At 46.6% G+C, this 60,948-nt stretch overlaps 1 protein-coding gene, 1 long non-coding RNA gene and 2 pseudogenes across 6 annotated transcripts; all 4 read right to left on the bottom strand.

Annotated features, from left to right (window-relative positions):
- Positions 1-3,975: 3,975 nt before the first annotated feature.
- Positions 3,976-21,515, bottom strand: LOC138919386 (patr class I histocompatibility antigen, B-1 alpha chain-like; annotated as a pseudogene).
- Positions 21,516-24,645: 3,130 nt separating this feature from the next.
- LOC138919622 (MHC class I polypeptide-related sequence B-like) lies at positions 24,646-41,227 on the bottom strand. Of its 5 annotated transcripts, XM_070245220.1 has the most exons (7): positions 40,754-40,887; positions 40,049-40,174; positions 29,778-30,041; positions 29,221-29,508; positions 28,369-28,647; positions 28,105-28,248; positions 24,646-25,446 (listed from the first exon to the last, which is right to left on the bottom strand). In XM_070245220.1, the coding sequence occupies exons 3-7, from the start codon at positions 29,818-29,820 to the stop codon at positions 25,352-25,354; spliced, it is 849 nt and encodes a 282-aa protein (XP_070101321.1). In that variant the 5' UTR covers positions 29,821-30,041; positions 40,049-40,174; positions 40,754-40,887; the 3' UTR covers positions 24,646-25,351. The 5 variants fall into 5 exon arrangements, with proteins under 5 accessions (XP_070101321.1, XP_070101320.1, XP_070101319.1 ...); XM_070245219.1 differs by lacking the exon at positions 40,049-40,174 and having other exon boundaries at positions 40,754-41,227; XM_070245218.1 differs by lacking the exons at positions 40,049-40,174; positions 40,754-40,887 and adding an exon at positions 39,428-39,841.
- A 15,490-nt stretch (positions 41,228-56,717) lies between these two features.
- Positions 56,718-60,939, bottom strand: LOC100054303 (patr class I histocompatibility antigen, B-2 alpha chain-like; annotated as a pseudogene).
- On the bottom strand, positions 57,963-58,368 carry LOC138919623 (uncharacterized). The gene is made up of 2 exons (XR_011429956.1): positions 58,242-58,368; positions 57,963-58,155 (listed from the first exon to the last, which is right to left on the bottom strand). It is a non-coding gene; the product is annotated as an uncharacterized lncRNA (long non-coding RNA).
- Positions 60,940-60,948: the final 9 nt, after the last annotated feature.

Genomic DNA, 60,948 nt, shown 5'->3' with positions numbered 1-60,948 from the left:
AGTGTTTTTTTCCTTATTGTTCCCTAACTGGTTTTAGGATCAATGTTACTCATGTCTAATCAAATCAGGTGTTTGACTTTCCCATTATTTCTCCATTTCCTTGAATATTTGATATAAGATCAGGAAGCCGCCTTGAAGGTTTGGTAGAACTTACCTGCAAAACATTCTGGATATGTCTGAAGTGAAGCAGAACTTTTACAACTGCTTTAACTTCTCTACTTGCGGAAAGTCTTTTCCAGTGCCGTAAATTTCTTCACAGGTTTAAGACTGTTGAACTCTCCCCATATCTGCAATGACACATTTATCTCAGATAACTCTGTTTTCTTCTTAATTAATTTTGAATATTTTATTTCTCTTTTTCTTTTTTTAAAGATTGGCACCTTTTAAAGATTGGCAACATCTGTTGCTAATCTTTTTTTTTTTCCCTTCTTCTCCCCAAAGCCTCCCAGTACATAGTTGAGTATTATAGTTGTGAGTGCCTCTGGTTGACGCCACCTCAGCATGGCCTGATGAGCGGTGCTACGTCTGCGCCCAGGATCTGAACTGGCGAAACCTTGGCCGCCAAAGCAAAGCGGGCAAACTTAACCACTCGGCCATTGGGCCGGCCTCTTTATTTGTCTTTTGAAAGAAACATGTGGTCTCAGCAGGCTAGGCGATCAGCAGTGGCAGGTGCCTGATCAGCCTTGGTAAGTGGAGAGCCACAGTACTGTGCACCTGCAGTCTCCATCCCAGTCATCACGGCCACTTTGCACAGGACTCCCTGAGCAAGCCCTGTTGTCTTGGGGAGAGGCTGAGTGACACTCTCCATCAAGTCACCTCCCCCGCTCGATTACAAGCAGCCCCTACCACCTGGATACCCTCTGCTGTACCACATGCACATCAATAGCTTCACCCACCCAGCCCTAGGCAAAAGGTCTGTGAAAACATTTCTCCTCCATCTCTCAATTTTCCACCTTTATTTTTCTCAAGTTCCTAACCAGCCAACCAACACATTAGCCACTGTCCATGACTCCTTCATGCACTGCTTAGGGGAATCTTTCACACTCTCCACCTCCCAGGGGCCTGTTTGGGTTTTGATACCCAGTTCCTGACTTGATAACCATTCTCAAAGCTGTTCAGGTGTCAGCTCCTAGGCTTACTACTTTTGCTTTCGATTCTCCTGTTTATATCTGAATCAGAGGCACGTATTCCCTTGGACTTTTTAAAATTGCAGTGATTTTTCAGTTTAGCATTTCTAAGGGCTTTCAGCAAGAAGTCAATGTCAGCTTAGAAAAAATTGTTTCAAAAATCCAGAAAAGTCAGGAGCCGGCCCGGTGGCAGAGTGGTTAAGTTCGCACGCTCCACTGCGGCGGCCCAGGGTTTCGCCGGTTCAAATCTTGGATGTGGACATGGTACCACTCATCAAGCCATGCTGAGGGGCTTCCCACATGCCACAACTAGAAGGACCCATAACTAAAAACATACAACTATGTACCGGGAGGCTTTGGGGAGAAAAAGGAACAATAAAATCTTAAAGAAAAATCCAGAAAAGTATATTTTTATGAAGGGCCACACCCATAGAGACAGGTGGACAAATCATAAGTGTGCAGTGGATTTTCACAAAATAAACATTGGGATAAGCAACAACCACATCAAGAAACATTTCCAGCATCTCAGGAAACCCCCTTGAATCCTATTCAGTCATACACTAACCCTCTTCCCCAAAGGCATCATTCTCTTGATTTTTAATACCATAGATGAGTTGGGTCAGTTTTTGATAGAATGGAATTGTACAGTGGATGTCCCTCTGTTCTGGCTCTCTCACCCAACAATATGTCATGGGGCCTCATCCTCATTGCTGTGTGTGTTTAGTTTATTCACCGTCATGTTTATACGGTGTTCCATTGTATGACTAGACCATACTTCCCGTCCTCTACTTTTCATGGGCATTTGTGTTATATTCAGATTTTACAAATTGTGCTGCTATGGATAATTTTTTCATGTATTTGGCACACATACGTGTACAGGTCTCTTGGGTACATACCTAGGAGTGGGAATGCTGGGTCATAGGGTGAGCTAATGTTTGCCTTTAGTAGGTACCACTAAAGAAGTTTTTTAAGTATTTGAATCAATTTACTCTCCCACTAGCAATATCTAAGAGATCGAATTAGTCCAAATTCTTGCCAACAATTGACTTTGTCTGACTTTTTCATTTTAGCCATTCTGGGAGGTATACAGTGATACCACATCATGGTGTCGTTTGAATTTCCCCTCTGATTAAAAATGTTGAGCCATTTTTCATGAATTTATTTGCCGTGTAAATGTCCTCTTTTCTGAAACCCATGCACAAAAACATTGATCATATTTCTCTTAGATTATCTATTACATTGTCTCTTAACTGATTTGTTGAGTTCCTAAACCTGTGTGATATTTTTAATTAGAACGAAGCTAAATACTTTAGCAGGTTACACTTTCAGAAAAATGTCTTTTCATCCAAAAAGAAATAACTTTATGGAAATTTCTGATTGTAATGCATTCAGGATCATTATTTTTAATGGTGATGCACATATATCAGTTCGATTTTTCCCAATTTATACGGATAAAAATCTGGGGAATATGTGTGGGAATGGATATTAAGGGCGTAGGACAATGGTGGAAGAAGATAAAGTTGAATGAGGCTAAATTTTCTGTTATGAGCCCACTTAGCCCAGATCCTGCACTTAATGTTGCAGCTCCCCTCAGAAAGGGCTTGAGTAGTTTCTTTGGTTGGTTGGCTGAAACGTGGACCAAAACTTGGCTCACAGTGAGTGAGCTAGAAATGTTGGACCTGCCTTGGTTTACTGTAGAGGAAGGATTCAAAGACTTAGGGAGATTGGAATGTTAGAGTGGATTTGTCATTTAAGACCTACCCACTCACCCTGGGGGGGTCTGGATGACACAGCTTTCATAATAAACAGTGAGAAATAATTTTGCAAGGGGAGCCCTAGCATCCTTAAAGAGTCCTGGGATCTCTCTTCTCTTTAGGCCAGGCCTTACACTGATAACTGCAGCCACTGAAATGGGAAACCTAAATGCGATGCAAGTAATTGGATCCTAGTGTTGCAGGGGCCCGTTGGCACACTCAACTGCCAAACGTAAGGAGAGTGTAGTTATCAGAATGGACAGCAGAGTCAAAGCAGCAATCAGAACAGTCTGACCTAAGGAGACCTATGGTGTTGCCTAGTTGAGCATGGTGTTCCTAGAACTGAAATATAGGAAGCCAACTAAATCCTTCATTGATGTGTAGAAGCAGAAGATTTTAGGTCCAGTGAACAGAAGTCTAATTGAATCAAAAATAGAGTCATGGCCCCTCAGTCAATTCCCAGACTTGAACCAGTTTATAGGCTCAGCACCCAGTGAATGAAGGGGAGGCAGGATCAACAAGAACAGACATAATCCTCTATAGAAACAAAGAAATAACCAATAAACAACCAAAAGATGGAGGCTGAGCCCTCAATGCCCACGGTCCTGGAGACAAGCTAGGGGCGATGTCCCAGTCCCTGTGATCACCGGGCCTGGTGGCACAAGTTTCTACTGAATGGACAAGGACAAAGGAGCAGTGAAGATGACCCAGCTGAGGACTGACCACAGTAAAGTTCATGACACGCTGGGCACCAACTGGGCAAAGGTCCTATCTACACTCTGCTGCTCAGAGCTTTCTCCCGTCCCCACCTGCAACAGACTCAGCAAACATGCAGATTCTGGAAGGTTTCAGTGCTTCCATTTATTCCTTCTCTCAAATTTTAGAAATCTTTTCCTTTCACTGACCCATCAATTACTCACAGCAAGAATTTAAATACAAATATTGACATCCAGATTCTTATTTTCAGTAAGGAAGAAGTTGCAGCTCAGTGCATCAAGAAGTTAAGACAGGGATGGAGAAAACCCAGCTCCGCCTGCTGGAACAAGAAAGCTGATCAGGGAAAAAACAGGTCAGTGTGGGGAGGGGTCCTGGGGGAGACCAGTCACCCCACAGCCTCACATTTTACTAATAGAAATGCAGACACATTCAGATGCCCTTTGCAGAAAGAGAAGTCAGAGGTTCTTGAAGTCACAATGGGAGATGGGACATGAACAAATCTTGCATCACTCAGTTCCCCACAAGGCAGCTGTCTCACACTATGGAAGAAATAATTATGAACAAATTCACGTCAGTCGCTGTAAGCGGTGACATTCTGAACAGCCCACTGCATGCTCAAAATGTCTCAAAAACTCCCCATAACCCAGTTCTGCTCCTTCTGCCCCAACCTCTCTCCCTCTTCAGGCTTCTAGCATCTCACCTGCAGTGAGAGACACATCAGAGCCCTGGGCACTGTCGCCTGCAGTAGAACAAAACCAGACGTGGTCAGAGTCTACAGGACAGGAGACTAAAGAAGGAACTGTGGGGTGGGGGAGCTCCCGCCATGGGCTCCCATCTACACTATTCCAAGGGTCTCAGGGATCACATCCCGCCACTCCATACATACTTGCAGCCTGAGTGTGGTTCCCTCCATTTCTACCTGTGGGAAGAAAACATCCTGTGAGAAAACAGAGAAGAGTTTCTAAAGGAACCTCCTAGTCCTGGACTCTAGGGAAATTTCCAGAACTGTGACTACGGACTTAGGGCAGGATTAGGAAACATGAGGACAGTACATGTGTGGGGACTGGACCAACTGCCCGCCTGGAGGTCTGTCCTCAACAGTGACCCTCACCTCTGACCTGTACTCCTGGGAATCACGTCCCCTTGACCAGATGCATCAAAGTGATAAATTTGTGCTTCATTTTCACATGTGCTTTACTAAAGAGTAAGTGTTAGCACATAGGAGCCCAGACCAGGAAAGCACATGTGGCTGTGAATGGGATTTCCCATTAAGGAGGCAGGACAAACTGTTGCCTGGGCCTAAAACCCACCAGTGGGACAAAAATACTGACCCCACCCCTTCCATACCTGAACGCTTCTTTCTTCAGATCACAGTTCCAGTGACCACAAGGGGAATCAGGCCAGCAATGATGGCCACAATGGGGATGATAGACTGCGGAGGTGGTGCTGACAGAAGGGAAGGGAAGAGAAGGGAAAGTGAGGGCCCTGACCCTTGGGCCTCAGCCCTGACCCTGCTGATGGTCTCCAGAAGGGCTCCTGATTTCCCTGAGAAGAGGCTCTGAGCCCACATCCCCCTTCTTACCCCATCTCAGGGTGACTGACTAGGGCAGCCCCTCGTGCTGCACATGGCACGTGTATCTCTGCTCCTCTCCAGAAGGCACCACCACAGCTGCCCACTTCTGGAAGGTCCCGTCCCCTGCAGGCCCGGTCTCCACAAGCTCGGTGTCCTGGGTCAGGTCCTCCCCATCACGCTGCCAGGTCAGGGTGATCTCCCAAGGGTGGAAGTCCAGCACCCAGCACCTTAGAGTGACTTCATGGTCAGAGATGGGGTGGTGGGTCACATGTGTCTTTGAGGGGTCTGAGGAGAAGGATCAGAAAATTCAGGAACTTTACATCTGTCTTGGGCCACTGAAGCAGCGCTCATGTGAACATCCTGAGAATGGACAGGACAATCTGGGTGGGGAAGGGAGCACAAAATCCACACACCAACCTGAAAACAGGAAGCTGGGATAGTCTGTATTCTTTGGAAATTTCTAGAATCAAAGAGAGGCATCCTAGGGTAGGAGGCAGGTTTCTGAAAGGGACAAAAGTGATTAAGGTCATGACCTGGGTAGAGGACAAGCGACTACAAAAGCTAGAGTCAGACCCTAAACATATTGGGTGTGGGATAGAGGACAAGGCCTGAGAGATAAGGTCCCCCGTGCTTCCCAGAGCTGTTGCCAGAGTCAAAGGGAACCACTGATCAGTTGTTTCAGGGACGGCTTCCTCCTCCCTCCCCAGAGGCACTGCATCCTTTAATCCTCTACAGAGAAGGAGGCACTCTGGGCTAGTCGGGCTCTGGTAGCCAATCTGAACACCTGGGTGTATTCCTCACTCTCCCCACCCATGGCAGGGACAGTATTCCAGCTTAGATCCCATTTTCGTCCCCTACTAGGCAGACACTACCTTCAGCCCGAGCAGAGATCAGGAAGGCATCCTCGGCCTCTGGTACCCCCGCGCTGCAGCGTCTCCTTCCCGTTCTCCATGTATCTGAGGAGCCACTCCACGCACGTGCCCTCCAGGTAGTTCCTGAGGCCCTCTGCCTCACCGGCCGCCTCCCACTTGTGCCAGGAGATCTGAGCCGCCTTGTGGGCCGCGGTCCAGGAGGGCAGGTCCTCTTTCAGGGCGAGGTAGTCAGCGCCCTCACAGGCGAACTGACTGTACTGCGGGGGCGGCGCCTGTCCTGTCCCAGGGCGCATCCGCAAAGCCACCGGAGGGTGTGAGACTCTGGCCCCGCCCACACAGTTAGCTGGTCCACTTAGCCCCGCTCCCTCCAGAGACCTATGGGCTGTGACTGGTCAGTGCCTTTTCAGCAAAACTCGAAAACAATCCCAAAACCCAAGCGAATCTCCGCGGGCTCTTCCCGGATCGAGGGCCCTGATGGCGTACCTCCGGGTGACCCTGGGGGATGGAAGTCGCGCCCTGGACCCCGGGACCCTCGCTCACCAGCCTTGCTTTGGGTGTAGTAGCCGCGCAGGGTGTTCAGACTCCCACGGAAGCTCTGTGCGGTGTCCTTATAGATGCGCATTTTACGGTGCCAATACTCGGCTCCTCCTGCCCCACCCACGGCGCCCGCGGCTCCATCCTCGGACTCGCGGCGTCGCTGTCGAACCGCACGAACTGCGTGTCGTCCACGTAGCCGAAGGCGATGAAGCGGGGCTCCCCGCGGCCCGGCCGGGACAGGGCGGTGTAGAAATACCTCCTGGAGTGGTAGCCTGGGGGCGGGGAGGGGCTGAGACCTGGCTCAACTCCCGGGTCTCCATGTCCGGGGTTGATGGGGCCAGGAGTGGACTGGGGGCGAGAGGCTTGTGAGATGGAGAAGGGGCGGCGGGAGACTCAAGTGGGTGAGAGGAGTGGGCAGGAGGCTGAGAAAGGACGGGGAAGGGGTCAGCACGGGGCCGGGACAAGGTTGTGGGGAGGCTTGCTTTCGGAGGGTGGAGATGTGCCTTCAACAGGAAGGGTGGGGAGGGGAGCCTGCGGGCTGTCCCCTCACGCTTTCCCCTGTGAGGCCATTTGGCCATGTCTTCCCAACGCCGCACTCACGGCCCAGGTTTCCCTGAGGGCCAGGGTACGGGAGAACAGCTAGAGGAAGGTTTGGGGTCGCCTGACCCAGACCGTGAGGGTCTGGGGACAGAGTTGGGCTAGTGGGTGAGGACTTTATAACCAGGAACTGCAGTGAAGCTGAAGGACTTCCGTGGAAACCAGTGGGACTGAGACCCTGGGCAGCATCACGTGTGTCCAGGAAGAGGGACCAGACACAGTTGTGAGAGAGAAGTGAAACTCTGTGGAGAAGGGTAAAAAGTCATTAAATGATTTCAGTGCAGATGGGGTCTGGTTATTGTGCGGTCATATAACTTTAGACACGAATCTGGTCGTATAGATCGGCATGTAGGTGAGGATGCCCTGGGCTTCTCTCCCTGGGGCAGCCTTAATCCACATCAAGGGGACTCCCCAGTTCTTGGCTTCCCCAACCAACACACCATCCTTGGGGTCTGAGACCCTGAGAGCCATGCTCAGCAACCTCCTCCTGCATGAGGGCTCTTTGTCACACTGTTTCCCTGAGTCCTGGCCCAGGGGCTGTCTGAGGAAACCAGGGAGAGACCCCCAGGCTGGGCTCAACCCTTTTTCCTCCTCTCCTTTTCCTGGATTCCCCCTACCTGAGCTGGACTCCTACTCCTTAACCCTCCCCCTGGACTTTTCTAGAAGAAAACTCGCCCTCAGGGAATATGTTGCAGAGAGTGAGCTGGCCTTGGGAAAGTGGGTGAAGAAACAGTGGTTTCCTCTTTAAAGCTGGGGCAGTTGTGCCTGGGGCACCACATAGAGATTCCCATAGAGACCAGTTTCCTTTTTGTTTATAAACTACAGTGGGTAGCACAATCTTGATAACCCCTGAGTGATCAGGAGCTTATCTGTAAAAGTAGTGATTTTACCCTTCACATGTAAACGTGTCTAAACAGCCCTGCAATAACCAAACAAAGCTCATCATTTTCACTTTTCAAACCGTGACTCCAGGTTCTTGTATTTTCAAAGGATCTTCATTCCATAGCCCTGGGTTTGCCTGTGTGAGTCCCCACATATCCTCAGTACAGTGGAAGCACAGGGAGGCACTATTTGTTACTGTGTGTGAGCTGTACCTGGCCCTTAATTTATAAAGGTGACTGAGTCACGTTGGCAGAGGCTAATGCCATTGAAAGAAGGTTTTCTATTTCTTACATTTCCTGAGAGGAGGCGCAGGGTGCACCACATGGGGCCACATGGGGAAGCACCAAGGTGGGCAAGAGGCAGAAGGAGAAGAAGAAAGCATGGCTCCGAGCCCCTATCATGTCTTGCTTGAAAAGGGCAAGGTGGGGCTGGGGAAACGTCTTAGAATTGACTGGTTTGAATAATGTCTTTGGTGGGCTCTGGGTTGTAGGGGTGGTCTCTAGCTGACTGGTACCTGGCTCTAGGTAATCAGGGCAGAGGAATATTGACTCCTGGAGTGTAAGAATCTGATAGAAGAGGTGGTTCAGAATATGGGCTCTGGATTGCTTAGTGCAAAGGAAAGGCATGTTCCTGGGCACACCCTTTACTGTCTCTGAGAGTTGCCTAGCCCTGGGAGGGGCAGACTCTCCCCAGTTATCACATCCACAAATGCCACAACATCAAGAATACAGAAAATAAGAAAGTGTCATGAATACAGTACATTTCAGCCAGACTGTACAAACTCTAATCACTTCAAAGTTGCAGGTTTCAGTGCAGTCAGAATGCCCTTCACCAATGCTCGTGCATCGCCTGTGTTTGTGAATTAACACCTAAGGGATGTGCATGTTTTTTCTTTGGGCACTTGGCATTATTTGCTTTAACTGAATTAGCATAGGGAGGCAATTGACTTTTAGGGAGCTCCCCAGAATGTAGTCAATACTAGATGCAAAGAATATCCTGCTAAGCCCTGTAAAACTGTCTCTACCAGTGGATTTAAATCTGAGAATTCCACTGCTATAGAATTCTTTCCCTCTGCTTCTTCTCCTCACCCCTGCTCCTCCAGCCCTTCTCTCTGTCCCTCTCACCCCTCAGGCCCTCTTCTCCCCTTAGTCTCCACCACCCTCACACACCTGAGTTGTGGCACCAGCACCACTCCCTCACTCACCGGCCACCAATGGACTATTCTCCCCACAGGAGTCAATGATCTTGCTTGTGTGAGACAGGTGTTGTCATTTCTTCCCTCAGAATGCTCCAATGGCTCTATCTCACTCTTGGGAAGCCTCTAGAAAGTAAGGCACGTGAGCCCAGGGGCTTTGAGCTGTTTTGGTTAAAGCTGTGTTCCCAGCATGTAGAGCCATGCCTGGTACATAGTGTGAGCACTGAATTAATTGTTGAATGAATGAATAACAAATCTGATTGTATTAAAGGTTAATTGCATCACGTAAAATCTCAAAATGAAAAATACGAAAACAAAAATTAGAAAAGATTTTATTTCATGCAACTAGTGTGCATGACAATTCATAGATTCATTCTCGTGGAGTAATAGCTTTTGTGCTTATCCGTTGTTGCACAGGTGAGCCTGTGTATTAGTTTCCTACTGCTGCATAAAACCACAAATACTGTGGCTTAAAATGACACCCGTCTATATGCTCACAGTTTTGTAGTTCAGACGTGCACGCGTGGTGTGGAGGGCTTCTCCGCTCAGCATTTCAACAGGCTGTGTTTGCAATCGGAGCTCCATGTCCTCCTCCAAGCTCATACAGAGCTGTTGGCAGAATTCTGTTTCTTGTAGTTGTGCGACTGAGGTCCCCATTTCCTTGCTCGATGTCAATGGGATGCTGCTCCCAGCTCCTGTGGCTGCCAGCATTTCTTGCCATGTGGCCCCCTCCATTGTCAAGCCCCCCCCTCACAGTGAATCTCTCTCACTCTTCCGATCTGTTTTCTCAGGTAGAACATAGTCCTATTAAGGATTCACCTGATTAGGTCAGGATGACCCGGGATAATCCCCCTGTTTAAATTCACCTGAAACGTGCCTTAATTACATGTGTGAAACCCCTTCACAGTAGCACCGGATTAGTGTTTGATTAAATGACTGGGAGAAGGGGAATAACCAGCAGTTGGTTATTGCAGGCCATCGTAGAATCAGCCTAGCGTGGCCTGGTTCTTCCTTTTCTGTTTAATTCGATCACACTTGGAAACTGAACTTCAAATAAATAGATTTGTGAATGTTAATAACATTCATTCTGTCCACTTAGCCATGGACGTTCTTCTTATATCTTAAAGCCAAATGATATGTTTAATATCTCACAGTTAATTTAGAGCAAATCAAAATTAAAGTGCAAGAATTCATTCTCTTCTGCGGACTCTCTATTCGTCGTGTACGTGTATGGCTGTGTAAGAAATTACGTAAATCTTTACAGTTAAAAACAACAAATGTTTATTATCTCCCATGGTTTCCCAGAGTCAGAAATCCAGGAGAAGTTTCCCTGAATGCTTCTGACTCATGGTCTCTCTCAAGGTTGCAGTCAAGTTATCAGCCAGCGCTGCTGCATCTGATGGTTGACTGGTGCTGGGAGATTCACATAAAACATGGCTCTTTCATATGCCTGTTGGAAGGGGCCTTATTTCCTCCCTAGATGGTCCCAGGAGGCTCAGTTCCTAGCCATGTGGACTTTTCCATAAGGTGGCTAATGACTGGGCAGCAGGCTTCTCCCAAAGCAAGTGATCCAAGAGAGAGAGCAACCAAGATGGAAGCTGCAGTGTGTTTTATGTGCTAGACCCAGAGTCACACACCATTCCATCAGCCTTACTCTGTCAGTTAGGAGTGAGTCATGAAGTGCAGCCCACACCCAGGAGGAGAGAATTGAGCTCCACTTCTGGAAGGGAGGAGTATCAAAGAATTTGCACACACGTTAAAACCAAAATTAACTTAAATATTGTCTCAGGATTTTATAAATCAAATGCCTCTTTTATTTGATTATTTTTATTAAGCGCTTTAAATTTCTCTTTTGATAAGTAAATATTAAAAATTTGACCCCAGAGAAAGGAGATACAGAAATATTTGGAAGATATTTTGCAAGTTGAGAATACATAGTAGCTAGATCAAATAGTTCCATGACATAGGTGCCATAACAGTAATGCCTTTAAAATAATAACTGGTTTTTTTCCTTAAGAAGTTTCAAATTTAGTTTGTTAAGAATTTCCAAAGTGGGGCTGGCCCCGTGGCCGAGTGGTTAAGTTCGCGCGCTCCGCTGCAGGCGCAGTGGCCCAGTGTTTCGTCAGTTCGAATCCTGGGCGCGGACATGGCACTGCTCGTCAGACCACGCTGAGGCAGCGTCCCACATGCCACAACTAGAGGAACCCACAACGAAGAATACACAACTGTGTACCGGGGGGCTTTGGGGAGAAAAAGGAAAAAATAAAAATCTTAAAAAAAAAAAAAAAAAAAAGAATTTCCAAAGTATTGGCCAAATCCAATTTTCTTACTCAACATCATCTTCAAAAGTATTTATCTAATGAAATTGCTTTTCAGTTAGAAAAATGTGAATCTCGGGGGCGGCTCCAAGCTAGTCTTCCCCACCCTCCAAAAAAAAAAGCGTTACTAGCTAATGTGAGAGCCTCTGCAGTGGCTTACAGAGAGGCCTTTATCTCATGTACAGGAAGGGCAGATAGAGTTGAATGGCAGCTGAAGACAACATGGTGAGGGCTGTAGAACTCTAGCGATGTCTGGGCAGTGAGCAAAGCAGGCTTGTTGTGTGAAAGTCAGGGACCAGGTGGAGAAACCCTAAGATTCTGCAAACTGGAACAAATTTATCTTGATGGATGCCCTCTGGACCCTGGGTGCATGCAGAGGAGTCTCACCCTTCTCTAGTAATGGTTAGCAATTCCACTATGCTAGAAGATGCTGCAGAAGTCCAACTCCTACGAGACAATGGATATCTTTGCAACAAGTAGCCAGCATGTACTTCTAGGAGCCCAAGGAGCACTTTGCAGATGGGATTTTTTTTTTTTCTTTTTTTGAGGAAGAATAGCCTTGTGCTAACATCTGCTGCACTTAACCACTGTGCCACCAGGCCGGCCCCTAGCCAGTAATGATTTTGTAACAATCCTTGGATTCTTATTATCCTTCTATAGGCCATCAATACAGTTTAGCAGTATCCAGCCAACTCCACTGTCTTTGTAGGCAATCCTCCCTCTCTTTATTTTTCAAAGGCTTTTATCTTCACATTGCCCTAGCAGTCCCTCAAACCAGGGCATTCTCTGCGCTCACCACCAGCAAACTCTACAGCAGTTCAGCTGCCACCATGAGCCCCACCTACCAACCTGGATGGCATCCTCTTGGCCATTGGGTGAGCTAATCCCCAATGCTTATCTTTTTGCCTGTATTCTTGGACTGTTCCTGATACCACTTGTGTTAGTGTCCTGTGAGGAGCAGACACTAATACAATGTTAAACAAGGGAGGATATTATTAGGGGAAAGACCTGTGGAAGACAATGGAGAGGGAGGAAGAAAACGTTGGGAGAGCCATCAAATCTTGATATAAGTCTGAACCCAAAAGAAGGAGAGAGAGAAGGAAGGTGGGTGGAAGTGTCCTTGACCCAGTGCAGTTTAAGGAAAGTTCAGTAAAGGTGTCAGGGAGCCCTGGAGCCTAAGTCAGCCTTCAGAGGAGGAATGACACTGAGTAGTTTTCTTGCTCTTCTCAATCACTGACTGGGAGGAGCCCATGGGAAGTGTGGTCCCGGCATAATATGGCAATAGATTTCAGGCTGCCACAACTGGGCCATCAATCAATTGTGCTTCTTCCAGCTAAGAGTCTGGGATGTGCATTTTCATGGTGTCCACTGTGATGTAGTTGGGAACAAATAATTAATGATAATGGAGAGAAAAGGCGAAGAATTGTGGGACCAACCGCTTTAAATAGATGGGAGAGGATGAGGTCTGGGGGATAGCAGAGAGACTAGCTCTGGCTGGAACGTGGATGGTTCAGCTATGAGCAAGGACTAGAAAGCCCACCATGAGCGTGCAGATGCCAGTATGTGAGTAGATGGTGGTCAGAATCGATAAAAGTTGTCTTCCAATGTTTTCAGTTTTCTCAGTGAAGCAGGAAGCAATGTGATTGGCCTAATAAGAATGGGGAAGGAGCTGGAGCCAGCCCAGTGGCATAGCGGTCGAGTGGGCACTCTACATCACCAAGGTGAATTTTGTGGGTTCGGATCCTGGGTGCGGACCTACACCATTCATCAAGCCGTGCTGTGGCGGGGTCTCACATTCAACATAGAGGAAAATTGGCACAGATGTTAGGTCAGGGCCAATCTTCTTCACCGCCCCCCCACCCCCCCACAAAAAAGAAGGGGGAAAGGCTGTTGGATTTTTGAGCAGAGAGAGAAGGTGAGTAATCATCATCCAGGATACCAGGAGACTGAGTGGACCATGCAAAGATGGGATGATTGCTGGGAAATGGCAGGGGTTCCCCTTGTGGGTTGGGTCAAAACATTAAAGTGAGAGCAGTCAGTGTGGCTGTGTTGTCCTCCAGCCTCCCGTAGCTGCGTGGGGGCAGGTGCAGGGTAGGCAGAGGTAGAATCACCAGCTGTGTGGTTTGGTCAATCAAGTGTGACAAAGCAAGTGAGAAGCAAGGGAGGGATTCAAATGATCTTCTACAGACTTTACAATGAGTAAGGAGGGAGGACAGGACGTCATGGATGAGGGAAACTGAAAGATGGTAGGATCAACGGTCTGCAAACGCAAGTGTAGTCGAAGGATTGTCAGAATTGAAATACAACAGGGTGGACTCCAGTCCCGGAAAACAGGCACATTTGCAATCAAAGTTTTACTGATCTTACAATATATAGCAAAATAATAGTATCAGTGTCTCCTAAGATTTGGCCACCCTGCAAGGAGACGAGTAGGAGAGGTGGAGGTCAGAGAGTGGGAAGCTGAAGCGGAGACCATGGAAGGGCTGGGTTATTGGCAATGACAAGGTCTAGGGGTACAAGGGAGTGGGGGCCCAGGGAGAGCAAAGTAGAAGGTCCTGGAGGAGAGGAATTCAGGGAACTGAGGGGCCAGGGAGTGAGAGCATCCTCTCTGCTGTGTGGGTTTCTATGGGGGCCATAAAGATTCCCACAGACCTAGTGGCTTTAAACAATGCCTGATGCGGGGTCGGTGAGCCGAGGAGTCGAAAGAAAGATTTCTTAGACTCTCAAGATCTGGCAGTAGTGCTCTTTTATTTAGAGAATAGTATAGAATAGCATGGGGACAGGACCCATGGGCAGTCAGAGCTTCTGCTGCCGCCGCTTCTGCTGCCCCCGCTGGCATGGGGACAGGACCCATGGGCAGGCAGAGCTGGTGCGTGGGGACAGGACCCACGGGCAGTCAGAGCTCCTGCTGCTGCCCCGAGTTGAGGGTTAGGGCTAATTTTATAAGGCATAGGTATATGATTCATCTCTTTACAAGACAAAGGAAAGAACATGAAAAAAAGTTAAAATGGTATCAGTGCGGGTGGGGTCTGGTCATTGGGTGATCCCATGACTTTTAGACAAGAATCAAATCGGATTAAGTAAAGGTTAGAAAGGTTAGACGCCACCATCCTAAACCAGTTACATGAGATTGCCAGACAGCAACCAACTTAAGTTCTTGCCTTCCCCATTAAGAGCTTCTAGAGATAAGACCATTCCCCCTTCTTCCTGGCACAGAGAGGGAGACATCTTCACAGATAGAGGTTTCCCTTAGAAATGTAAATGTTTCCCAACAAAGGGGCAAACAAATTCCACTCCTTGGAGCCTGAATCTCATCTGTAGTTTTAAAACTAACCAGCCTAAAAATCCTCATCATAAACTGTTTTAAAATTAAGCAGTCTAAAAATCCTCATCAATGCCCATTTACTATCTCATGGTTATGTAGGAAACAAGTCTGACATAATCTCACTGGGCTAAGATAAAGGTGCTGGCAGGGCCACGTTCCTTGCTGGGGGCTCTGGAAGAATCCATTTCCAAGCTCATTCAGGTTCTTGTCTGAATTCAGATTGTTGCACATGTAGCACTGAGGTCTTCATTTCTTTGCTGGCTGTCAACTGGAACCACCTTCAGCTCCTACAGGCCTTTGAGGTCTCACTTGTGGCCGTCAGCATCTCACAGCCAGCAGTAGTAACAATCCTTCCCATGTTGGACTTTCTCTGATTTCCCTTCTGCTGCATCTCTCTGACTCCAACCGGAGAAAATTTTTTGGTTTTAAGGATTTATGTGATTTGATTAGCCAACCCAGATAATCCAGGATAAGCTCTGTATTTTAAAGTCCTTTACCTTAAGTATAGCAGGAAAGCCTCTTTTACCATGTAAGACAACCTACTCACAGGTTCCAAGGATTAGAGCATGAAAACCTTTGGGGTCCATTCTCTATCTACCACATGTGCTTATGTTGAAATCACCCAGGATCAAGGTGATAACACTGCTAGAGAGCGTGTTGGTGAGCCAGGAGCTAAAACAGTGGAGGAATGAGGGGAATGGCCTGGGGGTCCATAGGGAATATCTTCAAGGAGGGGCAGGCAGGCTCTAATCTGATGACAGAAGATTCACATCGGAAGATGTTTGGGAAAGAGGGAGGAACCAAGGTCTGAGAGGGGAAATGAGGAGAAAGGACCCCACCCACCTCCAGGTCCAGAGGTAAAAGTTCTGTAGGAGAGGAAACACTCTGTGGGAGAGCGCTTCAGAGGGAGCCCTGTCCTCAGGGAGACCTAGATTTTTGTCTGAGCTGCGGCATGAAGGGAACCTCCTGAGGGAGTAGTTTGGAGATTTTGCTGATCATGGGCTGAGAACTGCAGGGGGCACAGTTGAAAGGTTTCAGGATTTGGGGAGGGCATGTGAGAGGAGACAGAATAAGGGTGTGCAGAGCCTTGTGGAGATGAGAGTGCAGGATATTTAGGGGACCAGGGGTGACTGACACAAAGAAGAGAAAGAACATAATGAGATTAGTCCTGGTGGATTCAAGGCAGATAATAGTGGTGAGTCTGTGAGAGATGAAGTAGGCAGGAGCAGGGGTTTGGGGCTCTTACCTGGGCTCTGTCAATGGAGGTGAGGAAGTTTGGTGTGATTGGGTCTTAGTTCCAGTCTGTGGACACTTTCTCTGCCCCCTGACTATGGGGTGCAGTCCCTGGGGGAAGAGGAGTATTAAATGAAGTCCATGGGTTCACTCTTGACGCTTGTGGGGTGGGAGTGCGCTCACGTCAGGTCTCAGGTCTGCCTGGCACCTACTTGAGGAGAAACTTCTGGGGCACCAGGTGCTTCCTCTGGCCCAGGGACTCTCTTCTGCCTTGATGACGGGGCAGGAGGCCTGGGGAGCTGTAATGCTCATCCCAATTGTGCCAAAGTGCACATCCACACTGTGGAATATTATATAGACTTCAAAAATCACTTCAAAATAAGAGATGATACTTTCAAAAACACTGATATGAAATTACAGTTTTCACATGACATCCTCATAGGGGGATAATTAAGATAATTTTATATGACGTTGAAATTTGACAATATTTATGAATTATAATTATTTTCCTCAATGTGATAGTAATATTATGCTTTGGAGGAAAGTGTTCTTATCTTTCAGAGATGAATGCTGAAATATTTAGGGATGTGCACTGTAATGCTTGCAAGTGACTTTCAAGTGATTTGGGGAAAACTATACAAATAATGTATTATACACATGAAGCAAATATGGCAAAATGTTAAAACTTTTGAATCTAAAGTAATCATTGCACCACTCTTTCAAACTTCCTATATATTTGAAAATTTTCCCAATAATATGGAAAACATTTAAAAATAGAATACTTAATGACATGGGAAATGAACACAACATAATGTTGAGATAAAAGCAGAATTCAATAGTGTGTATGTGTGAACGTGTGTCAGTGCGTGAGTGAGTCATTTTGCGTGTGTAATATTCGTTCACTAAGTCCCTCAAGAAAAGATTTAAAATCAACGACCAGGCACTTCCAGGACAGTGGAAGTACAGCTGTGAACAATCAAATCCCCATCCTTGTCTTCATGAAGCTCCTATTCTAGAGGACAGACAATAAGCAATTAAATAATTACATGTAAAATGTGTGTTAGTGAACCGCGTGTGAACAAAGGCAAAGCGGGGCAGGGGTGGGGGGAGGCTGAAGGTGCCACGTGCAGCGGGGTGCAGGGAGGGCCTCTCAGTGAGGACATTTGGAGAGAATGTCAGGGAGGGAAGTGCTGCCTGGGAGACACGTTTTCGGGCCGGGAAACAGCAGTGAAAGCTCTGAGGTGTGAACACCCTGGGCGTGCTGGAGGGAGCACACAGTGGAGGGCTTGTGTCTGGGCTCATCACACGGCCACATCTGAGTGAACCGGACATTAACTGGAAAGCGTCCAGCAGCTAAAAAGGATGCTTAGTGTAAATTATACTTTGAAAAGGTCACCCAGGCACACAGAAGGAAATTCAAAGATTCCAAAGGGTTTGGAGAAAGTAGAAAGTCTCCTCTCCACAGGCACCAGGCACCCAGGTCCCTGCCAGCGATGAGCATGTTCCCAATTGTTTCCTTCCTGAGAAAAAGTTATAGAAATGCTGTTATTGTGGTCACATCAAGAGAGAGCACTGAGAGAACTAGAGAATGGGGAAAATCTTCTACTTTTCAGTTATCCTGGTGGTGCCGTCAATGGACTGGAGGAGACGAGGTGGAGAAGAGAAAACCTCAGAGTTTTCAACTCAGAGAAGGCGCAAGGGCTCCTGAGAGCTCCCCTCCTGCAATCCCAGCCAGACCCTGAGCGCGACCCCTGAGGAGTCCTGGGCTGCTCAGAAGCATCTGCATCCCCTCCTGGATGTCCAGCCTCAGGGTCAGCCATCTGGAGGGCTCAGATCACAGCCCAGTCCACACATACACACACACACACACACACACACACACACACACACACACCCCCAACACTCTCCCCCACAATGTTCAGTGAATATCTGAGAGCAGAGCAGTGGCACCCCCGTGTGGCCACAGGGCTGAGACTAAAGACCCCAGGTCCCCTTTAGCTACTCAGGCAGCACGTCCACTGTCTCCCTGGGCTCCCTGCAGCAGGACACGGCTCTGCACACAAGGGGGCGCCCCTGTCTGAGTCAAATTCGAATTCTGAAGTGTTTCCCAAAATCTACACTGACATAGATGTGTCCTCCCCATTGAGAGACCAGGGATTACGGCCTCCGGCAAGAAAGAGGTCTCCAGGCCATTAGAGCTGCTTCCCAGGTTCTCAGTGAGCCCCACAAACATACAGGATGCTCCAGTACATGGTCTGTCACTGTGCCTGAATGGGACCTTGGACTCCTGAGTCCCTGTCACTTGTTCCTGCTTCTGCTTGTGGGGCTGGAGGTCCCTCCTCCTGGGAATCAGTCCAGGGAGTCTCTGAACCTGGGATCTCAGGGAGGAGCCCCTGGGACTAAGGACCAAGAAGGAGTGGATGCTCCTGGAGAAATGAAGAGAAAGAGGAAATAAGGACATGAGGGGTCTAGGCCAAGAGGAGAGGAGGGGAAGGAGCCAGGGAAGGGAGGGACGTGGAAAGGGCTGGCCTAGGGGACATCTGTGGGTTTGTGTTTGGAAAGGGTTTTCTGGTTACTGGGCCATAGAGAGTGAAGGGCTGGAGCCTGTGCCGCCCCTGTAGGAAACAGCCTCATCCTGAGTTTCCAGGGTTTCCAGGGTCCCACACCCTGCAACCTCCTGGGTGATCTGAGCCCAGGCCAGAGCAGCTCAGAAATTCAGTTGTCCCCTCCTCATCTACCTTCCTTGACAATTCGAGGAGTCAAGGAGCTTAGGGCCCTGGAGGACAGTGAGCTGGGCACCATTCCGGCTCCAAGGATCTTGGCAAGAAGCCATGACACAGGAGACTGTCATCTCGTTTCTCAGGATCTGGAGGTGGCCCTGACCCCTCTGCTGCTCTCTGCCAGGGAATCTGGAGATCCTGCCTTTCCTTACTCATCAAACTGAGACCTCACAGCACACTTGATGATCGTCTAGATTTAAGTATATTAAAGAGTAGGGGGAAATAACTGGGATTCCTGCAACATGGGGAAAAGAAATGCCATAGCCCACCTCTCTGATTCCTCACCTTGTGGGTTTCCACTGGAATGTGGGTGCAGAAGAGCTCTGCCACTGGTGGTGGGGGATAGAGTCCTTCAGACCCTGTACATGTACCTGGAGACCCAGGCAGGGTCTCTTCACGGTCACTTTGCTTGGAAATGCAGCCCGAACTCAGTGTAAACTCCATCACAACTAACTTCCAAAACTAGACCAAATAATCAGTATATTCCGAAGGGGAAGCTGAGAAGAACTTTGAAGAGGAGTTTTAGGAGGGCTTAAACAGGCGTGTTCTGTGCAGTCAGCCAGGAGGATTCTGAGTTTTGCAGGTCTCTTACCAAAGAAGTGGCCACTCATCCAAGTGTGAGTGCCCTGGGGATACTGTGAGTGGGGTCATGTAATGAGGGAGACACACTTGCTTAGGTGGTAAAGCAAAGGTCCTAAGGTGCCCCGGGAGAGGGCAGAAGTCTCCCTTGGAGCAGAGGGGAAAGAGTTTCATCCTGAAAGATGTTCATTTAATAGGTGCGGTGTCATGATGCCTGTGATCTTTGAGTGTTAAGAAGCAGTGGTTGGGAACTTGCCTCAAGGCTACTGAGGTGGAAAAGTCCTCAGACTTCTGTCACTTTTTGATTGATAGTAGCTCTTCCTATCATTGGAAGGCAAAATTCAACAAATGTTTGATTTTTACCTGCTGTAAGGAGCAGGAACTACGTTTAGATGGACTGATGCAATTAGGTTCGCTCCACTGATGTCCTGTTTGCGCGGTAATCCTACTCAGTCTAAGTCAAACTGAGGCTTCAGATATTCCATGTATGTGCTCATCTTAGGAGGCAAAGGGCTAAGAGAATGTCTGTGGGAACCCAGCAGAACGCGTTGAAGTCAGAATCCCATAGTGATTGAACAAAATGCAGTGTCATATAGCTTGGGGTGGCCTCAGACAGGAGTCCCCCTCTGTCATGACCATGACCATGACTGCTGGCCTTGTCCATGTGGTTGGGTCTGGGTGCCCAGCAAGGATGCATTTCATGGAGTCTCCCCCTTCATTCGCTGGGATGTGTAGCTGAAAAGAAGCTGCCTGATACTTACAACGCTCTGGAGATAAGCGGAGAACTTGGGATTAAATTCTTCTGAGCTGACGTATTTCAGGATCAGAGTTTCTTATGAATCAAAGTAGCTCATTCATTGACCGATTGACAGGTAGCTCTCAACACAAGAGTTTGTGGAGAGCTAAAATTCATCTCCACGGACGGCCTGGGATGGTTCCCAGACTTGTGATGATACCTGAAGTCTTTGACCAAGGTCACCCCATGGCTGTTCTCTTTCATGAGATTTGCCCCACTCTCATCTCCCCTGGGGCTGTGGTGAGTTCTCATGCCTTTTCTTCCCGTTCCTATGCCTCAGGGTGGGATGCTGTTGGCATGCTCCTCTCTAACCCTAGTGCTTTATAACAGAGCAGTGGTCTCATTCATCATCATGGCCAAAGGGACCTGCTCTCCTTTTCTATGGATGTCATTACAATCCTTCCCTCTGTCCTCTTTCCACTCCCACCCTCAGGATAGTCTCAGTAGCCTGGGCAGAATCCCCAACTCCTCAGAGGAAATGCTGAGGAGGAGGAGGGTGCTTGGGTCTCCTCTTCCCTCCTTTAGGGACACCTCCAGGAACCTAATTCCAGCCTCAGGGAGGTCCTGTGTGTCCCATAGCTCCCGGTACTTGTTCACAGGAGCATCTGTTTGCTGTGCTCCAGGGGTCTCAGAAGCCACTTGGTACAGTGACCCATCAGGTATGCCCTTGTGGTCTCCACCATTCTGAAGCTCTCCCAGCTGCGCTTGATCCTCAGAGCCCCGGTTTGTACCACCGATCACGTCTGCAAATCCTCCTTTGGGGAGAGGCAGTTCTCACCATCTAGGCAGATTGAACATGTCCCCGAGGACGCCCTGGTCTGGCATCGTCATTCAGCCACATACCATCTGCAAGGTCTGGGACTTGAGCAGGGGGCCCTGGTCCTCCTGTCCTGCCCACATCGCACTCCCTCCTACCTCAGCCTCCTCCTCATGATTGGTCACAGTAAAAGTCAGTCACGATCTAGACTGAAAGTGAAACTTAAAGGAAAAAGTCTCCTTGTCCTTCTTATGTGTGAGGAGTCACTGTGAAGCTCTGCCCACACCACCAGGACCCATCAGTGCTTGGGGGTGGGGGGTCTGGGGGTCTGGACCTGTGCCAGGAGCCTGATGTCACTCACAGGACTTGCCCTGGCTGTCATACCTGCCCTGGAACCTCAGGTGGCTCAGCGATCCATCCCCTAGGGTCTTGGTGAACTTTGCCTCAAAGCGCAGATACTCAGGTCCCAGCATCTCAACCCACAACTTCAAGTCTGATCCCTTTCTGAGTTGAGGAACCAGGGAGAACCGGATGGGCTAGGCAGGAGGCTTGTTATCTGCATCCTAGAGGATCAGCAGTAATATCCTTCTCCCCACCTTGTGGCCAAGCTCTTTTACCATCTCCTGGAAGCAGGAGCGATGCTTCATCACCGCCTTGTGGTTGGTAGTCTTCCTTTCCCCAAATCAAGGAGGATTCTGAGATCAACCTGGAGGCGAGGTCTTCATGAACCTTCTAGTAAAGCAGAGAAGGCAAGAGGTGGGACTGTGCTGGGGGAGGAATTGTGTCATCTCCACCTCTGGGGAGATGTCTGTCACTGTGTTCAGGGGGAGGGCCAAGCCTCACTCTCCATGCTGAGAGGGAGCTCTGGGCCAGGACTAGCCTGTTGCAGAAGGGAGGACCTGCCCTCTCAAACTGATGGCCCCAGAGCCTGCAGACTGGGGGAGAATTCTCCCCAGCTGTGTACCAGTCAGGTCCATCCACCCCTCGAGGAATAGACCTGGAGGTTGCTTCAGGTGACGTGAGCAAGATGCACACCCAGAGATGAGGTGGCCCTGCCAGGGTCCTTGGGCCTCCAGTTATTCTGGGTGCTCTGTGCTCTGACAAGAGGTGGGTAGGAGGCTTTGTATAAATAGAAATTCTTTATAGCCCATCACTATGTTATTTTACCTCGAGTTTCTCATGGTTTGCATTGTGCTGATTACATCTCCAAAGTTTATTTGAATATGTATCTCTGCCATCTGTATTTTCATAAATTCGTGTTTGGATAAGGAGGCTTGATGATAGTCAGCTTTGGCGATTTATTTTTGGCAGGAGTACTTTACTGATGGTGTTGTCTTCTTCCATCAAGAGGCATTTAGTTTCTAGTTATTTCTTTTATCGTAATGTTAATGGCCATTGCTCTATAATGGGTAAATCTATTAATTTATTTGAGGTTGCAAAAGAGTTATATTGCCAGTCTCTCACTCCTTCTTCATTTATTAGCTCAAGAATTTTTTAAATTAGAGATTTTCCCAGTGTCCCATTTGGTTACTCAGTAGAAGCCTGTTTTGTGAGAGACTACTCTGAGTCAGTATCTGGCAGTTTCTGAGTATGTTGCTACCCACCTCTGGCCAGATGAGACTCCTCTGTCTGCTAGTCAGTCCCTTGGGATGGCATGCACATGGTGAGCTTGGCTCAAGGCCGTCTCTGGCCGAAAATACTACCATCAGTGTGGCAGGTTGCATAGAGCAGAAGCCTTTATAACTTGCAGGATGAACTCTTGGTGGATGCTGTTATCAGAAGAGGGCTTGAGGCAAGGCAGGGAGTGAGCTCTTCACAGATGCTGTGCCAGGACCTGCAGATTTCCATTCCTGTACTTACATTCCTGTGGTTCTACTCTGAGTGGATATTTTACCACCTCTGCTAGGGAGTCAGGTCCTCATCTTAGCATCTGGATAGCTCCTTTCTCTGACACAATATACAATGACTTTTCCTCAGAATCAGAAAAGAGAGATCAGGGAAAAGAACCTGAAAATGTGAAGTAGACCAGAAATAGAAATAAACCAGAACAGCAAAGGGCATACACTTTGAAATTTGGGGAAAGAAGAACGTTTTGGGGAACAGTCATAATCATAAATATCCCCACCTCCCCAAAACCTTATCAACCAGCACCAGGACTGAGCTCCTGCCACAGGACAAGCACTGTGCTCCATGGCTTACTGTAACTCTAGGGATTATCCTAAGGGCCCCGGGGACCCAATGTGGGCAGCTGACCACCAAAAACACAGGGCAGCTTACGCACAGTCATCCAATCCTAAAGTGGGAAAATGGATTATCTCACCACAAATATTTCTGACTCTGAAGCCCAAAGGAGTGAAATAGATTCTGAAAGGGCTGTTTGGACACTAATTAATGAATTACTACCATTATGTGAGGGGAAAAAAATCCTCACTCTTTGTTTCTATGACTGTGATTACATTTACCTTACAATTGAGACAAATTCTAACTGGTATATATGTGTACCAACTTTAAGAATAATTATCCTCAATGCATTTAGAATAATAAGTTTGCATAAGGTCCTTTCTGTTTTCTGAAAGTATAACTTGCTGAAGAACCTACCTTAATTTTAATTTAAAATACTAAATGATTTAGGAATTCAACACATCAGAGAATGGCAGATACTGCAATAGAAATGTGAACAAAATTCTTTTTTTCCAGTTTTATTGAGATATAATCGACCCACAGCACTCTCTGAGTTTAAGGTATACAGCACAATGACTTGACTACATAGATTATGAAACGATAGCCACACAAAGTTAAGATTCATCATCTCACAGAGATGAAAAAAGGAAAGAGAAAAGAAATGTTTTTTTCCTTGTGACTCAGGATCCACTTCCCTAGGAACTTTCGCACACACCCTACAGCTGTGGGAAGTAGTCATCATCTTGGACATTACATCCCCTGAACTGAGTTCTCTTAGAGCTGGAAGTTTGTGTCTTTTAATTGCCTTCATCCAATTCCCTACTCGCCACCTCCCGCCTCTGGTAACCACAAATCTGCTCTCTTTTTCTATGACACACCACCATCTGTGTGCCCCAAGACCAGAAGGCGGGAAGGACAGAGCATCCGGGGGACTATCTCACCTCCCCATCGGCCTTGCACAAATCAGTCTGAACTGATGGAGGCAGAGGCTGATGCTTGATTGATTCATCCACATTCTCTGCTCATTTATTCTCTCATCAACTCAGTCCACGTATCTTCAGCAGTCACTTCACCCCAGAAGCACACTGACCCCTAATCTTCTTAATCTGGAAACCCCAGAGCACTGTCCCCGTCCCCCTCCCCTGATGTCACACTTCAGCTTTGCTTCATCACCAGGTGTCACCTCTTCAGGCAGAATTTCCCTCACAAGCTCACCCAGGAACATTGGCCCCAGGTGTCCCATCCCAGCTCCTCCCAGCCCTTTATGCTTGGCTGTGAACCTGTCACTCACTGGGAGTTGGCGGTGATGGAGGTGGAGATTTTTTAAGGCTGTGTCCAGGCATCGAGACACACCTCTCCTTCTCCCCAGAACCTCACACCCTGTCCCTTCCCAGGCACGTAAAGTAAAGCACAGACCAGATATGTGTTTTCAAACAGCATTTAAACAGTTAACAATAGGAAATTATACGGACAAGGTCGATATGAAACAATGCATATACAAGTGTGATAGGGACTGAAGGGCAACTCAAGGTGCCAGGAAAGCTGGTATAAGAGTCCTTGAGTAGGGGCCGGCCTGGTGGTGCAGCGGTTAAATTCACACATTCCACTTCTCGGTGGCCTGGGGTTCGAGGGTTCGGATCCTGGGTGCGGACACGACACCACTTGGCACACCATGCTGTGGTAGGCGTCTCACATATAAAGTAGAGGAAGATGGGCATGGATGTTAGCTCAGGGCCAGGTTCCTCAGCAAAAAAGAGGAGGACTGGCAGTAGTTAGTTCAGGGCCAATCTTCCTCAAAAATGAAAAGAAAGAAAAAAGAGTCCTCGAGTAGAGCCATAACAAAGGAATTCACAGATAAGTCTCACTGATAATAATAGAATTATTAGACAGGTAATATCACAAAAAATAAAAATACTGATAAATAATGTAGTGCAGCTGCAAGGAACTTATATATATTAACACTTTTGATCCTGCAACCACAACTGGAAATAAATACTCTTATTTGTTCCATTTCTTAGATGAGGAAACCGAGGCACCAAGAGGGAAAGTGCTAGTAAGACCCGAGCAGGGAGCTGAATTCAGGCCTCCTGGCTGCAGATTCTAAGCGTCCTCAGTTGAATCAGTGGACTCAGGGGCTGACAGCAGAGACTTGACATCCCAGCGGCTCCGTGCCATTCAGGTCCGTTGGCGCCATCTGGTGTTGAGATTGCAGGCTAACGAGCTCTGGGGAAAGAGAAGCCAATAAGTGTTGAACTGGTTGCACAAGAGTCTTTTTTTTATTCCCTCAGGAATTCTCCTTCAGTTGCTCCCAAATCAGGTTCTGCCTTTCTCTGAGGTAAAATAACACCCCCACTTTTTCTCCCTATCACCCCACCCCAGCCCTTGCTGATCTCCTCCCATGACTCCAACATCCTCGCCTGTCCCTGCTTCCACCACCCACCATGCAGGAAGAAGAAAGGGCCACAGGACTAAGGGACAACATCCAGGAGTGGAAAGCCAAGGCCCTCCCCTCCTCTCAAGCCCCCAGTCTCCCCAACATGGTGGGAGGCCTCCCTGAAAGAGAAGCCCCTACTCCTTGGTCCTCCAGGCCTGAGAGTGGTCACACACACACTTCCTTCTCAGGCCTCCTCACCTGCACAAGCATCTGCCCACCGGGGCCGGCGTCTGCTCCACTGGCCCTGCTCCACCACAGGCACTGACCTCCTGCTGCAGCTCAGCCTCCTTCCCTCCCCCAGCCCTGAGCCAGCAGCTCCGAAATGGAAAGCCCATCAGGAAGCTTAGCTGACCAGCAGGCAGAGTTTGTACCGACCTGACCCTGGAGCACCCAATGCTCGCGGAGGTCCGGCCTGGCCGTGACCTTCACACCTGACCGAGGCTCTCAGGTGGCACTTGGCCTTCTTTGCTCCTTCTTGGCCCACCGGCCCCTGGAATCTCAGCTTCAGCCTGAGTGCTGCTGCTGCACGGAGGCTGCCCAGGCCTTCCTGCTCCTGTTTCTAGCAGGGACTCAACTGGACACTGCTCTAACTGCCCGAACTAAATCTGCTTCTCAATGTGAACTCAGGGGTTCACTTTGTTTTGTTTTGTTTTGTTTTGTTTGCAGGGGAAGAGTCACCCTAGCTAACATCTGTTACAATCTTGCTTCTTTTTTCTTCATTCCCCCATGACAAAGCCCCAGTACACAGTTGTGCATAGTTGTAAGTTCTTCTGGTTCTTCTTTGTGAGCAGCCACCGCAGCATGGCTACTGACAGGAAAGTGATGTGGTTCCGCGCCTGGGAACTGAACGCGGAGATCCCCATTTGAATTCCTGTTTTGTTCTCTATGTATTGCAAGGATAGTACGGGAGGAAATCCTATTAAGGTTAGCCAGCTGACAACATAAACACTAGTTTTGGACAGCAAAATTTAAAGTAGGAATATTGAGAAATGAGCACGTCTTTCACACTATTCTTGACTAATGCCCCAGTGACAGGCGGAGGCAACCATTTCTGCCCCAAGGGAACCTAAACTGCTGTTCCCTCTCTGGGGGCCAGAGCAGGATACACCACAGACCCGCAATGCCCTCTGCTCTGGCTCTAACACAGACGGAGCCCCTTGCTGTGGGGAAGGTGACAAACTCTCCCAGTCTGCCCAGGACTGAGGGCCAAGTGAGAAGGATATTAGGTTCAAGGGTGAGAACTTACTTCCCTCTCAAGGGTCACATAAAACTGGTGGGAACAAAAGATCCAAATCCTGGCACCCCACAGCCCTTCACACTTTCAGGCATTGCTTTTCTTCTTTGCCCAAACACAAAACTCCCTCTTCCCCTTTCCTTGCCCCTCAAGCAAACTGGTAGCGGGGAAATTATGTTGACCGTCCCTTCCTCTAAAGTACAGGGCAGTGGCCACCATGGGGAAGAGAACTGGCTCAGGGACAGCCAGGTGAGGCCCCAAACACAGCCCCAGTGCCCACTCTGCATGCCCCCTTGGACTGGACCCCAAGGCGCTGGGCAGGAAAAACCTGCAGGTGGGATATAAACAGTGACCACAGCTGCCCTGAGAATGGGCTGTCCTCTCTCCCCACATGGTCCAGGGCAATCTGCTCTTCTGCTCTTCCATATTATCTTCAAGGAAACTCCAGGAACCATGAGGCCATGCTATGGGAACTGGGAAGGTGTAGAGAACAGGAGGGACCCAAAGGAAACAACACTCGGGAGACGGTTCCTGGAGGAGGAATTGGAGGGTCTACAAAATGGACAGAAGATGACCACCAGTGCTCAGGACCCAACTGTCTTTTGCAAGTGGGACCTCCCAACGGGACATCCTAGGCAGGGCTCAGGCACCAACCAGTGAGCCCCAGGTTGGGCCTCGTGGGTCTTCTACTTGGATTCCTCATAGTGGCTGGAGAATTGGGGGGAGCGGGTACAGGCAGGAAGGGACTACAGGTGTCCCCTCTCATTCCTATGCTTCCCCACTGGGTGACACTCCCACTAGGTCACCGATGCTTTTACTGCTTGCTCCTTCTGATTCCCTGAGCACCCCAGGCCTTTCCTAATGGGCACATGATCCCAACACATTGCCCCTGGATGAGCTGGTGAGCCTAAGTTACAGAGACAGAGGGATGAGGGCACAGCAGGGAGCCACCGTCCTCCTTGCTGCCCAATCCTTATCTGGAGCAAGGAGTGGCCACAGCTGCACACTCAAGGGCCCCAGCCTGGCCTTGGCTGTGGGCAGGACCAAGGGGTGTAGATGCTGATGTGGCCCCCCTTCCCCTCACAAGTACTCTAACCCTCAGCTCTCCTTACAGAGGCTTGTCATCCTCACTTCTATCGTGCATAGGGAGATAAGAGGGCCCTACATCCCAGGCAGAGCCCAACCATGTCCGCTCACTGCCCAGTTTTCTCACCTGTGCTCTCTGCAGCTGGTGTTGTCTTCTTCTTCTTTTTGTAACATAGGACACACACAGTCACGGCAATAAAAACAATACTACTACCACCAAGAGCAAGAGCCAGAATGACTGGCCATTCAAACTGCTGCACCACGGCCTTTCCTGAAAAAGAGCCTTATGACAACCTGCGCACATGAGAGCCACAGCCCTTCTCTCTTCTCTCCCACCCAGGCCCCTGACTCCACCAGGGTCAGGACCCCTCCAGGAGCACCCCAGGCTCACCAGAGGTCACAGGGTGTGCAGTGTGGTTCCCGCTGTGTTCCACGTGACACATGAACCTCTGCTCTTCTCCTTGCGGAATACTTATGGCCACCCAGGTCTGGTAAGTGCCATTGCCATCAGGCAGGACACCCCTAGACTGCTGGGCATCCTGGCTCAGGGGTTCCTCATCCTGAAGCCAGGTCACTGAGATGTTCCGAGGGGAGAAGCCGAAAGCCCAGCACGTCAGGGTGACCATGCCATCCGAGGCCTGGCTGCACGTCACGTTCACTGAGGGGGGCACTGGGGAAGAAAGCACGAAGCTAGTGAGGCTGGTGTCCCAGCCCCACTCCCCTCTGAGGGAGATGGAGACCACAGGGCTCTCCACACCGTCCCAGCTCTGGCTGAAGCCCTCAGTGACCCAGGACCTTCCCAAGCCTGTCCTTCACCCTAAGGCCAAATTCCTCTAGACTGGCAGGAGGATGGGTGGGATTGAGGTTCACTCTCTTGGATCCACGTGGTGAGGCTGTGAAAGGAGATGAGGGGGTGGTTTGTCTGTGACAGGCAGGCAGGGAGTCAGAGGGACTCGCACCCCAGAAGGAGGCTTCCTCTCCTGCCTGATACCCACCGTCCCAGTTTCAGTGTTCTGTGTAAGGCCACACCACTTCCCTGGATTATGGACACTGGAACGGTTCATTGCCCTGCCCACCTGTGTGGTTTTTTTATGCAGTGGCTTTAACACAACAGGCAAATCACAACACAAACCCCCATCACAACATATTTGCATCCCATAGTGCAGGGCGGTTTCCTTGGGCAGAGTTGGCGGGGAGGCTCCAGGGGCCTGGAGGACAAGTAGTTCCTGCTCCAGGGTCATACCTGTGTGGTCCATGAAGCCCATCCAGGATTTCTGATATCTCCGCAGTCTTCCACAGAGCTCTCCCTGCACACGGGCATGGTAATCCTTGCTTTGAAAGCCATCTGCTTCCCAGGACTTCTTGATCTCCACAGCCTGGGTCTGAGCCGAGGACTTGGCCACCGTCCACTCATTGGTCTTCGGGTTATAGGAGAGGAAGAGCTCCCCATCATAGCAGAAATGCCACAAGCCCCTGGCGCTGTTGTCTTCTTGGATCTCACAGCCCCGGATCTCCTGGAGGGAGTGAAAGTCTGCCCCCACCGAGCAGTGACTTCTCCATTCTCTGTGTCCCTCTGCCTTCCCTGCCCAAGTGAGAAACTCCAGCCAGGGGGCCCCTCCTTCTGTCCTCCATGTCTTCCTGTGCTGGCTGAGTAATGGCCACCTCCCTGTGGAACTCCACAGCCCCCATTCCCCACCCCCACTTGCCAACAATGCAGTGGAAAGACACAGGTCCTTGCTGTCTGCCCCAAACTTTCCTGGAAAAGACATCATATCACCTGTGTCTCCTCCCCACACTCACCTCCTTTCTGGTCCGGCAGGGCCATGATGTCTGCCAGAGTCATTTTGAGGTCCTTCACCTTCTTTTCTAAGTCTTTTGTCTCTGTGTTCCAGGTTTCTGCTCCCAGGACAGCGCCTGCCCACAGCCCACGGGGCTCTGCCCTGCCTTTCTCACTGTCATAGTGCAGGAAGGGCTGACCATCCAAGTATCCATCAGCAAAAAATCTCGGTTGCACAGATCCATGGTGAGACACCACTGTGAGGTTATAACGAAGACTGGGGGATCCTGGGCAAGGAGGAGACCACATGAAACTGTCAATTTGTGGAAATTTGTGGAATTTACGGAAATAACTGCATGTAAGATGTTTAATAGAAAAGTTGTGCTGTCCTGAGTCTCTCAGGGTCTGGAGGATGCAGAAAATCCACATGTGCAAAGGCACAAGGATGAGCTTTCCAATGCAGGAAAGCAGGAAAGGGGAAAGGAGGAGAGGGAATTGCAGAAGGTGGGGGATGGAGATGGGCAAACAGGTAGGACAGGTGCCAGGAGAGGGAGGCAGGGGCTGCCTAAGGAGCCAGGTAGCGGACAGGCTGGCCTGCAGGGAGCAACGGAGAGGCAAGAAGGCCATAGTGAAGCGGAGGTCTCATTAGGGCAGAGTGAGGGGATGTGAGGGTCCTGGGATGGGAGGGATCCATGGTCAGGTTGACTGTGGTGCGAAGATGGGATATGGTGAGATGGGGAGTGGGGGTTGAGGGCTCACCATGGGTGGACAACTTGGGGCCCAGGGAGGGTGAGGCTTCAGGCCTCAGGCAAAGGGGTAGATTGTGACACAAGAGAGTTTAGGTTAGGCCATTACCTAAAGGGGTTGTGAAAGTGTGGACCTTGGTCCAGAGTTGAAGAGGCACGGCGAGGCCCCAGGTGGCAAGTTGGATGGACCTGCCAGGGGATGGACCTTTCCCATCCCCTGGGAAAGGCAGGTGGCAGGGTCTCAAAGAGTCAGCGCAGTGTGTCCAAGGGTAGTTGAGACTTAGAAAGGAGCGGGGATAGAAGAGAAAATAGATCTGAAATGCCAAGGAGCTCAGCCTGGGGAAGGAACTACATGGTTGGAGCAGGTCGGGTAGTGGGGCAGGATGTACTTCCAAAGAGGATTGGGTCAGACTTCCAGCACAGGAGGGGCGGTGCTGAATGAAGGCCCACTGTAGGGAAAGGACACAGCTGACCAAATGCCACCAACATGGATTTCAGATAAAGGGAGTAGGCACGAAAGCCCACTGGGGTCAAGGAAACAAAGGGGGCAGAAGGAAGGGCCAGGAGCTGGGCCTTCATGAGAATAACAGCAGTGTCTTGTCATTGGGGGAGGGGAAGGCAAGACAGGGCAGGAGAGATAATGGTGAGGGCCTGGTACTGGGGGGTGATAGGTGATCCTGGGACAACTTGGGTAACTGTGCTGACAGGACAGGAGGCGTGCTCTGGGTATGGGTGAAGGGTCTGTGAGAGAGGAGAACTTAGTGAGGACCCCCAGGAAGGTGAGCAAGGTGTGGGGGCAAGGCAAGATACCACGTGAGGAGGAGTGATGAAGGACCAGGGAGAGGAGTCCACACCTGTGGGCTGGAGACTGGAGGCCTTATGAGTGTGAGGTCTGGGATGCAGGAGTGGGGTTGGGTGGTGCTGGGTGAAAGGCCCAGGATGAAGCAGGGCCAAGCGCAGGAGCCTGCACTGGAGGGGAGTTAGGAGGATGAAGCACCAAGACAGGCACAGGTCTGTGCATGAGGGGCTGTGCACTATACCTCAGGGCTCCCCTTGGTGAAGATCCTAGGAGAATGGGGAAAGAGGGAAGACTCTCTGGACAAAAGGCACCCCGGAAAGTTAGGGTCCCGGATAGTTGGGAAGAGCCATGCACGTGAAGGTGCCTTGTAGACAATGACCCATGAGGTGTGGAGGAAGGACTTGGAGTGGGGGGAAGTGGGGACGGGAAGCACACAGTAGAGAGGGGTCAGAGAACTGCAGAGAGTAGGGGATGACAGTGGGGAGAGGTTAAAGGACTGAGTGGGCACATGATATGGCAGGGCATGAGGCCAGGAGAGAATCTGGTGTGGGAAGCGGGCATATCAGAAAATTAGAGTTAACAATGGGAAGAGGGAGTTAGAGGGGAGGAGGAGAGCAGAGGCTAGAGAAGTCACAGATGGACTCCCTTAGCCAGAAGCCTTCAGACTCTACCCTCCCTCAATATGAGAGTCAGGAGCAGCCACAGTGCCCACAGCAGGAGCAAATGTGGTCAGAGCCTGGACACCACGTAGGACTCCTGGTCACTAGAAAAAGGCCCCTAACTCTTAGGACTGAGACCCTTGAGAGTTGCCTGCCTGGATTCTCCTTGCTGTCCAAAGCAGGAATTCGGACAGCAGCAGACAAGACAGTGCTCAGGGCCCTGAAAGGGCAGTGCACAAACTGGTGGGAAGTGTGGTCTGAGCCTCAGACCTCCATGGCCCCCTGAGTGCCATTCAAAGCACTGACCCAAGAAGGAGTTGCAGTCCCAGGGTCGTCAGAAGAACTGAGATCGTCGGACAGGAAGAACAAAATTGGACGGCACACTGAAGGGTAATGGGATATGTCACCCCAAACTATGTCTTTGGTGTCGTGATCCTTTTGAGGGGTATGCACTTGAAAAAAGGCATGTGGGGAGTAACGTCAGCATCATGGCAGAATGAGTTGTTCCCTTGGTCTCTTCCCTCTAAGTTATAACTAAACAGATATTCATGAACCAACAGAGGATTCCCTACACAGCACAAAAGGACACCTGAGAGACCCACGCTGCCATCCATATGAAGGTGGGTGGACTAGATGCCCAGAACGCGGTGGAACTAGGTGAGGGCACCTCTCCACCTCCCCAGCAGCAGTGATCCCAGTCTCAGAATCTCACACAGTGGCCAGGCAGGAGTGTAAATGGAGGCGGGGGAAGCCCAGCCCACGTACAAACGCTTTCTGAGTGGTAGCCTGGCCCGCAGCAGCATCCACAGTGCTGTCGTGGCCTCACCTGTGGCAAGGCTCCCCAGTGAGGTGTGCATCTCAGCCACTACATAGGTGCACCTCCCATCGAGCACTCCAACTCAGCTGGCCCCATCAAGCACAGCGACCTGGCCCACCTGAGTGCAACCTGCCAAGTGGTTGCAGCAGCCCTTGCAAACACAGAGTGTCTCTACCACCACAACTACAACAGATACGGCAGGATCAGAAAACACAGCTCCTGCCCCCCTACCCAGTGGTGGCAGGTGGAACCTGTGATGTAACACTACCACAAACACACCGGCGAAGGATCAATCATCAAACACCAAGAAGAACCACAGGAACGTTTCAGAGGAAAAGGAAGATGATGAGTCTCCAGAAACCAAGCCTGAAATCATAAACGTTTACAATCTTAAATGACAAACAATTCAAAATAGCTGTCACAAAGAAACTCAATGAGTTACAAGAAAACTCAGAAAGACAGTGCAATAAACTCAGCAATAAAATTACAGAACAGAAGGAATACTTCACCAAAAAAATTTAAGCAATAAAGGAATCAAAACACAATCTGGCATGAAGAGCACAATGAGATAAAAAATAGTCTAGAAACCATCAAAAGTAGAGCCGAGGTTATAGAGGACAGAATTAGTGAACTAGAGACCAGAAATACAGAAATGCTTCAGGTGAAGGAGAGAGAACTAAGATTTTTAAAAAATAAAGAAATTCTTTCAGAAATATCTGACTCAATTGGCAAAAGCAATATAAGGATTATAGGTACTCTAGAGGGAGAAAGGAGCAGAGAGCTTGTTCAAAGAAATAAGAGCTGAGAACTCCCCAAACTGGGGGAAGAAACTGGACTTACAAGTACATGAAGCCAATAGAACTCCTAATTACGTCGATGTAAAGAGACTTTCTCCAAGGCATATCAAAGGAAAACTGGCAGAGGTCGATGACACAGAAAAAATATTAAAAGCAGCAAGGCAGAGCAAACTAACCTACAAAGCAACCCTTATCAGGCTTTCAGGGGATTTCTCACCAGAAACTTTACAGTACAGGAGAGAAGGGAATGATATATTCAAAATACTGAAAGACCAATCTTACAGCCAAGATTACTCTATCCAGTGAAACTATTCTTCAGATATGATGGAGAAATAAAAGCTTTCCCATATAAACAAAGGTCGAGGGAGTTCATCGCCACCAGACCTGCCTTACAAGAAATGATGAAGGAAGCCCTCCTAGCTGAAACAAAAAGGCAAAGGTTTACAAAGCTTTGAGCAAGCAGATAAATAGACAAAATCAGAAATTGAAGCTATCAGAAGAGGTTAGCAAACACTTAATTATGACATAAAAGATAAAGGGAAGAAAGCATCAAAAATAAATATAAACACTTCAATTTAATCATGCACTCCCAACACAAAACAGAATTTGTGACAACAGTAACTCAGAAGGGGAAGAGGAAAGAGGTCGAACCTGCTTAGCCTAATGGAGATTAGAGGCTAGCAGAAAATGGAATATCTTGGCCGGCCTGGTGGTGTAGTGGTTAAGTTTGCGCACTCTTCTTCAGCGGCCAGGGGTTTGTGGGTTCGGATCCGGGGTGTGGACCGAGCCCCACTCATCAAGCCATGCTTTGTTGGCATCTGACATAAAATAGAGGAAGAGTGGCACAGATGTTAGCTCAGCGACAATCTTTCTCAAGCAAAAATACGAAGATTGGCAACAGATCTTAGCTCAGGGCCAATCTTCCTCACTAAAAAAAGGGAAAAAAAGAAAATGAACTATCTCGTCTATGAGATGTTTTATACCACCCTCACGGTAAGCACTCAACAAAAAGTCACAGCAGAGCCACAAATCATAAATAAAGAGAAAACTGAGAAAACCATTACACTGAAATGGCAGTCAGAAATACAAGAGAAGAAAAACAGTGGAAATATAGAACCGCCAGATAAAAAGAGATAAAATGGCAGTATTAAGCCCTCATTTATCAATAATCACTCTAAATGTAAACGGATGGAATTCCCCAATCAAAACACACAGGGTGGCTGGAGGGATTAAAAAACAAGACCCAGTAATATGCTGCCTCCAGGAAACACATCTCAGCTCTAAAGACAAACATAGGATCAGAGTGAAAGGATCAAAGATGATACTCCAAGGAAATGGCAAGCAAAGGAAAAGAGGTGTTGTCATACTTCTAACAGACAAAGCACATTTCAAGATAGAAAAGACAATGAGAGCTAAAGAGGGGCAATATATAATGATGAAGGGACATTACACCAAGAGGACATAGCACTTATGAAGATATATGCACCTAATGCAGGAACACCATAGTATATAAAGCAACTACTAGCAGACCTAAGGGCAGAAACTGACAGCAACACAATAACGGTACGGGACCTCCACTACCCACTTATATCAATGGCTAGATCATCGAGACAGAAATTCAACAAGGAAACAGTGGCCTTAAATGAAATGCTAGAGCAGATGGGCTTTATATACATACATATGTGTATATATATATATATATATATATATATATAAAACATTCCATCCAAAACAGAATATACATTCTTCTCAAGTGCACATGGGACATTCTGAAAGAGAGACCACATGTCGGGAAACAAGGCAAGCCTCGACAAATTTAAGAAGACTGAAATCGTATCAAACATCTTTGCCCACTACAATGCTATAAAAGTAGTAATCAACTACAAGGAAAAAGATGGGACGGGCACAAATATGTGGAGATTAAACAACATGCTACTGAACAACCATTGGATCAATGAAGAAATCAAGGAGAAATAAAAAATATCTGGAAACTAATGAAAATTAAAACATAACATACCAACATTATGGGATGCTGCAAAAGCGGTACTAGGCCTACCTCAACAAACAAGAAAAATCTCAAATACATAATGTTAAGCTACACCTAAGAGAACTAGAAGAAGAAGAACAAAGCCCAAAGTCAGCAGAAGGAGGTAAATAATAAAAATCAGAGCAGAAATAAATGAAATAGAGACTCAAAAGCAGTACAAAGCATCAATGAAACTAAGAGCTGGTTCTTTGAGAAGATAAACAAAAGTGACATGCCCTTAGCCAGACTCACTAAGAAAAAAAGAGAGAAGCCTCAAATAAGTGAAACTAAAACTGAGAGAGGAGAAATTACAATAGTTATCACAGAAATGCAAAGGATTATAAGAGAATGTTATGAAAATCTATAAGCCAACAAATTGGATAGAGAATACACGGATAAATTCTTAAAACTCATACAATCTCCAGAAATTAAATCAACAAGAAATAGACAATCTGAATAGACCAATCACAAGTAAAGAGAGAAACAACTATCAAAAACCTCCTAAGAAACAAAAGTCCAGGACCAGCTGCCTTCTCGGGAGAATTTTACCAAACATACAAACAGAGTTAATACCAATTCTTCTCAAACTATTCAGAAAATTTGAAGAAGACAAACACTTCCTAACTCATTCTATGAGGCCAATATTAGCCAGATACCAAAACCAGACAAGGACAACACAAGGAAGCAAAATTACAGGCCAATATCACTGATGAACATACATGCAAAAATCCTCAACAAAATACTGGCAAACTGAATACAGCAATACATTAAGAGGATCATACACTGTGATCAACTGGGATTTAGACCAGGGATGCAGGATGGTTCAACATCCACCGATGAATCAATGTGATATACAACCTCAACAAAATGAGGAATAAAAATCACATGATCATCTCAACAAGTACAGAGAAAACATTTGACAAGATCCAACATCCATTTATGATAAAAACTCTCAATAAAAAGAGCATAGAAAGAAAGTACCTCAACATAATAAAGGCCATATATGACAAACCCACAGCCAACATCATACATAACAGTGAAAAATCGAAAGCCAACCCTTGGAGAACAGGAACAAGACAAGGATGCCCTCTCTCGCCACTCCTATTCAACATAGTACTGGAGGTTTTGGCCAGAGCAATTAGGAAAGAAAAAGAACTAAAGGGATCCATGCTGGACAGAAAGAAGTAAAACTCTCACTGTTTGTGGATGCCATGATTCTATATATAAAAAACTCTCAAGAATCCAACACAAAATTGATATAAATAATCAACAACTACAGCAAAGCTGCAGAGGAGAAAATCAACCTACAAAAATCAGTTGCATTTCTATACACAGAGAATGAACTAGCAGAGAAGTCAAGAATACAATACTACTTACAATCACAACAAAAAGAAGAAAATATCCAGGATTAAAATTAACCAAGGAGGTGAAAGACCTATACACAGAAAACTATAAGACATTATTGAAAGAAATCAAAAAGACAAAAAGAAATGGAAAGATATTCCATGCTCATGGAGTGGAAGATTAGACATACTTAAAGTGTCCATATTACCTAAAGCAATCTATAGATTCAGTGCAATCTCAATCAGAATCCCAATGACATTCTTCATGGAAATAGAACAAAGAATCCTAAAATGTATGCGAAACAACAAAAGACCCCGAATAGCCAAAGCCATCCTGAGAAAAAAGAACAAAGCTGGAGGCAGCACAGTCCCTGACTTCAAAATATGCTACAAAGCTATAGCAGTCAAAGCAGTATGGTACTGGCACAAAAACAGACACACAATCAATGGATCAGAACTGAAAGCCCAGAAATAAACCACACAGCTATGGACAGCTAATTTTCAAAGGAGCCAAGAACATACAACAGAGAAAGGAAAGTCTCTTTAACAAACGGTGATGGGGAAACTGGAAAGCCACATGCAAAAGAATCAAAGTAGACCGTTATCTTGCACCAAACACAAAAATTAACTCAAAATGGATTCAAGACTCAAATGTAAGACCTGAAACCACAAAACTCCTAGAAGAAAATAGAGGCAGTACACTCTTTGACATCAGTCCTAGCACCATCTTTTCGAATATCATGCCTACTCAGGCAAGAGAAACAAAACAAAAAATAAACAAATGACACTACTTCAAACTTTTAAAAAGCTTATGCTAGGCAAAGGAAATCATGAACAAAATGAAAAGACAACCCATCAACTGAAAGAAAATATTTGCAAATCAAATAGCCAACAAGGAGTGAATTCCAAAATATATAAAGAACTCATGCAAGTCAACATCAAAGAAACAATCTGATCAAAAAATGGACAGAGCATAGGAACAGACATTTCACCAAAGAAGATACACAGATGGCCAACAGGCACATGAAAAGACGTTCAACATCGCTAAGAAGTAGGGAAATGCAAATCAAAATTACAATCAGGTATCACCTTACACCTGTCCGAATGGCTATAATGAACAAGACAAAAAATGACAAATTTTGGAGAGGATGTGGAGAAAAGGGAACCCTCATTCACTGCTGGTGGGAATGCAAACTGGTGCAGCCACTATGGAAAACAGAGATTTCCCAAAAAATACAAAATAGAAATACCATAGGATCCAGCGATCTCACTATTGGGGTTCCATAGTGGGATACCATAGGATCCCAAAAGACATCCAGTTATCCCAAAGAACATGAAATCAACAATATGAAGAGATTTATGCACTCCTATGTTCTTTGAAGCATTATTCAAAATAGCCAAGACATGGATGCAACCCAAGTGCCCATCAACTCATGAATGGATAAAGAAAATGCGATACACATACACAATGGAATGCTACTCAGCCATAAAAAAAAATCCCATTTGCAACAATATAGATGGACCTCGAGGGTATTAAATTAAGCAAAATAAGTCAGACAGGGAAAGACAAACACCATATGATTTCACCCATATACAGAAGATAAACACATAGATAAGGAGAACAGATTAGTGGTTACCAGAGGGGAAGAGGGTGGGGGGTTGGGCAAAGGGGTAAAGGGGCACATATGTATGGTGACAGACAAAAACTAGACGATTGGTGCTGAGCACGATGCAGTCTATACAGAAATTGATATATAATAGCATACACCTGAAATTACACAATGTTATAAACCAATACAACCTCAATGAAACAATTTTTTTTCCAAAAAAAAAAAGCAAATGCAGGGAGAAGCTTTGTCTGAACTCCCCTTATCTATCTAAAGACAAGTCTTCCAAAAGGAACTCAAGTGGCACAGATCTCAGGCGAGTTTCATTAACCAAAGATGACTGATTCTTATGACAGGAGAGGAGACACCATGCCCTAACTTTGTCACAAACTACCAAATCCCCCATCTATTCTTCTAAGGGCCCATTCATCTTTCCTATATCATCTACTCTCCTTACAGACCACCTCCCCTTCCCTATTAAGATGGATGTGATCCTGAATTCTGAGGCACTCTTCAGATTAAGGGATCTTCCTGGGGGTGGGGGGGGGGGGCTCTCCTGGATACAGGAGGTACACCTGTTAAGAAACTTCGGTTTGTTTTTCTCTTCTTAATCTGTCTTTACAGTGGTCTCAGCTAAGAACTCAGAAGGGTAGAAGGAAAATTATTTTTTCTCCCCTACAACCCCAAGTAGAGCAAAGAGATTAAGGTGAGGCCAGAAAATGGCGGGGTGGGGTGGGAGGTCGGGGGAGAATGCAAGGTCCAGCAAAGAGTGGAAAACCAGGGTTGAGGCGGTGGAAACCAGCCTCCTCCAGCTACTCTCCCCACCCCAAAGGCCCGGTGGCTCCACCCTCGATGCAGACTGGAAACAACCCCACTCACCAGTGGCGACATCCACGGGAGCAAAAAGGGCAATGCTGGCCAGGAAGGGCAGGACAGAGCACAGCCACATGGCTGGGAATTTGTCAACATCCGGCCGGTCCACAAGCCTCAAGCTCAGCTGAGGCAGGAAAGTGCCGGAAAAACTTTTTAACTCTGCCCGCCCCAGCTCTGCATGTTCCCTCCCAGAAAACATTGTCATATCACACGGTCCAATCATGAGCAAGGAGTGAGGGCTACATGCCAAGAAACGTCACTTCCTCTCCCAGGGAGCCCAGACAAAGCCAAAACAGCCACCGGCAGAAATGGACAACATTGCCAAGTCAAGGGCTATGAAACGCCTGAGATTGAGGACCCCTGTGTAGGTTAAAGGCCAAGTGAGCACAGCCAAATAGCAGGGACAGGCTCTGGGCAGCTGAGTGTTAGGGCCCAAGCCTCAGAGGCACCCAATCACTGCAGCCCTCCCACCAAAGCAGACTTCCTGCCACAGACCAGTGCTGGTCTCACTGAGCTCCTGTACAGACATGCCACTGGCCTCCCTTTCTGTGTCTTCTTCCTGCCTTCAGCCACCTCTGCCTCCCAGAAGTAACTTCCCCAGTTGAATCACTCAGAGTCGAAACTCACTTAGATTCCAGCCATTAGAATCTCCTCCTCTTCCTCCCAGTGACTCCAGATCCAGTCAGGTCCTCTTTCATGGGGCCACATCTTGCAAGTGTCTGAGCGCTCCCAGGGGACCTCTCTATTCAGTCCCTGGGGGTCACAAGCCTAATGAGGTGGCTCCCCACTATGCAATCCAACACTCACCTCTCTCCAGATTCCCCTTTCCAACCTGCCTCAGGACATCTGCACCTCTGCGAACATCTGCCCCTCAAATCCAAGAGGTCTACAAGCAAACTACACTACCCACCACACCAACCTCTCCCCATCTCCTAGTTCCCTTAGCTTCCTTGGTCCCTTCTGATCCCCCTTTCCCCTGCCTCATGGACTCAAAGTCAGCTCCTCCAAACCCTTTTCAATCCCACAGCCACTACCTTAGTCCAGGCTTTCACGTACCTCAGCCTAGAAAACTGCAAAGGCTTCCTGAACACTGTGCCTGTCCCCAGGTAGAACCATAAGGCCCCATTGTGTGTGTGAACACACAATGCCTCCACTCCACCCACAAAACCCGCAGCTGCCACAACCTGCTGTCTGGCAGCACCCCCATTTCTCTGGTGGTCGTCTTCGGAACAAATCGTTTCCCCTCCACCCCGCCTTGCTTCCAGCCCCCTGCTTTTCTGTCCCATCAACTACGTTTTCTCATCCACTCTCGCCTTTGGACCCCAGACTCACAAGCAAGGCTGAGTCTTCCTCTTCGCAGGTTTTCGGCGCCACTGCTGCATCAGGAAGAGAAACTGAGAAACCCAGGGCGGATGCTTGCATAAAGGCTGCGTTTCCCTAGGCGGCCCCTGGGCTCATTTTCAAGTGGGCTGGGCCAGAGATTACAGGGCTGATTGACACCCGCCCTCCCCCAACCCTGGCTTGAAGGAAAGAAAAGTTGCTCATTGTTCTAAAAGCAGAATAAAGGCGCTTATGGGCAGAGTGGGAGGGGAGCCAGCTGCACTTCGGTTTCTGGCTCCCAAACTCCTGGGAGGTTACTCCTGCCCATTGTGAAAATGCAGCCCTGCCGGGGTCCCCAGAAATTCGAAGTCACAACGGGGATCTGGAATCTGGCTTATTTTAAACAGCATCAGAGGTGATTCTGAGGCAGCCTCCCCCTCCACAGTGCCTGGACCTTCGATTCTCACAGTAGAAAACCCTTCCTACGGCCTGGCTTCCCCCCGGAAGGAAAGTCTCCACCATGAGACCTTCCTGTTTGAATCCAGCTCCAGCCGGCCCCGGTAGCACTTTACAGCTTACAAAATCCTCAAGCAAAAGCCCACTCAGGTCTTCGTACCTGACCTCTGCAGATGGAGGCAGTGATGCGGGTTGACCACGGGGCTGACATATGCAGGGAATAAAATGTAAAGGACAGAGTGGGGAAAAAGAGGGGGAAGGGAGGAAAGTGTTGAAGAAAGGAAGAGAGAAGAAGAAAAAGCATGGAAGAAAACTAAAGGGGAGAATAAATTTCAAAAGATTTAATACTATTATTTCTAACCTTTATTTTCCCCCTCTGTGTAGTTTGTCATTTAACACTTCACTTCAGCTGTTTGATCCATCTCTGAATGCATGAACAGATGGCTGCTGTTGTTACTGCCAGACCATTTGAGAGAAAGTTGCAGAGAAGAAAGTTTTCCCTCCAGATGTGTCAGTGTGAGTCTTTTAGCAACAAGAACAAAGTGTTTTGTTGTTTTTACATAACCAAAGTACAAAGTTCAAAGAGGTTAATATTTTTAAAACGAGCTTCATTGGGGCGTACTTTACATGTAATACAGTGCATCTATTGGAAATGCACAGCTGGCTGAATTTTGGCAATTGCACACACCCACGTCACCACTCCCACAGTGAAGATGTAGGTCATTTCCATCCATGGTTCCCAAAGAAAGGTCATGTGATAAAATGCTTTGCCGCTAATAAAAGGCATAAGCTAGATTTTAATGCGTTGCTATGAAAAAATGTGTCCAACACACTGTGAAGCTCTTGTCAAAGGTTAAGAACAAGCAGGATTTTAATGCCACTCATCGCACTTACATAATATGGGTTTGAAATGGGGGGACCTAGAAGATACCTCACCTAAGGTCTCTAGGAAGTGGGAGTGGGACTTTGACTTTCTCTATCTTTAGTGTAATTTTCCATTTGCATGGGAGTCAGGGAGAGAATATCTCACTTTTAAAATATTGTAAAACTAAGCCCTAAAACTCAGTAAGTTACAGATTTTTGAAAACCAAAATGTTAATTAAAACCCAGCACTAGATACTTCCTCCCCTAAGACAATCCTTCACATTTCCATAGCGCTGGATCCTTCTTAAATTGCTTCTGAAAGGAATGATTTTAGTGCAGTAGACAGACAAGTCACAACTAAGATAAAAGGCAAGGGCTAGAAACAAAAGAAGGGAAAAATTAATTGCAGGCACTGGGGACCCTGTCACAGTGACACTCCACCACATTCGAACCCAACCCTGCGTTGCCAAACTGCCCTCGGGTCTTCGACAAAGTCAAGGCAGATCTTGTTCCCTGAGCATGGATTTGCCCTCGAGAAAGGTCCAAGGCTTCTGGAGCAAGTCTGAAGAATCACACTGACTTCCTGATCTCAAGAACTTTCAGGGCCCAGCCCCATGGCCTAGTGGTTAGGTTTGCAGGCTCCACTTCCCACGGCCCAGGGTTTCGTTGGTTCGGATCTTGGGTGCAGACATGGCACCGCTTGTCAGGCCACATTGAGACAGCATCCCACGTACCACAACTAGAAGGACCTACAACTAAAAAAAATTCACAACTATGTGCTAGGGGGATTTGGGGAGAAAAAAGCAGAAGAAAATAAAAAGAGGATTGGCAACAGTTGTTAGCTCACGTGCCAATGTTTAAAAAGAAAAAAAGAAGTGTCTGGCTATAGGTTGCTGAAAAAATGACAACAGAGGACCAAAAAAATCGCACCCTTAAAAACAAAAAGGAGAACTTTCAAGACTGTTTGCGCAAAGGCAGTGTCTGTAAGAGGATCCAGCCCATTTGGGTGAGGCTCCCTCGTTGGCAGTAGCCTGAAGCAGAGGACTCAGAAGAGATGTACAGGTGGATCTGAGGCCATGAGGGGCTTCCTAGACAGCTGTGCTTTGCTCAGGTGAGGGGTGGGGTGGCAGCAGGCAGGCAGGAACTCAAGCAATAACCTCAGAGAAAGGGAGTGCAGAAGGAAGTGCCCCAAGCCTCCACACTCCTCCTTCCTGCCCACACCTCCCACTCCTGCCTCCCTCAGCCCACCCTGTAGGGGGAAGTACAGAGACCCCAGCAGAAAGCGCAGGCTTCATGGGCCTTGTGATGATGCCTGGCTCCCTTCTTCAGGAGACTGCTGATGAGGTCAAACTGGCAGAAGACTGCAAAAGTTATCCTTGAAAAGGAGGCCCTGATTTCCCATCCTGGTTTATTTACCAAATTCACCTTAATACCATACAAAAACAAAACAAAACAAAATTCCCCTGTGATTTTTCTGGGCAACAGACGGTCCTGTACTCTCCCCATGCCTCATGGGCTTCAGGCCTTCCTGCACTGAGGCTCCAGGCTCCAGAACTGCTGCCATCAGGCCGGGTCCCTCTCCTCCTGGACTCTTCACCTCCTGTCAACCTCACTCTGCTTATTTCTGCTTCCTCATCCTTTTTCACTCCCTAGACCTGGCTCCTGAATATCTCTCACCCTCTTCAAAGGCTTTCTCTACCTGCTTACAAATTCCTCAAACTTCAGGACAAAACAAACCACCAATGGAGAAATCCTGTAGGTATCCTGGGGCTCCCAGTCTGGACATCAGCCCCCACTTCCACTCACCCCTCTCTCTGTGTAAATGGAGAGTCAAAGGCCCTAATGTGGCATCTCAGAAACCTCCCCACTTTGGCACTGCATGCAACCATTGGTGTTATGAGGGTAAAAAAATTTTTGGGACCTCTGTCCCTGGTCTCATAGGTGAATCTAACAAGCAAGCTGGGTAGGCTTAAAGTCAGTACAAAATCCAGGCTGCACTGTGAAGCAGCCATGCAGGCCATCTTAAGCCTGTGTTAGAATGAATATGCAACCCCACATCTCACGACTGAAGATGCCCGCTGGACAGATCCACAACAGAAAAGGTAAAGGGTACCTCGCTCTCACATTTCCCAGCGGCATTTCTTAAAGATTGAGGGAAAAAGTAAGACCATGGTCGTCGCCTCCCTCCACACATAGACAACACCAACACTCCAAACTTTGTTTGATGCATAACCAGAAAGTTCTTGTTTGTATTATCCTCGAAGTATATGACTATCAGATGCGTAAGCCCTTTCCTACACATACACTGCTTTGCTAGAAAGTATATACACTGCACTCAGATCTGTAGACGTCAGAGCAGTTCCTCAGAACACTCAGCTGGGGTGTTTCCCAGGACTTGAGCTCCTCACCTTGATTGTCAAGTGAATTCCTTAATTAACTTTTACCTGGACTCCTTATTTCAGCTGACGTGTGCACATGTGCTTTTATTTCAGGACATGGGACAATGATATTCATCAGATCTGCGGACTATGGAGACCCCCTGTCCCCCAGATGCTTAAATCACTGTGCAGTAGAGAGGAGAAGAGAGTGGGGGGCGCCCCTGACTCCAAGTCTGCTGATCACTCCCAGCAAAAGGATACTGAAAAGAAGTTCAGGACAGTCCCTTCCCTCCAGGGACCAGGCAGGGATGTCAGAGCCGCCAGGAGAGGTTGTGAAAGTCCATCAAAGAAAAATCATTACAAGAAAATCCCTATATCACACTTTGAAACTCACGAAAATGATCGGAAAACCAAACCCCTAGCTCAGGTGACATCACTGAGGTTGGCTGTAAGGCTTTGTGAGACCTGTAGGGAGAAAGAAGGACATTTCTAGGACTGCAGCCCAATAGCCCCTGTGTCTTGGGGCCTCCAGAAAGGACCCTCTCTCTTTAGCAGTGCTGAAGAAGTTCTTTGGACTTCTGAGGTTTTTATTCTTATTTGTTGACTTTGTAGATGTCGAGTTCTTTGAACATCTTGGAGTTAATTTGCTTTGACCTTGTCTAAGTGTGAAATCTGAGACTGTGCCTGAAGCAGGAAACAAGGGACTGGCCCTGTGACCATGGCCCCAAGTGAAGGTCAATTTTCTGTGTCAACTTGCCTAGGCCACAGTACCCAGATCTTTGATCAACGTTTTTCTAGATGTTTCTGTGAACTTATTTTTTTAGATGAGGTTAATATTTAAATAGGTAGAGCTTGAGTAAAGCAGATTACCTTCCAAAATGCAAGTGAGCTTTATGCAATCAGCTTAAGGTCATAACAGAAAAATATAATCCTGTCCTACCCCAAGGCAGAGGAACTCATGGGGAGACTGCTTTCAGACTTGAACTTCAGCATCAGTTCTTCCTGGGGTCTCCACTTAGTGTCCTACCCTACCCCACAGATTTTCGACTTGACGACCTCTGCAATCACATGAGCCAATTCCTAAAACTAAATATCTCTCCGTATATGTATATATATTCAAACATATGTTTTAGATACATAAATGTACATATAAAATATGTATATTTTCATCTATAAGTACATATTGTATATATTATATAATATAATATAAAATAGAAATGCTCTATAAAAGTAAATATGCAGATAGTAAATACAATTAATATAAGTATATATTAGAAAGTAACACACAAGCACACACACACATAAATATATTGTCTAAAGCACTCTCCCTAAATGTTTCAAATGCTCCAGCTTGCCTAGTAATATTCTAGCTTTAGCCCTAACTAAATGTTAGTTTAGCCTTCACATCTAAATATTTATATTTTCCTTGGTGTTGACTTTTATAATTCCTGTATGTTGCAGTGGTTTGTTGCAGTAAGCCAGCTTCAATCAGTTGTGGAATTCAGACAAGGAAGCAAACGGGTGGTTTTCCAGTGAATTACTGCTAACACCATCTTAAAAATGTACCAACACTGAATCCAGTCACTTCTCGCACTTCAACTGCTTCCATCCTGGAACCATCGTCTACGACAGTGAACAGGTAGGCCTTCCAGCTGGGCTCCTTGCTGACTCCCACGCCTGCTGTCCATGACCCATGTAACAGACAAAGTGTCACATCTCTGAAATTGTGCCTTAGAACATATCCTCTCCACCACATCCCACAGAACACTCCAGTGTCTTCCCTTCTTACGCAGAATGGAGCCCAGTCCCTCACCTACAAGGCCCTCAGGACAGGGCCCCTCTGACCACTCTCGGCTCATCTCATCACTCTAAGCCTGGCTCACTCGTCTCTACTCGTATCAGTCACTGGACACTGCCCAGTCCTGTCTCAGGGCGCCTGTTCCTGCTGTGAATCCCCGTGTGTATCTCCTCCCTAAGGCTGCTCCTCGCACCATTCAGGTCTCTGCTCACGCATCCAGTAGTCAAGTCCACAGAAACATCATGTCCAACACAACTGTCTGAAATGTAATGTCCTGCCATCTCCCCTCACCAATCTTCTAGCCCAAGCATATTTTTCTCCACAGCAATTGTCACTAATTATATGTTTATTGTCATTACCACTAACATATATGTTCTTTGAGCAAGAGGTCTTGTCTGTTCCTTCACCGCTGTATCCTCAGCATCATCCCCAGCACACAGTTGGGGCTCAGTAAATGTGTCAAATGAATGAATATGTCAGTACAGCGATTCGGAGAAGAATTTGACCACGTACATGAAAAGGCTTAAAAATCTTTGAACTCTTTGACCTAATACGTACCATTTGAGTGGCCTATAAATTTTACACATCCCAAGTATAGAGGAATCTTTATGCAAAACAGTGCTTGCCAAATCATTACTTACAATAAGAGGAGACAAAAATAGATGGATACTAATGGGGACTGGTAATATCACTTTGCTTGAAATGGTATGAAGCTTGTAAAAGAGGTGCAAAATTTATGCAGAGTTTATAACATGGAAAAATATTTGTTGTATAACAACATATTTCATTTCATAAAGTAACATTCAGAATAACTCATAACATGTGAATGCAACTTTGTAAAATGAACAAACACACACACATCTAATTTTATTTTATATACTATTATTTATATAACACATAATTGATAATTTATAAGTTATGTAAGTATAAATTATAATTTATATAATATACAAATTATATTTACATAATAGTACATACCATACTATTTTATTACTACTATATTATATATGTATATTTCATATATGTAACACATATAAAACCACAGAATGAAAATCAGGACCGATACAGATAGCAAGTCCAGACAGCACCTTTCACACTGGAGTCTATGAAGTTTCAACAATGCAACACTTAACAGTGATTTTCTGAGGACAAACCATATTTCTATATTTCCTCTATGCATTTCAAAGTTTTCTATGATTGAACAGGTTTTTATTTTCTAATATAAAAAACATATTTGAACTTTCAAAAGAAAACATTTGAAGTAAAGTGATAAGGAAAAGAAGTCCAGATCTCCTTCCTACCTCAACCTGACACAAATCTCTCCTTTGGACTTCACAGGGCGGAAATCCCTACAGATGGCTCCTCAGAAGAATACATAAACTCTTCCTCCACAATCCACCATCCATCCTGTGGTTAAAGAGATGGTTAAAGAGCTGAGCAATAAAGGCGATATTAAGAATAGCATCCATTTATAGGTTACTGTTTGTCGTATATATATATAAATGTATGTATCTATTTCTACATGTGTACATGTATGTATATTTTTTATCCCATCACACCTGAAGGAGTTGGATGGATTCTTCCCTTTCTAAGCTTCAGAATCTGAGACCCTGAGAACCTAAGCCTTGGATCATAGAAAATGTTGGTCTTGAGAATTAAAGGACACTCAGGACCTGCACAGCTCACATGGGCATCAGTCATATGGGCAGAAGCTTCTCAAGAGCAGGAAGAGCAACTGAGATCCCAGGACCTTTCACACTCACAGTCTGTCCACACCCAGTGGAACACAGCTGAAGGAGGGGCCAAGGTAAGAGTTCCAGTCTTTCTTCAGTTGTGGGTGGCAGATGAGTGAGTCGTTCAGCTAGCAGCGGGGTGCCTGGTGTTCCTACAGCCATCTTTAGTTCCTCTGCTGAGGATTCCAGCTGCACATACTACTGTGTATTGATTTATAAGTAGGCTTCTCTTCAGAAACGTACACAGGACACCTCGAACATTAACACCATCATTTTAACTGAGGTGAATCCTACTAATTGGACACTCTCCTAACGCCCACTGAAAATTAGCCTCAGACTGGCATCTGACACTTTGGATCCAAAGCAGGAAGTCATTTAGGGGTTTAGATCTTGTCAATCTGACAGGATGTTCTGAAAGGCAGCTTTCCACAGTCAGAAGACGAAGAGTGAGCTCTAAGTGGGAAATGAAGTCCTGAGGAGAGAAGAAAGATGAGCAGAATCTAAAGCAAACCTTCGCATTTACTATACAAAAGTTTTTGGAATATATTCCCCAGCCTTTTAAAAAAGTTGATATGAAATACACAAAACTTCCATTTTAACCATTTTCAAGTGCACAATTCAGTGTCATTTAGGGCATACGCAATACTGTTCAACCATCACCTCTATCTAGTTCCAGAGCAGTTTCATCACCCAAGAAGGAAATTGCTTAGCCTCAAGCAGTCACCCCCTATTCCCCTCTAATCTGCTTTCTGTCTCTATGCGTTGGCCTCTTCTGGATATTTCGTATAAAGGGAATTGTATAATATGTAGCCTTTTGTGTCTAGCTTCTTTCACTCATCATATTGTTCTCAAGGTCCATTCATGTTATAGCATGTATGAGTATTTCATTCTTTTTTTATGGACAAATAATATTCCATTGTATGGATATCCCCTTTTCTGTTAGCCATTCATCAGCTGTCGGACATCTGCATTTGCAGTTCTCTTTTAAATCATAGAGGGAGAAAAAGAGGAATTAGAAACAAGCAGAAAAAACAACAATGCTGGCTTTTACATTTATCCATTTAGTCATCTTTCCCAGTGTTCTCTATTTCTTTATCAAGCTTGAAGTTACTTTCTGATGCCCTTTTACTTCAGCCTAAAGGGCCTCTGTTAGCATTATTTGTAGGTCAAACCTACTAGCGATGAACTCCCTCAGCTTTTGTTCATCTGGGAATGTCTTAATTTCTCCCTTATTTCTAAAAGATACTTGTCACAGATAACAAGAGATTTTCACATATTGAGGTATGTGAGGTAGCTACTCAAGTTCAAAACTGATTCGGCTTAAAATAAAAAGCCTGACTTATGTCCTATCAAACATACATTGTACATCTGCTTATCCTTATGTCAAGAATGCACTCTCTTAAGATAAGAATGCATACCTCCTCTCTTACAGCCTACTGGTATTGCCCTGTTGATAACGTGGATTAATCCCTTCTCGGACAACTCAATACCTCTTTGCAACTGAGTACCTCTGAAATTTGGATGAAAATGTATCCTAGGTGTGTTTAATGTATGTCCTTTGTTCTAAAAACATATAAGAGTGTACTGGACCATATACTTCTCCTTCTAAGGCCTTCCCGGGTTAGAATCCTCACTCTGGCTCATGATAAACTCACCCCAATTCTGATTTATAGGTTGGCTATGGATTATTTGCCTCAACACAGATATAGAACTTTTGGTTGACAGTTTTTTTCAGTCTTTAGATTTGTCATCACACTGCCTTCTGGACTACATAGTTTCTCCAGATAACTCGAGTGTTAATCGTATTGAGGATCCCTTATGGGTTCCTACGTACTTCTCTTTTGCTGATTTCAAGATTGTTTATTTGTGTTTGGATTTGACAGTTTGATTAGATTAAGTCTCTGTGTGGATTTCTTTAGCTTTATGCTGCTGGAGTTTGATGAGCTTATTGAATGCGTAGATTCATGAATTCCATTCAATTTGGGAGGGCTTTGACCATTATTTCTTCAAATACTCCTTTGATGTTTCTCTCTCCTCTCGCATGGGGGCTCCCAACATGTATCTTGGTATGCTGGATGGTATACTGCTATCTCTGCGGCTCTCTTCATTTTTATTCATTCTTTTTTCTTTCCGCATAATTTCAATTGTCCTACCTTCAAGTTTGATGACTCTATTTTTGCACATTCAAATCTGCTGTTGAACCTCTCTGGTGAAGTTTTCATTTCACTTATTACACATTTTAGCTAAAGTATTTCTATTTGGTTCCTTGAAAAAATTTCTATCTCTGGGGCCGGGCTGGAGGCGCAGTGGTTAAGTTTGCACATTCCGCTTCGGCAGCCCGGATTTGCCGGTTCAGATCCTGGGGGCAGACATGGCACGACTTGGCACGCCATGCTGTGGTAGGCGTCCCACATATTAAGCAGAAGAAGATGGGCACGGATGTTAGCTCAGGGCCAGTCTTCCTCAGCATAAAAGAGGAGGATTGGCAGTGGACGTTAGCTCAGGGCTAATCGTCCTAAAAAAAAGAAAATGTTTCTATCTCTTTATGATCATCTCTGTTTGGTGAATCATAATTCTTCTGGCTTCCTTCAATTCCTCGTCCCTGGTTTCCTTTAGCTCTTTGAGCATATTTAAGATAGTTGTGATGTACGCTTGGTGAGCTGAGGAGTTGAAAGAAAGATTTCATGGACTCTCAAGGTCTGGTAGTAGAGCTCTTTTATTCAGAGAACGGCATGAGGACAGGACCAATGGGCAGTGAAGAGTTGCAGTGTGCTGATGGCAGGGTTCAATTTATAATGCATAGGTATGTGAGTTAATTTTTACCAGACAAAGGAAAGATCATGTAAAAACGTCGTTAAAATGGTATCAGTGCAGGTGGAGTGTGGTTACCGTGTGGTCATGTAACTTTAGATATGAATCAGGTCAGGATGTTTATACTTCCGGGTCGGTGATATAGATCACATGTAATCCAGAATGCCTTGGGCTTCTCTCCCTGCAGCAGCTTGATCCATATCAGTTGATTTAAATTCTTTCTCTAGTAAGGCCAACGTCTGGGCTTCCTCAGGAATAGTTTCTGTCAATTTATTTATTTCCAGTGAATGGGCCATACTTTCTGGTTTCCTTTAATGCCTCATAATTTTTGCTGAAAACTACACGTTTAGAATATTATAATGTGATTACTCTGAAAATCAGATTTCCCCCTACTCTGGTGCTATTTGTTGTTACTTGTTGTGGGTTGTAGCTGTTTCTTTAGTGAATTGTCTTAGCTGTTTCTGTCTAGACTGTAGTCTTTGTTATCTGTGGTCACTCAAGTCTTAGATCTGTTAGCTTAGTGGCCAGCTAGTGATTTGACAGAGATTTCCTCAAATGTCTGGAGCCCAAAAGTAAAAAGCAAACAAAACATTTTCCAGTCTTTGGAGCTGGGATCTGAGTTTGTGTGTGTGTGTGTGTGTGTGTGTGTGTGTGTGTGTGTGTGTTGGGGCATGCCTTCTACAGTCATATGGGCAGTTTACAACTCTGCCTTTGCCTTCCCTTCCTGCTCGTGTGGAGACTGAAGAGCAGCCAGTGATATGATCTCATGGCCTCCTCAAGTCTTTTCTGATCAGGTGCCCCTACCTGGGCATTTGCATGGCCTTCTAGATTCCCAGGAACTTGTGGGAAGTTTTCACAGCCCCTATTGCCCAAAACACTTCACTCTCCAGCTTTTCCTCCCAGGCTTTTCTACATGTCTATTATGTGCCTCAACTGATGTCTTTTGCTCCAGGTGACAGCTGCTGGCTCACTGGCATTTACGTATTTTTGTGAGATGCCCTTTTCCTTAGCTCCTTCTCTGCCCTGAGAGAGTTCTGAGTGAGGGCAATTAAAGACAAGCTGTTTACCTTCATCCTAAAGATCATAACAGAAAATCATCAAATTCTTTAAGAACAAGGTCCACTCTGACTCCTCTGGCATCAAGAACCCACAGAAGGGGCCAGCCTGGTGGTGCAGCAGTTAAGTGCACATGTTCTGCTTCTCGGCAGCCCAGGGTTTGTAGGTTGAGATCCTGGGTGCAGACACGGCAATGCTTGGCAAAAGCCATGCTGTGGCAGGCATCCCATGTATAAAGTAGAGGAAGATGGGCATGGGTGTTAGCTCAGGGCCAGTTTACCTCAGCAAAAAGAGAAGGATTGGTAGTAGTTAGCTCAGGGCTAATCTTCCTCAAAAAAAAAAAAAAAAACCCACACTAGAGGCACAGGCTGCCATTTTCAAGATCACAGCTGAGCTGAGGCGCAGGATATGGGCCAAGGCTAAGTGAAGATACCACAGAGCTCTCCTACTGAGTTTCTGTTGCCTTTTTCTATTTTTAGCATTTTCTGGGTAGCTATAAAAACTCTAAATGATGTTCCAAAGTACTGATGAAGTTGATTCTGACAATTTTTGCTAGTTTTTTCATTGTTCTGTGTGGGGACAAGGCCCTTAAAGTTCCCTATGCCACCATATTCTCTGATGTCACTCCCTTCAGCCTCTTTTCAGTTGTACTTATGCATCACACATTCTGGTCTTCTAACTTCCAGGGAACTCATTCATTTGGTAAACATGTGTTAAATGCTTACTTTATTCTGGGTACTATGTATAAGGAGTGGAGTCTGAATAAAAAGAATCAAGCTCTCAGCCCTCAGAGATAACACAGCCTAGATGGAAGTGGGAAGATAGGGAAAGAAACTCTAACAACACGTTAAGTGTTTTAATTATCTTATTTCTGTGCTTTGAACTTCTCATTATCAATATTTATACAGACAGTATTAATTTACCTGTACCTATCATTACCAATTAATTTTTCTGCTTACTTTCTCTCTTATATGTCTGTATGACCTTGTGAATATATTTGGAGTAGATATTTTGCTAATAAATGAAGTTATATTGATATGAAAATGTCTTTTTTAGTCTTATACATGCCAGGGAGATTTCCCAGCCCCAAATTCCTAGCGTGACGTGGGTTCTCCCTCAAGCTCTTGCGATGTTATTTCACTGTCTTTTGGCCGCCATTCCTGGCTGGGAGAATTTATTTATTTGTATTCTAAGTGTAGTTGTTCCTGTTCTCTTGCCTGATTCTCCCAAAAAGCCAATTATTATGGCATCAGCTTCTAAAAGGAAAAAGCTTTATTGCAAGGTTGACATGAAAGGAGACAGGAGACAAACTCTCTCAAATCTGTCTCGCTGATTCAGGGTTTGGGGTGAAACTTAAGAGGTCAGGGAGAACAGGCCAGTACACGGAAATGCTGCAGGGGCAGCTTTCGACTGGTGGGCTTTAAACATTTATGGTAAAGCGTGGAGGGGGCTTGAACGCCTGATCTTCCTACACAAGTGATGTCTCACTTCTGATGAGAGTCAGACTTTCAAGTTCTGGTCGTGTCCTGGTTCTTTGGTTCTGTGGGGTGAGGAGAATCTTTAGTTCTCAGATCTTTTCTGTTCAAGATTTTCTCCTCTGTGCATGCTCTGGCTAGGTAACTTGCAAATCTTTGGCTTGCCCCTGAAAAAACTTCTGTTGATAAGAGGGGATAAGTTTGAACTGGTCCTAGAGGGCCCATGGTTCCATTTCCTTTTAGATGATCTGCTCTTTCTTTTGGGATCATCGTATGTCTTTACCGTATGATGTTCCAGTGAAATATGAATCAATGTGGGTCTCTTTTTGTTCTTATTATTCTCTATATATCTGCTTAATCCTTAGCCATGATCTCTTTAAACAATACCTCCCTCCATTGACTCCCTTTTCACCTTCTGGGACTTTAAGTAGACTAATATAAACCTCTTCATTCAATCACCATATATAATGTGGTAGGCAGAATAATGGCCCCACAAATATGTCCAAACCCTAATTTCTAGAACCTGTGAATATGTTACTTTATATAGCAAAAGAGACTTTGCAGATGTTACTAAAGGCATGGAACTTGGAATGAAGAGATGATCCTGATTTGGGAGGGAGAGTTAATCTAATCACATGGGTTCTTAAAGGTGGAAGACACTGAAGAAGAAGTGTGAGTCAGATGGAGTGTTGAATTTCATCTGTATTACTTTCTACATCTTCTAAGCTATGATCATCCCTTGTCTTTGTTTATTCTTGAATTAATTGGTGAGTTGCATTGAAAGGTTTAAAGTTTAAATGCCACCGCATTCTTGGTAGACGAACTTGGTCAAGGGATTTAATTGCTGTAAAGTGTATCTCTGTATACAGTCCACCTTTTTTCTCACGATTTTTTCATCTGAATTCTTAAAGGTGATTTTCCTATAGTGTTTTTTTCCTTATTGTTCCCTAACTGGTTTTAGGATCAATGTTACTCATGTCTAATCAAATCAGGTGTTTCACTTTCCCATTATTTCTCCATTTTCTTGAATATTTGATATAAGATCAGGAACCCGCCTTGAAGGTTTGGTGGAACTTACCTGCAAAACATTCTGGATATGTCTGAAGTGAAGCAGAACTTTTACAACTGCTTTAACTTCTCTACTTGCAGAAAGTCTTTTCCAGTGCCGTAAATTTCTTCACAGGTTTAAGACTGTTGAACTCTCCCCTATATCTGCAACGACACATCTATCTCAGACAACTCTGTTTCCTGCTTAATTTTGAATATTTTATTTCTGTTTTTCTTTTTTTAAAGATTGGCACCTTTTAAAGATTGGCAACAACTGTTGCTAATCTTTTTTTTTTTTTCCCTTCTTCTCCCCAATGCCTCCCAGTACATAGTTGAGTATTATAGTTGTGAGTGCCTCTGGTTGACGCCACCTCAGCATGGCCCGATGAGCGGTTCTATGTCTGCGCCCAGGATCTGAACTGGCGAAACCTTGGCCGCCAAAGCAGAGCAGGCAAACTTAACCACTCAGCCACGGGGCTGGCCTCTTTATTTCTCTTTTGACAGAAACATGTGGTATCAGCAGGCTAGGCGATCAGCAGTGGCAGGTGCCTGATCAGCCTTGGTAAGTGGAGAGCCACAGTACTGTGCACCTGAAGTCTCCATCCCAGTCATCACGGCCACTTTGCACAGGACTCCCTGAGCAAGCCCTGTCATGTTGGGGAGAGGCTGAGTGACACTCTCCATCAAGTCATCTCCCCCGCTCGATTACAAGCAGCCCCTACCACCTGGATACCCTCTGCTGTACCACATGCACATCAATAGCTTCACCCACCCAGCCCTAGGCAAGAGGTCTGTGAAAACATTTCTCCTCCATCTCTCAATTTTCCACCTTTATTTTTCTCAAGTTCCTAACCAGCCAACCAACACATTAGCCACTGTCCATGACTCCTTCATGCACTGCTTAGGGGAATCTTTCACACTCTCCACCTCCCAGGGGCCTGTTTGGGTTTTGATACCCAGTTCCTGACTTGATAACCATTCTCAAAGCTGTTCAGGTGTCAGCTCCTAGGCTTACTACTTTTGCTTTCGATTCTCCTGTTTATATCTGAATCAGAGGCATGTATTCCCTTGGACTTTTTAAAATTGCAGTGATTTTTCAATTTAGCATTTCTAAGGGCTTTCAGCAAGAAGTCAATGTCAGCTTAGAAAAAATTGTTTCAAAAATCCAGAAAAGTCAGGGGCCGGCCCGGTGGCAGAGTGGTTATGTTCGCATGCTCCACTGCGGCGGCCCAGGATTTCGCCAGTTCGCATCTTGGGAGTGGACATTGCACCACTCATCAAACCATGCTGAGGAGCATCCCACATGCCACAACTAGAAGGACACATAACTAAAAACAGACAACTATGTACCGGAAGGCTTTGGGAAGAAAAAGGAGAAATAAAATCTTAAAAAAAAATCCAGAAAAGTATATTTTTATGAAGGGCCACACCCATAGAGACAGGTGGACAAATCATAAGTGTGCAGTGGATTTTCACAAAATAAACATTGGGATAAGCAACAACCACATCAAGAAACATTTCCAGCATCCCAGGAAACCCTCTTGAATCCTATTCAGTCATACACTAACCCTCGGCCCCAAAGGAATCATCTCTTGATTTTTAATACTATCGATGAGTTGGGTCAGTTTTTGATAGAATGGAATTGTACAGTGGATGTCCCTCTGTTCTGGCTCTCTCACCCATGAGAGATCTCATGGGGCCTCATCCTCATTGCTGTGTGTGTTTAGTTTATTCACCATCATGTTTATAAGGTGTTCCATTGAATGACTAGACCATACTTCCCGTCCTCTACTGTTCATGGGTATTTGTGTTATATTCAGATTTTACAAATTGTGCTGCTATGGATAATTTTTTCATGTATTTGCCACACATACGTGTACAGGTCTCCTGGGTATATACCTAGGAGTGGAAATGCTGGGTCTTAGGGTGAGCTAATGTTTGGCTTTAGTAGGTACCACCAAGGAAGTTTTTTAAGTATTTGAATCAATTTACTCTCCCACTAGCAATATCTAAGAGATAGAATTAGTCCAAATTCTTGCCAACAATTGACTTCGTCTGACTTTTCATTTTAGCCATTCTGGGAGGTGTACAGTGATACCACATCATGGTTTCATTTGAATTTCCCCTCTGAATAAAAATGTTGAGCCATTTTTCATGAATTTATTGGCCATGTAAATGTCCTCTTTTCTGAAACCCATGTACAAAAGCATTGTTCATATTTCTCTTAGATTGTCTATTACATTGTCTCTTAACTGATTTGTTGAGTTCCTAAACCTGTGTGATATTTTTAATTAGAACGAAGCTAAATACTTAAGCAGGTTACACTTTCAGAAAAATGTCTTTTCATCCAAAAAGAAATAACTTTATGGAAATTTTTTATTGTAATGCATTCAGGATCATTATTTTTAACGTTGATGCACATATATCAGTTAGAGATTTTCCCAATTTATACAGTTAAAAATCTGGGGAACATGTGTGGGAATGGATATTAAGGGCGTAGGACAATGGTGGAAGAAGATAAAGTTGAATGAGGCCAAATTTTCTGTTATGAGCCCACTTCGCCCAGATTCTGCACTTGATGTTGCAGCTCCAGTCAGAAAGGACTCTAATACTTTCTTTGGTTGGTTGGCTGAAACGTGGACCAAAACTTGGCTCACAGTGAGTGAGCTAGAAATGTTGGACCTGCCTTGGTTTACTGTAGAGGAAGGATTCAAAGACTTAGGGAGATTGGAATGTTAGAGTGGATTTGTCATTTAAGACCTACCCACTCACCCTGGGGGGGTCTGGATGACACAGCTTTCATAGCAAACAGTGAGAAATAATTTTGCAAGGGGAGCCCTAGCATCCTTAAAGAGTCCTGGGATCTCTCTTCTCTTTAAGCCAGGCCTTACACTGATAACTGCAGCCACTGAAATGGGAAACCTAAATGCGATGCAAGTAATTGGATCCTAGTGTTGCAGGGGCCTGTTGGCACACTCAACTGCCAAATGTAAGGAGAGTGTAGTTAGCAGAATGGACAGCAGAGTCAAAGCAGCAATCAGAACAGTCCGACCTAAGGAGACCTATGGTGTTGCCTAGTTGATCATGGTGTTCCTAGAACTGAAATATAGGAAGCCAACTAAATCCTTCATTGATATGTAGAAGCAGAAGATTTTAGGTCCAGTGAACAGAAGTCTAATTGAATCAAAAATAGAGTTATGGCCCCTCAATCCATTCCCAGACTTGAACCAGTTTACAAGCTCAGCACCCAATGAATGAAGGGGATGCAGGATCAACAAGAACAGACATAATCCTCTATAGAAACAAAGAAATAACCAATAAACAACCAAAAGATGGAGGCTGAGCCCTCAATGCCCACGGTCCTGGAGACAAGCCAGGGGTGATGTCCCAGTCCCTGTGATCACATGGCCTGGTGGCACAAGTTTCTACTGAATGGACAAGAACAAAGGAACAGTGAAGATGACCCAGCTGAGGACTGACCACATGAAAGCCCATGACACGCTGGGCACCGACTGGGCAAAGGTCCTATCTACACTCTGCTGCTCAGAGCTTTCTCCTGTCCCCACCTGCAACAGACTCAGCACAGCAAACATGGAGACCCTGGAAGGTTCTCAGTGCTTCCATTTATTCCTTCTCTCAAATTTTAGAAATCTTTTCCTTTGACTAACCCATCAATTACTCACAGCAAGAATTTAAATACAAATATTGATATCCAGATTCTTATTTTCAGTAAGGAAGAAGTTGCAGCTCAGTGCATCAAGAAGTTAAGACAGGGATGGAAAGAGCCCAGCTCTGCCTGCTGGAACAAGAAAGCCGATCAGGCAAAGAACAGGTCAGTGTGGGGAGGGGTCATGGGGAAGACCAGTCACCCCACAGCCTCACATTATGCTAAGAGAATTGCAGAAACATTCAGATGCCCTTTGCAGAAAGACAAATCAGAGGTTCTTGAAGTCACAATGAGAGATGGGACATGAACAAATCTTGCATCACTCAGTTCCCCACAAGGCAGCTGTCTCACAATATAGAAGAAATAATTATGAACAAATTCACGTCAGTCACTGTAAGTGGTGACATTCTGAACAGCCCATTGCATGCTCAAAATGTCTCAAAAACTCCCCATAACCCAGGTCTGTTCCTTCTGCCCCAACCTCTCTCCCTCTTCAGGCCTCTAGCATCTCACCTGCAGTGAGAGACACATCAGAGCCCTGGGCACTGTCGCCTGCAGTAGAACAAAACCAGACGTGGTCAGAGTCTACAGGACAGGAGACTAAAGAAGGAACTGTGGGGTGGGGGAGCTCCCACCATGGGCTCCCATATACACTATTCCAAGGGTCTCAGGGCTCACCCCCCACCACTTCATACATACTTGCAGACTGAGTGTGGTTCCCTCCATTTCTACCTGTGGGAAGAAAATATCCTGTGAAAAAACAGAGAAGAGTTTCTAAAGGAAGCTCCTAGTCCTGGACTCCAGGGAAATTTCCAGAACTGTGACTACAGACCTAGGGCAGGATTAGGAAACATGAGGACAGTACATGTGGGGGGACTGGACCAACTGCCCTCCTGGAGGTTTGTACACAACAGTGACCTTCACCTCTGACCTGTACTCCTGGGAATCACGTCCCCATGACCAGATGCATCAAAGTGATAAATTTGTGCTTCATTTTCACATGTGCTTTACTAAAGAGTAAGTGTTAGCACATAGGAGCCCAGACCAGGAAAGCACATGTGGCTGTGAATGGGATTTCCCATTAAGGAGGCAGGACAAACTTTTGCCTGGGCCTAAAACCCTCCAGTGAGACAAGGATACCCACCCCACCCCTTCCCTACCTGAACGCTTCTTCCTTCAGTTCACAGCTCCAGTGACCACAAGGAGAATCAGGCCAGCAGTGATGCCCACGATGGGGATGACGGACTATGGAGGTGGCTCTGAGGGAAGGGAAGGGAACAGAATGGACAGCAAGGGCTCTGACCCTTGGGCCTCAGCCCTGACCCTGCTGAAGGTCTCCAGAAGGGCTCCTGATTTCCCTGAGGAGAGGCTCTGAGCCCACGGCTCCCTCCTTACCCCATCTCAGGGTGACGGGCTCAGGCAGCCCCTCATGCTGCACACGGCACGTGTATCTGTGCTCCTCTCCAGAAGGCACCACCTCAGCTGCCCACTTCTGGTAGGTCCTGTCCCCTGCAGGCCTGGTCTCCGCAAGCTCTGTGCCCTGGGTCAGGTCCTCCCCGTCACTCTGCCAGGTCAAGGTGATCTCCGCAGGGTAGAAGTCCAGGACCTTATGGTCAGAGATGGGGTGGTGAGTCACATGGGTCTTTGGGGGTGTGAGGAGAAGTGTCAAAAAATTCAGGAACTTTTCACCTGTCTTGGGTCACTGAAGCAGCACTTATGTGACCATCCTGAGAATGGACAGGACAGTCGGGGTGGGGAAGGGAGCACAAAATCCAGACACCAGCCTGAAAACAGGAATCTGGGATAATCTCTATTCTCTGGAAATTTCTAGAATCAGAGACATCCTAGGGTAGGGGGCAGGTTTCTGAAAGGGACAAAAGTGACTGAGGTCATGACCTGGGTAGACGACAAACGACTACAAAAGCTAGAGTCAGACCTTAAACATATTGGGTGTGGACAGAGGACAAGGCCTGAGAGATAAGGTCCCCCGTGCTTCCCAGAGCTACTGCCAGAGTCAAAGGGAACCACAGATTAGTTGTTTCAGGGACGGCTTCCTCCTCCCTCCCCAGAGGCACTGCATCCTTTAATCCTCTACAGAGAAGGGGGCACTCTGGGCTAGTCGGGCTCTGGTAGCCAATCTGAACACCTGGGTGTATTCCTCACTCTCCCCACCCATGGGAGGGACAGTATTCCAGCTTAGATCCCATTTTCGTCCCCTACTAGGCAGACACTACCTTCAGCCCAAGGGGAGATCAAGAAGGCATCCTCGGCCTCTGGTACCCGCGCGCTGCAGCGTCTCCTTCCCGTTCTCCAGGTATCTGAGGAGCCACTCCACGCACGTGACCTCCAGGTAGTTCCTGTGTTGCTCCGCCACTCCAGCCGCCTCCCACTTGTGCCAGGAGATCTGAGCCACCCTGTGGGCCGCGGTCCAGGAGGGCAGGTCCTCCTTCACAGCGAGGTAGTCAGCGCCCTCACAGGCGAACTGACTGTACTGCGGGGGCGGCACCTGTCCTGTCCCAGGGCGAATCCGCAAAGCCACCGGAGGGTGTGAGACTCTGACCCCGCCCACACAGTTAGCTGGTCCACTTAGCCCCGCTCCCTCGAGAGACCTATGGGCTGTGACTGGTCAGTGCCTTTTCAGCAACACTGGAAAACAATCCCGAAACTCAAGCGAATCTCCGCGGGCTCTTCCCGGATCGAGGGCCCTGATGGCGTACCTCCGGGTGACCCTGGGGGATGGAAGTCGCGCCCTGGACCCCGAGACACTCGCTCGCCAGCCTTGCTTTGGTTGTAGTAGCCGCGCATGGTGTTCAGACTCCCACGGAAGCTCTGTGCGGTGTCATTGTAGATGCGCATTTTCCGGTGCCAATACTCGGGCTCCTCCTGCCCCACCCACGGCGCCCGCCGTTCCATCCTCGGACT

Source organism: Equus caballus, chromosome 20, assembly GCF_041296265.1.
Source record: "Equus caballus isolate H_3958 breed thoroughbred chromosome 20, TB-T2T, whole genome shotgun sequence".
Taxonomy (NCBI): Eukaryota; Metazoa; Chordata; class Mammalia; order Perissodactyla; family Equidae; genus Equus; species Equus caballus.
This window is presented reverse-complemented; position numbering and strand designations above follow the sequence as displayed.

What these genes read in the sequence shown, in the direction of transcription:
- LOC138919622 (XM_070245215.1), bottom strand. Translation starts at nt 30,381, where the DNA reads ATGGCCTTCTTGCCTCTCCGTTGCTCCCTGCAGGCCAGCCTGTCCGCT. An exon ending in CCTGCCGGACCAGAAAGGAG is followed by an intron (nt 29,509 to 29,777) that starts GTGAGTGTGGGG and finishes CGGTGGGGGCAG; the next exon opens with ACTTTCACTCCCTCCAGGAG. An exon ending in GGGCTTCATGGACCACACAG is followed by an intron (nt 28,648 to 29,220) that starts GTATGACCCTGG and finishes TTTCTTCCCCAG; the next exon opens with TGCCCCCCTCAGTGAACGTG.